The sequence below is a fragment of the Ziziphus jujuba genome, chromosome 1 (genome assembly GCF_031755915.1).
Source record: "Ziziphus jujuba cultivar Dongzao chromosome 1, ASM3175591v1".
In the NCBI taxonomy this organism is placed as follows: Eukaryota; Viridiplantae; Streptophyta; class Magnoliopsida; order Rosales; family Rhamnaceae; genus Ziziphus; species Ziziphus jujuba.
In genome coordinates, this window is record NC_083379.1 from 25648598 (window position 1) to 25720686 (window position 72089).

General features: G+C 31.9%; 1 protein-coding gene across 10 annotated transcripts; it reads right to left on the bottom strand.

Annotated features, from left to right (window-relative positions):
- Window positions 1-9313: 9313 nt before the first annotated feature.
- LOC132799243 (phosphatase IMPL1, chloroplastic-like) lies at window positions 9314-23622 on the bottom strand. Of its 10 annotated transcripts, none has more exons than XM_060818247.1 (9): window positions 23212-23618; window positions 21655-21722; window positions 21059-21192; window positions 19841-19929; window positions 16701-16758; window positions 16552-16604; window positions 14916-15014; window positions 14654-14767; window positions 9314-12005 (listed from the first exon to the last, which is right to left on the bottom strand). In XM_060818247.1, exons 1-9 carry the CDS (start codon window positions 23515-23517, stop codon window positions 11991-11993), a joined length of 936 nt encoding a protein of 311 aa, XP_060674230.1. In that variant the 5' UTR covers window positions 23518-23618; the 3' UTR covers window positions 9314-11990. The 10 variants fall into 10 exon arrangements, with proteins under 10 accessions (XP_060674230.1, XP_060674222.1, XP_060674234.1 ...); XM_060818239.1 differs by having other exon boundaries at window positions 14877-15014; XM_060818244.1 differs by lacking the exon at window positions 9314-12005 and adding an exon at window positions 12012-12701 and having other exon boundaries at window positions 23212-23619.
- Window positions 23623-72089: the final 48467 nt, after the last annotated feature.

The following is a 72089-nucleotide window of genomic DNA, read 5'->3' on the forward strand; positions in this document are numbered from 1 at the left end:
AGACTTCCACCCTGGACCGTATTGGTAGTAGAGTACCAATGACAACTCATATCATGAAATCACATATTAGCATGTTATATGATTTCGAACGTACCTCCAATATGAGTGTGCATATTTCGTAGTATATTTATGAATCTTAAAACTTTATTATACATTATTATATCTTATCTATTATGATTATGATTTTCTAATATTATCTTTTTTTTTTGTCTTTATAGTTATTATTATTAATATTATTGTTGTTAGTAATATTGTTATTATTATTATCGTTATTATTATTATTTATTTATTTATTATGATTATGATTATTATTGGTTATTATAATTATTATTGTTATCATCATCATTATTATTATTGTTATCATCATTATTATGAATATTTTTATTGTTATTATTATTAATATTGTAGTTGTTATTATCATTTATTATGATTATTTTTATTGTTATTTTTATTATTTATTATTATCATTATCATTATTGTTGTTGTTACTATTTTTATTATGGGTATTTACTATCAAAATTGTTGTCAATTATTATCATAATTATTATTATTAATTATTGTGATTATTATTATTGTTGTTGTTGTTATTATTATTATTATTATTACTATTATTATACGGTTGCCTTCGGGCAAGTACACAGCCTATGAAAAAGGACAATAGCCATCGGGTAATTCTAATAGCCCTTGGGTAAGTGGTAGCTTTTAAGTAGGTATAGTAGCCCTTGAGAAAACATGGTAGTCTTCGGGCAAGTATGGTTATATGGTAGCCCTCGGATGATCATTATTATCATTAGTATGATAAAAACTATTATTATTGTTATTGTCGTTATTGTTGTTTTGTTACCCTTCTTTCTACATTTATGCATTGATATGTTCATAAATCGGTATAGAGATACAGAACTGTATCATCATTAGTAGCTGGTCATTTTTTGAACAAGCTCATTATGCCGAGACCAGACTGCCCAAGCCACATAAAATAATACCCCTTGTTGTAAAACTGAAAGTTTAGATATAGCCATAAAACAAAGATCATCAAAGGAGCCAAATTGAAAACCTAGCAAATTCGAAAAGGACAAAAATATTTTCCAAATTCTTTTATCAGTATTGCATCCCCATAATGCATGCAAACCATTTCCCAATCATTTTTGCACCCATAACAAATTTAGTTTGGACAAATTTTCCTATGAAACAAATTTTCAAAACAAGGCAAGCCCTCATCACAAGCTTTCCAAATAAAGATACTAATTTTATTAGGAACCTTCGCTCTTTGTAACCTTTGCACCAACTCATAGCTTCATTATCACCAGAGGTTCCCAAATTTGCAATACCCAATTTCAACAGTAAAAATGCCATTGTCAATAAAGTGCCAAGCAAGTAAATCCTCACAAATCAAAATTATTAGTTGGGATATTCGAAATTTTTGTAGCTTCTTCTAATGTAAAAAAAATATACATATATATATATATATATATATATTCATTGAACTATCATTCCAAAATCCATTAGGCAACATTATTAAATCGGCCACATGACGATCAAAATTAACAATAGGAGGATAAATTAATTTTCGAGCAAGACACGAAGGAATCCAAGCATCTTGATAAACTCGAATGCTTTTACCATTACCCACACGCCATATGCAACCTTTTTTCAACACATTACAACCCCAAATTAGACTATTCCAAAGGTGAGAAAATTTATTTCCCTTAGCTACATCTAAAAAGAATAATGTGGATGATATTTATGTTAGTGCTATTAAACATGAATAGTTAAACATATATCATCGTAGCACTATAAATCCAAGATCTATACACATTCATAGAAAATTGTTATTTAATTAAATTAATAACCTTTAAGCACAGTCATTGATTTATCAAATCTACCTGCAAAATAAAACATAGGAGTAACAGAAGTAGTGACTAATGGACACAATGCTCTCTAACCTTTCTCCCTTAGGTTGTCACCAAATAGGCCTCATAGACACCTCAAAAACCCTAATCTCAATTGTATGTGTCGTATTATATCACTAGTGACTTATTCTCAGTTTATTTATATATATACAAAATAATTCATAAATAAAAATAATAAGTCAATTGGGCTTCTAGAGAGAATAGGTTCTTCAGTCCAATAGGCCAACTAAAATATTACAGAGACTATGTGGCCAAGGGCTCTACTTAGAAGTTTAATAAACAAATCAGTCTCATTACTGGTATAAATAAGCCCTATAAGTGAGTCACATGATTATGGCTTGTTCACACAAAATATCTAACAATCTCCCACTTATGGACTACATAATCATCACAAACAATAACAAACTCAATTATATTGAATCTCCCAAAACAAAATGTTATTTTATCTAAGTATATAGCATGCCGACAAGGCACAACAATATACTAGATTTGTTAGGAGAGATTCTCTCAGTAAATCTCATAAACAACTAGATACCATCTCAACTGAACACCTTTGCATACCATAAATTTAGTATAGGTAATAGAGATTTACCTTACCACGTACAATCCCCCAACACATGATACTATTTCATTCAAGCACATTGTATATAGACAGGGTATGACAACATACTCAAACTAGGTTGTAAGAACTCACCATCGTATTGTAGATCAACATACACATATACACAGAGACTAAAATCTCAAATAGGCATGCTAGTATAAGGAACAACAATATGTGTAACAAACATCACATTATAAAGATCCATATACATACATGTATTACTCACAAGGCAATACTTAATCATATACTACGTACAACATGGACATTATTACAGATTACAAAACTCCTGCTGAGCTATAGCAGTTTCAGCTGCTACACACTCATATAGAGACATATGCTCCTTAAATAAGTCTATAGGCTAGCCTTTGTTAGTGGGTCTGCTACCATGTTGTAACAGGCGAGTACACAATAAAATGAGACTTTAACCAAAATGATACAACCGCAAAATTACCACAACAATATTATTGGCCATATTACAAAAGTGCACCCAAAAGCAGGTATCATAGTCTCAAAAACACGCCATATACCTGCCTCAACAATCAATGAAGCTATGAGTGTTTGTTCAACACTAATTCATAAAATAGCTTCTACTATCATGATAAGTAATATTTTTGGTGTTAAAAATTTCAACATCTATATATATAGCCATTATAATCAGCTCACAAAACTCCACCGCATCAAATAGTGGTACACTAATCTCAAAAACAAAAATGGTTGTTTCATAGTACACATAACCGAGACTACTCAAGCATTTACAAGAACACATCAACAACATAAACAATATCCAATGATGTGCAATCTTAAGTGAACAACAAATTGATAAATGCAAAAGAATATTGGACTATTATTATTTGCCCATTTTATCACTCTCTCATTCTTGGGACACACATCCCTAAAGCATTTATCACCTTTACCAGCGATACCATATTAGAAGAATATTATGCTTATAAACTTAACATAATCCTAACATCATAGGCTCTAACTAAGACAATTATAAAACACAATTAGCCTTGTCTCAAAGAATTTTTGCTTCTAATACCAATGAAACTATTCAAGATCATTCATATTAAAATGGCTACACAACAACAAATTTGTCTTAGTCAAAAGGTCAGTGTCACTGATAACTAACAGTATGTTTTCAACATATAATATTATAAATATTGAATTGCTCCCACTGACTCTTAAATATACACACAAATCAACAACATGCTCCCTAAAATCATTTCAGGTGACAACTTCATCAAAACTTGAGATACCACGGCCAAGAGGCTTACTTAAGATCATAAATAAATTTCTTAAGCTTACAAAATAAATTCTCATTCTCCACTACTTGGAAGCAAATTGGTTAGACTTTATATATATACACACACATTCAAATACAAAATTCCATTTAAGAAAACAATTCCAATGTCCATATAACACAACTCCAAAACATGATTAGCCACAATTACCTTAGTGATTCGAAAAGAATCCTTTTGTGGATTTATGAGAGAGCATCTCTTTATACTTAATTTCCTTTTCAAACTAAAACCATCTGTAATAAGTCCAACTCATACCTGTTCATTTGATTGTTGTCTCTCTTGGTTTTATAAGCTCATTTGTATTCAATAAGTTTGCTACCATCAGGCAACTAAACCAAAAGAGATACTAAACTACTTATTAGCTTCTTCATAAGTGACTAAATCCAATTCATCACTTATGTTAAACTCAGATTCCTGCAAATAAATCTCATAGTCATCAGGTATAATAAATTTTCGAACCCTCTATGACCTTCTCAAAAGGCACACATTATCATTAACTGTAACCAAAATATTTCATTCTATCTCAATGGGTTCAGTCCTGACTGATTACTAGTTCCATAATTATTGGATCAATAATATCTCTAGTAGGGACAAACAGTGGGACTTAATACACTTTCCTCTTTGAAAAACTAGCATCTTTAGACCCTTACTCCCATCAAAATTGAAACAACCTTAAAATAAATAGCTATATCTGGCTTAATGACCTTGATTGTGAAAGATGAATAATAAAATCTGGAAACTCTAGATCCTTTACAAGAACCAACAAAATAACCATTAAAGGTTTTAAAGTCTAACTTTTTAATATCGAAATTATCCACCATAATATCAACTTTAGAACATCATACACAAGAAAAAGTGTAAACTAGGCATAACTTGTTACCCACAAGGAAAAATGGCAAATTAAAGTTTGCCAACACACACCACACTATATACATCAAAAGTGTAGTTCCTTCTCTCTCTTATGCTATTTGCTAAAGAGTACCAAGTACTGTAAACTATACATCAATTCCACATTCAAACAAATAACTTATGAAAGACATTGCGTTCCATCCAATCCATATTCATCACCCTATCAAACCTTACAGCTTTCAACTTCTTATTCTTCTAAAACTTTATTTTCATCTTGAATTCCTTAAAGACAACTAGGATATCTAATTTCTCACAAATACTCTCAACATATCCACAATAGAAGAAATTAATCAACATAGGTAATAAAATATCTATAGTCTTTCAAAAGAAGGTGGTGTACAGAAAATATAAAGATCAATACCATAACATAAAGAATTGTTACAAAATTCTAGCATATACAAAAGCAACTATAGGAGTAACAACAACAAAACAAGGAAATTAATACAAGCAACAACTTATAAGCCAAATTACCATAAAATGCACATAAAGTCTTAAGCAACTTATTGTTTCTTATCATCTCCTATTAAGGCATTAATTTCCAACAATTGACCAAATCATAGTCAAAAGTTACACCATTTGATGTCATCCAGAATCCTTATCAAGGTTCATGAGATTGATATAATAAGAGTAAAGTTTCAAAATAAGCTCATTTACACCACTAACTTTATCGTACACAATAGAATTCAATAAATTCAAATGGTGGTGTTTCTTAATTTAGCAAATTGATAAATTTTCTACTAATCACAAAGAGCTTATATAGAATATTTAAAGAACAAAATACATAAATATATATATATAAAATCATGCAAGTAATTTTCCATGACCATCACTTAACACTTATACAAGTGCTTGAGGTCCTTATACAACATTTAACCATGGTAGTATTATAAACATATAGTATCTCCAGTGGTTCAATTTTCAAAGTCAAATATTATCAGAATTTTTTTTTTTTGGGACACTTTTGATAATTAGTCCATTCAATTTTATCATGGTATTCATAGGCAGAGTATTAGGCGTGTGATACGAACCTAGAGTGACTTGCCTCCAAAAAAGATTGATGTGGACCGTCTAACTACAAGTTATGAATGGAAGACATCGACCATTTACCTATATTTGAGGTAAGAAACTTGGTATGATGAAGACGCCACAATAGGATGTGAAATAACCTATTTATAAGTCAAATTTGAACTCCACAAGCAAAGCTTGAAAAATTCAATATAGTCCTTAGAGAACCAAGAGAATCACTCTCACTTTTTAATCAAAATTGTAATCTAATTTTTATTCATGACTTTTGTGCCTTTAAATAGGTAAAATAAATTACAAAGTTTTCCTAAATTTGCTACAAATAATGATGGACAAAAATTAGGTTTAAGAAACCTAATTTGGTTAGGTTTAGGAAACCTAATGTTGTTAGGAAACCTAATTATAAAATTCGGCCAAGCTTAGTTGGAAGCCATGTAGGCACATATCACCCTCCAAGTGGCAAAAGTGCCATGTCACCATACAATGCCAATTCACAATCCATGTCATCAAAACTTGCCACATCACCATGTTGTAGGATTCCTTGCGTTAAGCTCTCTTTCATGTTGGCATCCACTGTTCCAATCATATGGACCAATTTTGGTTCATCTTTAGTAATGAACCTACTTCCTTGAGATGTGAATAGCTCCTAGATTAAACCATTTAGTGCTTCTTTAAACCTTTTTGCTCTTGCCTTGGTTATTGGTCCCGTAAAGATTTGAAGTGGCTCTGTACTCCATTTGGGGTGCTCCTAGTCATGTCCTCATCATTCCCCTCCTCTTGAAAAGGATTTATCCTCAAATTGTCACCTGCACAAAAAGGAGATAAATCAGTGACATTAAAGGTAGCACTGACATTATACTCACCTGATAAGTCAAGCTTGTAAGCGTTTTCATTAATCTGCTCCAAAGCTTGAACAAGTCCATCCCCACGCAGCATAAGCTTTCACTTTTGTTGCTCCGAAAACCTCTCCTTTCTTAAGTGCAACCAAACTCAATCTCCTGGGTCAAACACTATCACAACAAATCCTAGAAATGCAAGCTCACTTTGATAAAAATCACACTTTTTAATATTTACAAATAATCTTTCTTTCCTAAGCACATTTAATACTAACCTAAGATGCCCTACATGCTCTTCTAAACTCCTACTATATACAAGGACATCATCAAAGTATACAACCATAAAATTTCCAATGTAAGCATGTAAAACATGATTCATAAGCCTCATAAATGTACAAGGGGCATTAGTGAACTCAAATGGCATAACCAACCACTCATACAAACCATGTTTTGTTTTAAATGTTGTTTTCCATTCATCACCTTCCTTCATTCGTATTTGATGATGACCACTCTTAAGATTAATTTCTGAAAATATGCTTGCACCATACAATTCATCAAGCATGTCATCCAATCAAGGAATAGGATGATGATATTTGACAGTTATATTTGTTGAAATGTGGTGATATTGCCACAATGTGCAAGGTAGTTCGGTTACACTTGCACTCTTTGTTTTGCAACATCAAAGACCAAACATTATTTATGTTTATGCATTTTATTTTATCTTGTAATGTTTAAGAACAATATCTTTTTTGTAATGCCCTAAGCTCATTATCTAGCTTAAGGCCTTTTTTGTCTAGTTGCTGGAATTGTATTTCCAGCAACATAAATCCACTTCCTTGGATGCCGTTTGAAGTAGGTTTGGTATTTGGACCTGAATTTTGGATATGATAAACTATATATGCAAAGGAAGCAGCAGGAAAAAGAATGGCCCAATTTGGAGCTGGGAAGGCTGAGTTAAGCCCAAAACAATCTGACCCTTGTGCAGTGTTGTTGCCCAGAAAACTGGGCAAAACTGCCTCAGGTTTGATTATTTTTGAATGGGTAAATGGACTTTGTTTTATCTGGTTTTTGGCTAGAACATAGTTTAATATTCAAAAAGGCTTCCCTCCAATTTTCAAGTCAAATGAAGCTGGTTTTCAAATTCAAATGCCTTAGACAAGCTGAACTGCCAATTAAAGAAGGTTTCTTGCATGCCCAGCACATTGATTAGAGTTAGTTGAGGTAGTTTGGCTTGGTTGGTTACTTTTAATGCTTTTGTATTTATTGCTCAATATAGCAGCATGCCTTATTGTCTTTTTGATGTATTTAAAAGTATGAAAATTGTAATGAAAAACGTTGAGAAAGAAAATATTCAAAAAACAGATTTTGAAAAACAACATTTTTGGCTCTCTATCTCTCAACTACTACATTTTTGGTTTCTTCTTCTTCCTAAAAGCTAACAACCTTCTCAAGAACCCTAAACCTCCATTAAAACCAAAAACAAAACCTAAACAAACCCAAAAAAAACAAAATCAAGAACCAAGAACCAAGAACCAACAACAATCATTCTTGACTAACACCTTGAATGATTGTGCTCTAGGGTACAACAACATAAACCTACACCAAATTCCATCATGGTATCAGAGCATAGTGTAATTTCTTAGGACCTTGTGAGCTTTCAACCTAGACCATTTTATTTGTGAGAGGATTTCCCACCTAAAGCCTTCCAGCCGAAACCAAAACCTCCCAAAAAGACTAGTTGAAACTCACCAAAACACCACCACCCGAGAGCTTGTTCTTGTGTCCATTTTTCAAAACTTTTCAAAAACCATTTTTTCAAATGGCCTCACAATCCTTTGCAACCCCAACACCACCTAAGTTAGAAGGCCAAAACTATTCCATTTGGAGTATAAAAATGAAAGCCTACCTTCAAGCCTTTGGTTTATGGGAAGTCATAGAAGAAGGTTATGTAGTGGAGGAGTTGAGAGCTAATGCAACCCAAGCACAAAGAAATGCACATGAGGCCGAAGTTGCCAAGGGGTTCAAGGCCCTCACTGCTTTGCACTCCTCCACGAGTGATTCCATTTTTACAAGGATAATGTCATGCACAAGTGCTAGAGAGGTTTGGATAAAGCTTCAATAGAAGTTCCATGGAAATACTAGAACTCGGCAAATGCAAGTTTTAAACCTAAGAAGAGAGTTTGAGACCTTGAAGATGAAGGAGAATGAGCTTGTCAAGGATTTCATGGAAAGGATGCTCAAAGTGGTAAATCAAATTCAGGTCCTTGGTGAGCAATTGACCGATCAAAGGGTAGTAGAGAAAGTATTGGTGAGCTTACCCGAAAGGTTTGAAGCTAAGATTTCCTCCCTTGAAGAATCTAGAAATCTTAATGAAATAACCTTGAGTGAGCTCATCAATGCTCTTCAAGCAACCGAGCAAAGGAGAGCCATTAGAAAGGAGGAGACCATAGAGAGTGCATTCTATGGTGGCCACGGCAACAAAAAGAAGAATAAAGGAAGGAAAAGCAACAACACCAACCAAACCGGTTTTACAACCAACAACAACACAAACAACAACAAAAATGGATGGAATCAACAACAACAACAACAAAGCCATCAAAACCGAGGAGGACATCCACCTTACCCTCATTGCAAGAAGCTTGGACATCCACCATCCAAGTGTTTTTGAAGGCCGGATGCATCTTGTGAAAGATGTGGAGAAAAAGGCCACATTGCCAAAGTATGCAAGCAAAGGAGACAACAAGCCTTATTGTCTTTTTGATGTATTTAATGGTATGAAAATTGTAATGAAAAACATTGAAAAAGAAAATATTCAAAAAACAGATTTTGAAAAACAACATTTTTGGCTCTCTCTCTCTCTCAACTACTACATTTTTTGTTTCTTCTTTTTCCCAAAAGCTAACAACCTTCTCAAGAACCCTAAACCTCCATTAAAACCAGAAACAAACCTAAAAAAAAAAAAAAAAACAAAATCAAGAACCAAGAACCAAAAACCAACAACAATCATTCTTGACTAACACCTTGAATGATTGTGATCTAGGGTACAACAACATAAACCTACACCAAATTCCATCATCCCACTCGTTCCAAATCTTCCCTTCTTGGATAATTTCTTCCTCTTCCATGACCATGAGTGAACCTTTGTGGTGGTCGTTGCTGCAGCATTTGGATTGATGATTGCATCCTATCCAACCTGCCATGGATTTGCTCAATTTCCAACCCTAATGCTCTTTGGAGTTCTCCCACCATGGCTTGAATGTATAACTTTGGATCAGCCACACCTGGAGTTCTTTCCATGCTTTCTTCACTTTTGTCTTGTGACATGATTTTTTTTTTTTCTTGTTTTTTTTCCCTGCAAAAAATTGTTAGTAAAAAGGACCTCACAACACTCCCTCACGTGTTTCGCTCAAATTCAAGGTCTCAATTCACTTGTGTTTGTACTCTAGTTATAGTTTGGCTTTTACCCTCTATAGTTCTCACCTCTCTTGCCTTTTACCACTCTAGCAATTCTATTTGGTTCTTTGTAAACTAATTTCAAACTAAATCAAACTAGCAAGTAACATTCTAAATAATCCTATCAAACAGTTATGAAAGAAAAGCTAAGAAAAAGTAACAAGAAAAAGGCAACGACGATAGATTTGTTTTTCAATAAGAAATTTGGCACAAACACAAGAAACTAAAATGTTAAAAAAAAATTGGAATCAGATTTACAAAGTGGAATTTGTGAATATTCAACAAACCTTATTTTCGGTATTGATTTTGACTTGTTTTTTGTGCTTCTCAAATCAACCAAAAAAATTTCACTATTTGATTTCTCTTGAAACCTCGATAATTCAATGCCACAAACCACAAGAATAAGAATTTTTTTTTTTTTTTTTTTTTTTACGTTCAAGCAACAATAACAATCTTTATCAAACTATAGTAATACCAATCGCACCAAACTTCAATGAAAACACACCAATCCATTGACTACAAGGGTTAAGATGCAAAGAAGAACAAAGAATTTTTTTTTTTTTTAATATATGTAAGGTATGATCGGATGGATGAAGAAGAACCAAACAAAAAAAAAAAAAGATGCAAAGAAGAACGCAGTGACCAAACAGATAAGACAACCAAAGAAATCAAAGATGCAATCTCTAACCTAATTCTAAAAATTGCAGAAAATCAAGAACAAAGAAAAACAATGAAAACAAAGATATATAGATCAAACCTATAACTAGAAGTTAGCTCTGATGCCAAATTGATATGAAACTAGAGTGACTTGCCTGTAAACCCGTAACAAAGATTGATGTGGACCGTCTAACTACAAGTTTTGAATGGAAGACCTCAATCCTTTACCTATATTTGAGGTAAGAACCTTGGTATGGTGAAGACGCCACAATAGGGTGCAGAATAACTTATTGATAAGTCAAATTTGAACTCCATAAGCAAAACTTGAAAAATTCAATATAATTCTTAGAGAATCAAGAGAATCACTCTCACTTTTTAATCAAAATTGTAATCTAATTTTTATTCATGACTTTTATGCCTTTGAATAGGGAAAATAAATTACAAAGCTTTCCTAAATTTGTTAAAAATAATGATGGATGAACATTAGGTTTAGGAAACCTAATTTGGTTAGGTTTAGGAAATCTAATGTGGTTAGGTTTAGGAAACCTAATGTGGGGTGGTTAGGTTTAGGAAATCTAATTTGGCTCCTAGTTTTCTAATTTGATTGGCCTTTAATTCTTTGACCAATTCAACTCTAATAAAATTAGGAAAGTAAATAGGCAACATGCCAAAATCCAATCAAGACATAAATAAAAATTAATGTTTTCTTACTTATAAAATTCGGCCAAGCTTAGTTGGAAGCCGTGTAGGCACATATCATCCTCCACGTGGCAAAAGTGTTATGTCACCATAGGATGCCACGTCACCATTCCAATCATGTGGACCAATTTTGGTTCATCTTCAGTAATAAACATGCTTCCTTGAGATGTGAACACCTCCTATATTAAACCATTTAGTACTTCTTTAAACTTCTTCGCTCTTACCCTCGTTATTGGTCTCGTAGAGATTTGAAATGGCTTTGTACTCCATCTTGGAACGCTCTTGGTCATGTCCTCATCAGGATGCTCGCAATTGTGAAATAGCAAATAACACGAATGCACTACATCACAAGGATTATGCAAATACCGTCTTCCCAACCTCCTTCAATCATATCATAAAACACAATATCGCTAGGATCCTTGTAGCACAAAAGATACCCATGCACGGACCATGGACAATCAACCAAATCAACATAATCAAATGCATTGAACTAAGTCATCGATAGGGTAACTCAGAACCTATGATTCATGGTATTTAATCAACTTCCACTGTCATTCCAAGCAGCTTACCAAGTAATCACACCATCGACAAGGTAACCTAATCACTCGTATGGGACCTGTTCACAAGTGGGAGAGAAAATGAGTTACATTGGCAATTTCATGATATAGACAAATTAAGCCTCACGACACATGAGTACTTAAAATTCCATACCACTATGCCAACTAGGCACAAAGCTTCATGACAATTCATAGTTTGGACATACCAAATCTTGCGATAGGCAAGCACTTAGCCAATCCTCTCCACCATATCAAACATACCATAAAGCTTTTCATTGGGCAATTTAACTAACAATATTTCATTTAAATCTTGGGCATTTTAATTAAATAAACAAAGAATGGAGATAATTTCACATACAATAACAACAACTAAATAATAGAATAAATAAATAAATAACATAAAATTTCAATTTCACAACGAATTGAATAAATAAATGAATTTGTTTTTTTTTTTTTAATTTGAACTTGAAATGGAGATAAATTTCCACAAAATAGGAATAAATAAATAAGTAAATGAAACCATAAGAAAAAAAAAACAAGTTTTTTTTTTTTTTTTTAATTGGACTGCTGGCATCAGTAGACGACAAGTCTTGCTGATGTCATCACGGTAATGTCAACAGACTGCATCAAACGACAGGTCATTTTTCCTATGTTCCCTGGCCAACAGGATCGGGTTTAACTCGGTTTCACTGCAAATGGGTTGCACAACCTATAGGTTCGACCTATCGGTTTCTCGCATGTCCGACGTCTATTTCCTGCCATTTTTGAGCCATTTGATTCGTCCTTTAATGGGAAAGAATTTCTCCATATCAATTTGGCCAAAACCAAACTGAAAAACAATGCCTAAGAAGCTTATTTTTTTCGGCCATGAATTCACAATTTGGGACAAAACCTTATGCACTCTGACTAAATTGAAAATTGAAAAACACTCCATTTAAAACAAAAAACAATTGCCCGCCCAGGTCTCAATCCGTGCCAAAACAATTTTCCATAATTTTTTTTTTCTTGTGAACCTAGTAACGACACCCCTTCTTTTTTTTTTTATTTTAATAAAAAAAGTTTAGTGGTGAAAGATTTGTAATGCATTCGATAACAAAACCCATGAAGCAATTTGGTCAAATCGTGGCAAAAATTCAACACCAAATAAGATAATATTTTACAAACTTTTGATCAAATTCTATATGGACCCGATATTGTATTATATATTTATTTCAATTAAGGGCTAACTAAAACAAAGCAATCAATTAATAAAATCCAAAATTTAATTTGATCATACCACCATCAATCACAATATGCAATCATCATACCAAAATCAATATGCAAAAATAGAATCCAATTGCTTTTGTAAAACAAAAATAAAATGCATAAAATATTTCCATCTACAAATAACTTAAATTGGCCCTTACTAACGTAGTATAGTTAACAACAAATAGGATTTAGCAAGATTCAATCACAACACTTTGTAGATAAACAGTCTACAAAACTATGTTAAACTATCACAAATTCCAAAATCTTGAGTTGATAGAAAGTAACTGTAGATATCAATCTTTCTACTAGTGTTATCATAGTACAGATTAAATCACTTTCTAAATTATCCTTGATGAAGTGCCCTTATCAATATGTTTGGCCCTAACATTCTCAAGTCAACTATTGATAATATTAGAGTTTAATAGGAACATCATTAGTTTACCTTGAGCTCTCTTGATAGTAATTCCCAGCTATCAACTGAAAATTTCCTTAAGACAGACCTCATTTCTGCCTTTGCACATCAAACTAGAAACATATTGCTTCTTGTTCCTCCAAATTACTAACACTAGTATCCTGAAGTTGATCTCCTACAATTACTAGATGCTGCCCAGTTTGTTTAAGTATATGCTTCAACTCCTAAGTGGTTATTTTTTGAGACTTCATTAGCATTAGTCCCATTCAAATACCTTAAAATTCTGATAACGCCATTCAAATGGTCTTCAATTAGAGTACATAAATTGGACATCAAACTTGCAACATATCCGATGTCAGGCCTTCTATAACACAAGTAAATTAGTTTGCCAAGTGGTATTTATCATATGTTTCTGTCCATAATAGTTGCTTCTAATGACTATTCCAAGTTTGAGATTACAATTGAGATATATATACTAGATACTATCTTGGTTCACATCGCAACAAGCATATTTACCTCACCAAATCCAAGATATATTCATTGATGTGATGGAAAGGTTCCTCTTTCTGACTTGTAAATCTACATTCCAAGAAATTATTCCATATCACCCAAGCTCTTTACTTCAAATTGTTGGTGTCTTGAGATTTTCCCTTTTTCTATGCACCACTGCTAGTCAGTTAATATCATCAACATCAGCAATAATAATGTTGATCTTACCCTATCCATGTTCGTAAAACATGAGTGCTCTCCTTGGCTTTGTATGTATTTTAATCTGCAAACTATTCTTGTAATTTTTCACACCAAGCTATTGGAGAGTACTTCATACCAATTAGACTTTCTTAGACTACAAAGTCTTTCCTTACCAAGCATATGTTCTCCTCTTGTATTAGATGCATAAACACTGTTAGAGTATATTTGAAGGACAACTAGGAAAAATGTTCCTACAACATGTAATTGTACACGGGCTACAAATAAAAGCATGCCAGATTTACAAAACATTCCATTTCTGATAAATAGATTTAAAGAAAATAAGAAATAAACATGTACCAAAACACCAGCAGCCATATCCCAGGGCTTTAGACGGTATTCCCAATATGCTTCAACAATTCCTAGAGCTACATGACACATGTCCACTGCAGCTGCACCCAGCCTTCTTACACCCTAGACATCAAGTTAAAACAAGGGAAACAAAGATTAGCTAAATAGAAAAAGAAAACTTTTTACGTAGAAATATAAGAACATGAGAGATAATAGAGTGCAGGAAACAAACATGACTCAAAAGGAAAAAATATATCTCATCAATTAGTACACTGCTGATATCAGTAAATTCTTTAAATAACTCCATATTGGTGGCCCACGCATCATCATGTTCATAACCAAAACCAGTAACAAGAAGAGATTGCTCAACCTGAAAAAGAGGAAGGTGAGCTCCAATAAGCAAAAGGGATTCGACCCAAGAAAAACTTCAGAAGCATATATCAGCTCATTTCACATACACCTAAAGAAATTTCATGCCATGTAAAAGATAAGAACTTACAAGAAGCAACTTGCTGAAATGTTTTAAGAGGATGACAAATGAAACCCATAAAACAAGTATTTCCTAAATTCATTAAGGTTTATACCTCAAAAGTTCCTTAAAGCCAATGCCTAAAAATTCCGTACAAGATTATGAGTAGTTAGCAAAATACAAAGGACATGTTAAGTCTACACTTTTGCTAAGTTGGTATATATACTGAGGGCCATAGAAAGTTCTAAATGCATACAAGGCTTATGCCTTGAAAGTTCCTTAAAGCTAATGTCATACAAAAATTCCTAACAAGATTATGAGTAGGTGGCAAAATCAAAGAACATGTTAAGTCTGTGCTTCTGCTAGGTGGATATACACGGTGAGGCCTACTTCCTAATAGCTTAAGATTTGTGGTTAATGGTAAATTACATTTTATCAGAGTATAATTAACCGTTTAGTCTTGTATTTGGGATCCTACTAACCCCCATTTATTGATTTGCATGTGGACCACTTTCTATTAGCTTAAGTTTTTGGAATGAGTGGTAATTTAACATGGTAACAAATCTTTGTGATCTATCAACTCTTGGGTTGACCACCCTCATTTCTACTAATTAACAGTTTTATTAGAGTAAGGCTCAATTTATGTTCTCAGATAGCATATAGTTGGGTCAACTTCTATTAGTGAAACCTTTTGACACAGTCATTCAACAATGCCAAATGACTAAACATTTTTAATAGGGTGTTTGTATTCAACGGCAAGTGCTCCTTATATAACGTAACAAAAACCCTATTTACAATAGCAAAACCTAATCAAATAAGAAAAGTAAATCAAATCTAATCAACATCTCAAAACTAACAAAAACTCAATTGTAATTGTTCACAACAGTTCTCAGAAAAAACAATTATTAAATAAAAATCCTAATATACTTTGGCACCAAAGCCTTAAAACATTGTTGAATATAAGAATACAAGTATTCTTGAAAATAAGATATGATGCTCATCTTCTTCATAAGATGCACTTTATTAAGCACAATCAAAAGATGGTGCTTTATTTCTTATAGAACTTTCAACTTTTTGAACAGTGAAAAGATAGGGTTTCTCCTTCACCACTAACTACTTCAAAAGCTTCTTCTAAGATATCTAATAGAGCTCACCATCGGCCTTCATCCCCAGTGACTGTTAGCTCTCCAGCCAACCTACGATAAAAAACTTGCAAAATATTTTATCTTCCTCATTTAAATGAAGGTGACAACGATGCAAATTGAGATTTATACTCTAGAATTGTACAACACCATAATCTTGTTAGAGTAGGGCTACAAATATTCTAATATCACACAAAAATGAGACGTTTCATCATAGAGGATTCTATACAGAAAATAAAAATAAAAATAAGCACACATTTGGATGTAGCAGTTTACAATTTACTAGACATACTAACCTGATGGGTTTGACTGACATGAACCTTTTGTCCATTACAAAATGCTCCTCCACCTGAGAAACAAATATTAAGTCTCCTATCTTAAGTATATAATTAACTTAAAAATCAAGTAAAGCAAGATATATAAGTAGTTAGACAGAACTTCTGACCAGCAGTAGCAGAAAATGTGTGCGTATTCCAACACATAGGGCCACCGACAAATTCTACCTGATAAATGAAAATAGAAATAATAAATTTTATTTCACCTTGTTGTCAACAAGCAATTGAACCATTCGATACATCATCTTACAAACAGGGATAGAAATATGACTCTAAATATCTCATCTTTTACTTTTCAATGACTCGAAAGATTTTCCATATTTCAATTGAGGATTGGCACAATAATTTGCTAGAGCATTATAGAGACTTTGAACACTATGGAACTAGAACAACAGTATCAAGGAATTCCCAATTTTGAAAATTTCACCGGTAAAAGGAATACAAAAATGATACAAGAAATCAAGAAATCAAGAAATCAAGAAAACAAGATAACAAAAAATCAAAATCCAAACAGAACAAAATAAATTAAAAACAAAAGCAAATAAGAAGAGGATCTTTGATTGGCTTGCCTAACAACAATTTTGAACATGAATTCTTTTTTATGCGGTGACCTAGAGAAAGAGGTGTCAAAGAAGATGTTGAATGATTTGGATGGGAGTGCCATAACAATGAAATGAGCAAGCTCATAAATGTTTTATATTACCTTAAACAATCTACTAGAGCATGATATGGAAGACTTACAAAAGCTATAGTGAGAAGAAGTATCAACAAATTATAGAAACATTCTTTTTATCAAACACTCAACTTCAGGTAAGATGACAGGCTAACAGCATTGACTATATCATCAAAGCTTGGAATAACTTGTAAGACAGAAGTCGACTGGAAAAGAGTTTGAAATAAAATATATTGGACATATGGAAGGCAAGTATAAGTAACTTGCTCAATGGATTCTTTATCTCCTAAGAAAAGCATATTTTTTATCTCTTAAAATTAAAATGTTAGGGTCTAAGCTGAAAAATGCCCCAACTAACCAGCAAATTCTAGAAACAAAGAAAAGGTGCTGTAATTGATAGAATCATGCATCAAAGGTTGGTAGGAAAATTGATCAACTTACTGATAAAGCAGTTAGTATGGCAAGTCAATTTATATACACTTACCGACACAGATAATTTGGAGGTTGCCTATGTAAATCTCCACTCTCTAAAGTTTCCTAGGGAAGAAAATCCTATTCCAAAAGAATGATAGCTAACCTATATGTTGTTGACTTTGTTTGGACTGATACAGCTAGGAAAAAATTGTAGGATTTTTGAAGACGGAAATCAAGATGTATCTTAAGGACTCATATCAAGTTTAGGCTTCATTATGGGCATCCAATTGAAAAGAGTGCAAGGATATTTCAATTTCTTTGATTTTGTTGAATTGGAGCGACATGATGTAAATTGTTAGTTTAGTTTTTTACACTATTTGAGGATTTCTCATCCTCTTAAATATTTGTAATGCTTTTTTTCCAATCAATAAAATAATTTTTCATATAGTAATAATAATAATGGCTATAATAATAATCATATTATAGCCATTATTATTATTACTATATGAAAAATTATTTTATTGATTGGAAAAAAGCATTACAAATATTATTGTCATTGTTGTTGTTGTTGTTATTATTATTATTATTATTATTATCAAATTGACATTTCATTTAACCATCTATTTATGTTGCAATTGTTGCGAAACTAGTATGTAATGGGGTTAGTTCCATGAAATAATCATAATAATACTAGAGACGCCACTAATTTTGGTTACCAAATGATGTGGCATTGTTTCATGGGTAAATTTCAAAAACCATCACTATACTTCTATTTTTCTCTCAATTTGGTCATACTTTTTTTTTTTTTTTTTTTTTTTTTTATGTCAATGCAATATCACCCCTATGCAATCACTAAGCGTCAAATTAGTTCTTCCATCAAAAACTTTATTAGATTTGGATGGAAAATTACATGTGATGTGCACATGATGCACATAACACACAATTTAAGCATGCGTTTTGAAATGAAATATTTGGCCTCATTAAAAGTAGAAACCAAAAAACAAAAAAAAACAAAACAAAAAAGAAGGACAATGAAGACTGCAAGGTTTATCAATATGTCAAGGAGAAGACAAAGACTAAACAATCATTGAGAAAGGATGATGCAAAATATAGTATGTTAAATATAAGTTTATCAATTTATTACAATAAGAAATATTGAAGAAAAAAAGTAAAGAATATTAAAATTTTAAATTTATGATTAAGTTTGGGCTTTTATTTAGGAATCCTCTTTGGGTTTAAATGAGTTTAATGGCTTATCTCATGGATATAGAGATCAGATATTATCTCTACCTTCACTCACAACCACAGCCTAGCTAAAGAACAGACACTTGAACTTGATAAGTACCCATTAAAGTGAATGGGATTATGGGAAGGAATAGACCCCTCACTCCCTGTGCATTCACTTGGCTGAAACGGAAGTAAAGAAAGAATCCCCAATGGGATTGACATTAACAATAAGCTTCAGTCCCTAAAATCCCCAAAATGGTAGAGGCCGAAACACATCCTTAGTCTGTAAAACACCTAATCAATCTAGGTTTTGTTTCAGATAAATGGTTTAAAATTTTTTTATAAAACCAAACAATGTCTTTAAAACTCATGATTACACCATGCGAGTTGGCCACATGTAATGCATTCACTTGGCTGAAACGGAAGTAAAGAAAGAATCCCCAATGGGATTGACATTAACAATAAGCTTCAGTCCCTAAAATCCCCAAAATGGTAGAGGCCGAAACACATCCTTAGTCTGTAAAACACCTAATCAATCTAGGTTTTGTTTCAGATAAATGGTTTAAAATTTTTTTATAAAACCAAACAATGTCTTTAAAACTCATGATTATACCATGCGAGTTGGCCACATGTAATTTCCATCCAAATTTAACAGGATTATTGACAGAAGGACAGATTTGAGACTTAGTGATAATATGGGAGGGGACATTGCAAAAAAATCCATGGGGACTAAATAGAGACATAGATGAAAGTATAGGGGCATTTTTTGAAATTTACACTAACTCTATTAGGTTAACTTTTCAACCATGTACTCACATCATTTGGCATCCAAATTTGGTGATTAAGTTTAATAACTCGAGTAATACTCAAATAATTAACAATGCAATAAGAAAATGACACTGAATGAAAAGTAAAGTTGCGTTGTATGATAAATACCACAGATGCAGCAGCAGGTTTTCCTCGAAACAGGACTCCCACAGAGACTGCAAAGCTAGGGTAACAGTGGGCAAAATTTGTTGTCCCATCTAGAAAGATATCAGAAAAAAGAAATTTGAGTTACTACAACTGAAAGGCAAATTTATTAGCAAATACAGATATAATTTATCAAGCAGTCAATAATTTCTCTTCCTTGTAAAAGGAAACTGTGTAAAGAAACAAAAACTATCGATCAAGAAATCTCAAATAACTTAAGATATGATCCCTAAACTAAATTCTTTAGTCCACCACCAAATTTTGAACGAAGCACCAAAATCTGCATTTATAAACCATTCTGCAACAGCTTCTGACCTTTAGTTCTCTTCGTCCAACATGATATTCTAAAAGCTTTCCCCAAGGAAGACTAAAGAAAGTCAAGTATTTACATACCATATCTAAACCAATGCAAAAGAGGTCAACCAATTGTTCTAGAAGTTACTATCTCCACTTCAGCCTCTCTTTCCCTTTCTTTCTCTGTTATTATTTTTTTTTTAATCATTATTTTTTTTTTTGGGGGGGGGAGGGGGGAGGGGGAATCAAAACAACTAGTATTCTCTTCTTCTTCTTTTATTTTTTTTTTAATTATTATTTTTTTCCTTCTAGTTTACCCCTTCCAACAACAGCAGGAACATAACAGGATTGTCCATGCTTGCTCTTGGTGCAGTGTGATTATAGGCATAAATTCCCACATTTAAGAATTGCAAATTTCTCGATGATAGTATTATGTCAACAAAACCATAGTAAATTGAAGCTTCTCTAAAAACATAAGCAACCAAGCATTTCACATTCTCAAACAGATAAATCAAAAGAAGGTCATTCCAAACAGACAAATACCAACTTAGAGTTGGTCATCCAAAACATTTTCACCATAAGCACCGACATTGTTGACACAATCATTTATTTAAATAGTAACATAGCAAGACTTATCTTGCAAATACAATAATTATAGTGCCAGGATTTCTCAAGACTCCATAAACTGGCACAAATGATTTATTCACATTAGCAAAGTTGTTAACAAATACGATGTAGTTTGAGTTGACTAAATCAAAAATGTTGAAATATCAAATATTACAACTCTCAAGTTCCAGAAGATTATTTTGATTACAAGAAGAAAAAATAAACATATAATTAATAAAAAGATCCTCTTATTCCCAATATCCATGCTTAAGAGACACAAACCTAAAGGATCGATGCACCAGAGATAATCAGAAGATGTCTCTCGTATAATTCCACCCTCCTCCCCAAGGACAAGGTGGTCTCCAAAGTTATTCCTCACAACTTCTAAAATTGCAGCTTCACTCATTTTATCCGTGCTGCAAATAGATTGCATAGATGATGTCAAAATTTTGTCATAGATCTAAAAGGAAAAATAATCAGGAAAGCATAATATATTAATCTTAAAATTATTCAAGTGTAGGTATCAATCCTAAATGGAATTTTACCGGAAAACCAGGTAAATTTGAGATCATGAACCATGTAAATAAACCACATGAATCTAACATTTAGTATTAATAGAACATGAATGAGATTTTAAAAGTTCATAAAATAATAAGGATTGTTTTATAATCCTTAGAGAAAATTGAGTAATTTTACATCTTTAACTTCTTCTTTCTTTCTTTTTTTTCCTTTTTTTTTCTTTTTTTTTTTTTTTTTTTTCCCCTATTGATAAGGAAATAGAGGACAAGGGATCCTCAAAAACATAAATACATCACTGATTAACTACCTTAAGCATGAAAAGTATCCATCATCTGTGAAAGTAAATTGTTATGTCTTACTCAGTAACCAAGTCAGTTAGTCCCTTATATGTAATACTCTGAGGCTTATTCACAGCATCCATCACAACCTGAAAAAGAGAAACATATAATGTGTGTGTCTGTAAGGAACGTTAGAGATGGATGACAAAATTTCCTAAAATCTAGACAGTGAAGCAAAGAGAGATCAGAGGTACACAGCAAGTGATCATAGAAATTGCAAAGAGTTCTCTGTTCACTTATACTGCAACAGGACCATTCTCCTTTATTTGTCCATATGAAACCAGTTTGAGCCTGAAAATTACAGTTAATAAAATGCCATACTGACCAACCATGAGTCATCTATTGAGATAACCAGAAAACAAAATTTGTACACTCCAAACAAAGCCAAAAGACAAGAATAAATTCATGAGAGCATCAAAAATATATATATACCTCACAGATTTTTGTTAATTACATGCCTTAATAACAAATAATTCTTGAAGTCCTCAAATAAATATAGACATCTATATTCATTCTACGAAATCATAAAAATAACATTTCCTCAAGCCACTCCTGAGTGAGCATCCTTGGACATTGATGCAATGAAATTTCAGTTACCACACTCTGTTTTCTTTGCAATTTGAAACAAAACAAATTTTCATGACATCAAATCGAGCTGTTCAAAATCCATGAAAGAAATCTCCATCAATAAGAGTTAATGCTCAATTTATTTAAATTTCCTTGAAGAGGCAAGTTTTGAATATTTGGTATTAAGTTTTGATAGCAGCTTCAAGAAGTTGCTCTCTACAGTCATTCCAAATTAATCAAAATTAGGTGATATTGTTTAAATGGGATTCTGAATTGCACCCTATGTTAAGTAGACATTGTGATAAACCAAAAAATGATTTTCTACTTATCACCAAGATAAAGAAGCAACATACTTCTACGTTTGGAACCATGGTAAAACCACTTAAAGTACAGTTCTAGGTCCAGGTTCAAACCTCGTCTGTCCCATGCATGCATCTAGATGAGAAATTGTGTTTATAGTTGCTAGAGAAATTCATTTGGATGAACTGATAACGAATTAAATTAAATCTTAAAAAAATTCGGTCATTTGTTACGAAAACTCCGCCTTATATTATACGATATCAAAAGAATGCTACCTTTTTTTCTTTTATTCTACAAAAGAATGCTACCATATATTTAAAATAAAAAATAGGAAAAAAAAAAGAGATAAAAAGAATTTCACGTAAACCAAGAATCCAAATTCCAATATATGAATTTATAGCATATACACTAATATAATTTAAGGTAGACAAGCATCATCATTCACCAACCTTCACTTACTAATTGCAAAGCCATTCTGGATAGAGAAACCAACATTCTCAGAATAAAAATGGATAAACAAATAAATTATAGCAGTACTATGTCAATCATTCGAACTGTTTCTCAGTACATTAATAAGCAGCGCAAATTGTTTTTGCACTAACAAATCAAATTTGACAATGATATTAAAAATATAAAATATAAAATAAATCCAACAGACACAACTCAAATAATATAATAAAACCTACCAAGAGATTGAATGAGAAAGCAAACCTGAGCACCAGTGCTAGCGGCAGTCTCAGCCACTTGTATGAGCCGACTAGGTGCAATGGGTCCAGTTGATTGGGCACCCATCTTTGGGTACTGTTTTTGATTGGGAATTTCAGATAACACAGCCCTTGTGCAGAGAGTTCTCGCCTCTTTGGTATTTGAACATGGAAATATTTGAAACCCATGTTTGAATTTTATTCTTATACTCAGAGGAAGAGACCCGTGAGATAGATTTGGTGGGGAACGCAATCTGGGTATACCAGAAAAACTCAGAGGAATATTTGTGGGGAGAAAGAGAGACCTGCCCATTTTGAATTGGAAGGCTTCAGGGGCTCCGCAGTGTGTTCAGGACCCTTATGAGATGTTGGTACAACTGCGCTACCACAAATTCGTAAATTCGTAAAATCGTAATATCGTAAAAAAATAAATAAATTTCGTAAAATCGCATGGCATCTATACTATATAAGTCTATATTATAAAGGAGAAGAGAAGTAGTTTTTGGTCACTTTTTTACTGTTTATTTTGGTCCAAAATGGCACTCCTCCCATGTGTTTTGCCAATCTGTTTTTGGTTCCTTTTTAATGTTTATTTTTTTCTCATATTATTATTTATTTTAGTTTAACTTTTTTTTTTGTTTTTGGGAGGAATAACTTGTATGGCCTTAGCTTGATTTCAATGTTTACTCTTACTATTAAATTTGTTTAATTCAGGTCAATAATGCTTATGTCATTTATTTTGTTTACAATATTAAACATAATTACAAGTAAAATGATAATATTGTCTATTTCAAATTTTATCTAATTTTGTCAAAATAAAAAGAAAGTGTGTAATTTTCACTTTTTGATATATGGAAAGGAATTTGAACTTTAATAACTTAGCAAGTTTTTTAGTTCCAACCTGTTTTTGGTTCCTTTTTACTGTTTATTTTTTTCTCATATTGTTATTTATTTTAGTTTAACTTTTTTTTTTTTTGGGAGGAATAACTTGTATGGCCTTAGCTTGATTTCAATGTTTACTCTTACTATTAAATTTGTTTAATTCAGGCCAATAATGCTTATGTCATTTATTTTATTTACAATATTAAACATAATTACAAGTAAAATGATAGTATTGTCTATTTCAAATTTTATCTAATTTTGTCAAAATAAAAAAAAAAAAGTGTGTAATTTTCACTTTTTGATATATGGAAAGGAATTTGAACTTTAATAACTTAGCAAGTTTTTTAGTTGCACTCAATTAAACACTAATTCATCAAAAGATGTTTAAATCATTATTTTAATATAATAGTGATGCTAAAATGATAAAAAGCAAATAGTTGTGGTAAAATACAGTGGATATGCACATAATATGATAATAGTCATACATAAGAGTTAGACATTATTTCAACATTAATACAAAATCAGGTTCAAATATCCATTTTATGGTTTGGGTGAAAAGTGTAATATATAATAGGAGTGTTATTAGTAATGCAAAAAAATAGAAATAAATAAAAAGAGTAAAAACAAATCATTTTTTGTTTTTTAATTATGGTTTAATTAAATTTTCTTCGGGAGGTTGTAACATGTTGTATGGCATGGTATTTTTATATATAAATAAACATAACCTTAGAATAAATAGATGTCAATACACATCATTTTTTGTTTTTCAACATATTTTTTTATATAAATATTAAATTTATCACTTATAAAAGATTTATTATATTGATGTTTTTACTTGATAAGGTTTTTAGATGTCCATTATATATATATATATATATATACATATATGTTTTTTTTTTCAATACAAAAATGTAACAAAAATTCTCCTGCATATATCTTTTAATTAAAATAACAAGTTAATACCATTTACACAGATTAAAATAATTTTCATTTTAAATAATATCATGACTAAAAAAGCATGGTATATTAGATAATATATAATATTAAATTAATCTAATAAAAAAATCAACATGTAAAGAGCTATTGAAAAAAAGGTAAGGACAGCTACAAGTTTACAATATCCCATTAAGAAATATGTTATGGTTTCATGTGTATGCATATAAATTGAATTTTAAAATAAATTAAAAAAATCAAATATTTTTACTAAATATTTTATCAAATATACCAGCATGTATATATATATATATATAATATGATACTGATTTGATCCAATATGTATAAAAAAATAAATGTAAAATGAAGAAATAATTTATGTTTTGATGTGTATATAAATATGTGCATACAATATATATATATATATATATATTTATATGATTTTCAAAGTAAATTAAAAAAAATAAATATTTTTGTTGAATATTTTATCATATGTGAGATGTAGTAAATTTTTTCACTTTAAATATTAAATAAATTTCTGTTAAATGGGCTGGACTTTTTTGTTAATAAATAATTGATTGTGACTTACTCCAACTATTGCTTTGCATTAGCCTTTTATCTTTTATCGATTACGTTAATTAAAATCCTTCAATGTTCCATCACATATTTGATCTTCAATAGTTGCCATACTGGTGAGATCCACATTTTATGCTTCTTTTTTATTTTGCCATACAGGTGTCAAGGGTTGTGGTATGGCATGCATTATGGTTATGATGACTTACAGTATGGTAAGGATAGAGTTGGTGTACTTTATACAAAATTCTGGACTTCATTATTGTACTTCAGAAAGGACTTTGACTTACCATGTAAGTAAAGATTTTGATTTATAATATTTTAAAGTCTATTTCCTTGGTTTTCAGTATTTAAATGACATTGGCTTTTTTTCTTTTCTATTTTTTTTGTTTTTTTTTTTTGTTTTCAGCTTTTCTCTCCCCCTACTCTCTTTATCAGTGACGATAAAAAACCTGAGGATTGTGTTATTCACTACAAAATTGGTAACTTTAATTTTTTCCATTCCTTTGTCTTATTACTTAATTTTCTCGTGCATTTCACTTCTTTTATGAGTTCATGAATTTCATTGTGCATGGATCTTTGCATTTTTCATTACTTTTGTGTGCACATGCATATGATTTATATTTAAGCTCTTCACCTAATATCACATATTGATATATGAAAAACTAACATGTATTTATGTTAACAAAAGGACTAGCTTGTCTGAGTAGATTTTCTCAAACATCCATTTTTTGAGAGCTCTAACAACTGCCAGAGCATCCGTGTTCCTCATTCTATAGTCTTCCCTTATTTCATTATTTGTTTTAGAAATTGCAAAATGAAATGTAGCATATTCAACAACCAACCAAAATCTAAATAAAAAAAAACTTTTTATGAACACCATGTAAAAAACAACTCAATATAAATTCTAATGCATATATATTACAACTTTCAAAATCAGATATATCTGGAAGTGTTGACAATGCTAAGATAGAGCAAATGAGCAATGAAGATAAAGTCCTAGCTGATTTGGTTTCAAAGCCTACTACAAGAAACAATGCAACAAAGAAACTAAAGCTGATGATTTCCAAAAGTGCAGGTGAGGCAGATCCAATAGCGCTGAATCTTGAAAGTTCTCATTTAGAATTTGGTGAAGGGAGTAGGAAGCAGTTTGCCGAGCTTAAAGACAATGCTTAATTTGTTATCATGGGAACCATCTTTTTGTTAATGTGAATATGATAGATTACTATCAGTTCATAAGTAGATTATTATCAGTCTTTTGTGAACTTATAGCATATTTAGACTATACTATGATAGTAACACTAATATTATTATTTTGTACATTGCAAGATGTAATAGAAAATTGATTTAGGTATAACCTAATACATTTCTATTAAATCTTGCAATTTATCTTAGGAAGATAGCAATGATGCTAAGATAGATTCATCTATGACACAAGTATTTTATGACAACTTTTTGTTTAACGAAAGTAAAATAGTAATTATGAGTTTTTATGATTGTACTTATATTTCCTATAATCATTTTTTATTTTTTGTGTTTCTTTTAGTTAATATATAAATCCATGAATAAATTAAATTTCATGATAATGGACTAGAATCAAAATAAATTGTTTATGTTTTAATTAGTTTTAAAATTAATTTATTCTCACTAAATATCTAAAACATCTCAATATTGATTGGTGTATAAAAAAAAAAAAAATTGAAAGGATGAAGCTAGAATCTAATTACGAACAATAATGGTTTTTGCTTTTTCAGATTTTCTGCTTTTCTAGATTTTCTGTTCATCTAAGAGTTGGTGATGCAAACCCGCTCGAGCTCGCACCATCGACAACTCAGTGGGGTACTGATCCGATACAGATAAAGACTGGACCGATCACTAGGGCTCAAGCTAAAAGGTTTAAGGACAACCTTGCTGCCTTTATCCAGAAAGTAATTCATTCTCAAAAAGGCGTGTCCATACCTGAAGATAAAAGACCTGTTTTAAGTATTCAAGTGGTGGAGGATGATACATCGGACACCCATACATCGGATATTTTATATCGGACACCCATGTCTCGGACATCTGATCTCGGTTTCGGATATCGGAGCCTTGCCTTGGACATCTGATCTCTAACGAGTCTTGCCTCAGACATCGGATGTAACTTAGCTCGGACAGATATCAGTTAGTTCGGCCAGATACAACTTAGCTCGGACAGACATCAGTTACCTCGGCCAAACACAACTTAGTTTAGACAGACATCAGTTAGCTCAGACAGACATCAGTTAGCTCGGATAGGCCATAAGTTAGCTTGAACATCAGCAAACATCAACACTATCCTCGGATATTTTATATCGGACACCCATGTCTAGGATATCTGATCTCGGACTTCGGATATCGGAGCCTTGCCTCGGACATCTGATCTCAGACGAGTCTTGCCTCGGACATCGAATGTAACTTAGCTCGGCCAGACACAACTTAGCTCGGACAAACATCAGTTAGTTCGGCCAGACACAACTTAGCTCGGACAGACATCAGTTAAACTTAGCTCGGACAGACATCAGTTAGCTCGGCCAAACACAAGTTAGCTCAGACAGACATCAGTTAGCTCGGATAGGCCATAAGTTAGCTCGAACATCAGCAGACATCAACACTATCCTCGGATATTTTATATCGGACACCCATGTCTAGGACATCTGATCTCGGACTTCGGATATCGGAGCCTTGCCTCGGACATCTGATCTCGGACGAGTCTTGCCTCGGACATCGGATGTAACTTAGTTCGGCCAGACACAACTTAGCTCGGACAAACATCAGTTAGTTCGGCCAGACACAACTTAGCTTGGACAGACATCAGTTAAACTTAGCTCGGACAGACATCAGTTAACTCGGCCAGACACAACTTAGCTCAGACAGACATCAGTTAGTTCGGCCAGACACAACTTAGCTCGGACAGACATCAGTTACCTCGCCCAGACACAACTTAGTTCGGACAGACATCAGTTAGCTCAGCCAAACACAAGTTAGCTCAGACAGACATCAGTTAGCTCGGATAGGCCATAAGTTAGCTCGGACATCAGGCAGACATAAGTTAGCTCGGTTGAAGAAATAATTCCGCCTAAATGTCAAAGTCAACTCGTTACCTAATTTGCGATTGACTTTCTTTCTTTTTGGGTTTTTATTTATTTATTTTCTGGACAAATAACTTTAGGAAGGTTTTTATTTTATTGTAAATTAATTAATTCCTAATTTAAAATAAAGGAATTAATTAATCAAACTTAGATTAGGAAAGGATGTATAGTTGCGGCCAACTAGGATTCTTTATGTGTGTGGCCGGTTTTACCTAGGGTTTTTAGGGTTTATTTTGTTTCTTTCAAAGCCTATTTAAAGGCTTAGTTATTAGTAAGAACTAACTTTGATTTGATTGAAAAATACTTGTGAGATTAATTATCTCTTTATTCTTTGAGAACACCTAAAACACCATTAGAGAATTGGTTGTTTTAGCTTGACTTATCAATAGATTTTCCATCCCCTATTGTGGCGTCTACATTATACCAAGGTTTCTAACCACAGGTTGGTTAGGGGTTGAGGTCAATTCCATTAGAACTTGAACTTAATTAAGATCCGGGCTAATATAATACAGGTTTAGGAGCAGATCGTCCTAGGTTCGTATCAGTTGGAAGTGTTCTTACTTCAAAATTATATAATGCGATTTGGATATTAAATTTATGAAAAACTTGGGATAAAATGATTAATTTCTTTATGTTTGTTAATAATTTAAGATTAAATCCTTCTAAACAAATTGAAAAATGTTAATTAAAAAAACTAATTTAACAACTTTTTAATTCAAACTTTTCCATATTACTTAAAAGCTATTAAACATTCAAATTTTAATCCAAACCACGTGCATCGCACGTGGCCATACCTAGTCTTATGTACAAGCAGCACAATCAACCGACTCAATACCTTTTTTGGGCACGATTGGTTCTTATAGTTTTAACATTACTACTATTCGTCTTTTTTTTCTTTTTTCTTTAATGGATAAAACTCTTTCAAAAAATTAAAGTTAAAAAGATTTAATGATATATTATTTAATTATTTTTTTATTCCCAATTCTTGCATTATTATGAGATGTATTGAATTATGAGTTCGGTGAATTTAAAAAGATTTTAAAAATCAAAAGGTATTTAATTAACATTTTTATGGAATTTATTAAAGTTTTAGAGTATTCAATTTATAATTTTATAGATTCCATATAAACTTAATGGTATTCAATTATGACTATTTAAAATTTTATTAAAATCTGCTGTTATTTAAAAAGTTATTACTTTAAAAGATTTTATAAATTGATGGATTTAATTGAATTTTGAGATGTTAGGTATAAATACTCAAGGTTTTCATAAATCTGGCTTCCACCCCATAGATTTCGCTAAATTTTAGAACACCAAGTGAGACCCTACTTTGAGATAGAATGGAGAACGAGAATGGTTGAGACCCTTGCTTGATCTAGGCTTCTAGATATGATTCAATTTTTTCTATTTTTTTCTTATATGTGTCTTTTTTTCTTTTTGGTCAATGTCGAGTCACTGCTGTTCTTGATTTGCTTTTTTTTAATTTAAGGTCTATAAAAAAGAAAAAGTAATTGGTTTAATTTTATTTAATATAATATATGTAAAAGTTTGATTCAGCTCTTTTAAAACATATAGAAAAGAAGATTCCACCGTAGGAAGCCTCCACCCAATTTCAAATCCTTTGATTAAAGGATAATGAAAACTAATACCCACAATGAAAACTAATACCCTCGTTATTCATTAATGTAACTGTTCCACCAAATCCAAAAAACCTAGTTGGGGAATTTTTTTTTTTTTTTGGTTGTTTATTAGAGTTCTGTTCTATCCTCCACTTCCAATTTCACTGTGCTTTGTTTTTCGACTGTTATTTTGGTGGTGGTGGTTTTTTAAATAGACTTTAGAGTTTGGAAAATTGGATTTATCTAATTTTATTTTAATTCATCTTATTAGTGTTTTTTTCTTTCTATTTTTCATTTTTTTTTAAATATTTCAAAAATGATATTGTTAAAGTTTAATATTCATGTATATGTTGTTTAATTTTTTGTTAATATTTATTAATTTATCTAATATTATAAATATTTAACAATACTTACGGTATGATAAAAAATGAATAAATAAAAATAATAAAAAATATTATGCTTAGGGTATAGTTGTTCTACTAAAATAAATTATATTATTCACCAAAATAGTAAAATAAGTTTTATGGAAAAAAAAATTTTAATCATTAGAATACCATAAAAATCTATTACATTTTATAATATAAATCCCACAAATTCTATTGAACTCTATACAGCATTCTGATAAAATTCATATGGAGTCTATAAACCTCTAAGGAAATCCATAAATTCTATTAAACATATTAACTTTTTTAAAATCCATCAAACTCCTAATTGAATATACCTTTTTTACTTTTTTCTAATTATTGTACATCTGGGGGAGGAAAAAATTACAAAGAAAAAGTACTTGTGCTATTTGGCAAAAGCAAAAAACCTTTGGTATACATGACAAACATCAATTTAATTGTTTTTTCTTTCAAATCATTCTACATGTATAAAATAAAATTCTATACACAATAAATCGTATATATATATATACATTTTTTTTTTTGAAATCAATAAAACATATATATGTACGAATGGATTTCTACCTAGACATTTCATACAACTTTGAGAAGAATGAAACGACTTGTAAAAGAAAATGAATAAGATGAGAATCTAGAAAATGAATAGAAGAAGATGCATAAGTTGGTTTTCAAATGGAGAGGGTAATTTTTAGAAATAACAAAAGTAGAAACACTACAAGAAAATGATCTTTTACCGATAAAATTTTCATGGATAGAAAACAATATTGTCATGAAAGAATACATTTTTAAAGATGAAAAATATTTTTTTAAAGTAAGAATTAAATTTTTGATGTTGCAAGCAAATGTTACACTTTTAACAACAAACACATAATTTTGATGCTATTGGATTAACTTTTACAGATGGCACTTAAATATTGGGAGCAAAAGATTACTATTTACCAATGAAATCAATATTCGTCAGCAAACGTTAGAAATTTTACCAACACCTTTAAATATTGTCGACAAAAGTATAACATTTACTAACCAAATTGAAAATTAGTTGGCAAAAGTGATACCTTTTAACGACGACTTCAAATATTGTCGGCAAAAGCTTATCCTTTATCTACGAGTATAATTTCATTGGCATAAGTTACACATTTTACCCACAAACACCACAATATTGTTGGTAAAAGGTAAAATTGTATATCCTTTGTATATTTTTGAATTATTATTATTATTATTATTATTATTATTATTACCATTGTTATTATTATAATTATTATATAGTAAATCTATCTATTTTATTTGTTCGTAATTAATTTATATTTATGTACTTAAATTTTGGTAGGCAAGTAAGAAAATAATAAACATTTTTGCCGACAAAATTTCACATGTCCACAGTATGGCTTTGTTTATTTCTAAAAATTTATTTTACGGAAAAAAAAATCATATATTTAATTTTTCAATTTTTCTTTTGTTATATTACAAAAGAAAACAATTAAAAGCACTACTTAGTATTATTATTGTTATAATTATATGTAACTATATATATACATATACAGTATCATTATTAGTAGCAGTATTATTTTGAAATTTGTACAATATATATTAAATTGAATAAGCACACATATAAGTTTTATTCTATCTTAACTTCCAATTAATTAGTTTAAAATTTATATTGTTAGGATCCATCCAAGATCCTTTCCAAAACTCCAGACAAGTCCTGATCCCAGGGAGACCCTACCAGACCATCCTATGGAAAATCCGGCAGCACCTCCCCTAAGGGTAGGATATGTCCCAAAATTTACTTGCATGGAGATATACTTCTAAATCGTACCACCTTATCCCTCCCTCCTTACTATAATTAAATTCCACAAATTACAGCACTTCGATGATAGGTCATATAAAACATACACGTATATGCAATAGGAATAATTTACCAAATAAACAACCAAAATATACCTTTAAACATTCATGTCTGTCCACACTACCTACTTAGTATTGCAAATTCAAATACATTTCAAATGTCATTTTACAAATATACCAATGTATAATATAAAAAGAGGTGTACAAACCAATCACCACACCAACAATAATAATAGTAAATATTTTAATGATAATGATAACTATATTAATACAATTCATCCGAGGGCTACGTATAACCAAGGGCTACGTATAACCATACATATTCAAAGGTTATCACATAACCTCACCTACACGATGGCTATCACATAACCACACCTGCCCAATGGCTATCACATAACCACACCTGCCCAATGGCTATCTTTCTCATCCGTAGGTTGTAATACTTGTTCAAAGTTACTGTATGATAATGACGATGATAAAATTTATTAATAATAATAAGAATATTTAATAAAATCAATAGTAAAAAATTAGATCACGAATAGATAAGGTAACATAAGATAAAATATTATCTTAAAATCCGTAATCGTAACGGAGATATATACAATACCGTCTAACATACTGTGCGATCCATGATTCCAGCTGTCGCCGATACTCTGCTACCCATACAGTTCGGGATGGTTGCCTAAATTGGCCATCCGATCCCCTTAATTTGTAGGCAACATATATACGAGGCTAGTTCTACATGGACCACATCGGATCCTCGCCCCGTACTGTGTGGTATATAAAACATAATATAATTTGACATAAATATGTATATATATATATATACTTAAAAAAATACTTGATGCACATACTATATACCAGTGGTGCTCGAAGATGCTTAGCGTCCCAAGGCACCGACTGACGGAGAGGTTATAGAGAGAAAACCAGCATCCAGGCAACCTTGGCATCCCAGTAGCTCCAATGCTATAAACTCAATCCCAGCCACGGAGGGGGACGGCTATAGACAATCTCAAACTTGCCTGCCTTCGGTCCAATGGCAACCACAGGAGAGTATAAACCTGCATGCTCATCACACTATACCTGCACGCTAATCACATCCAGAACTACAGAACATCGGTACGTGTATAGTGCATCAAAAATCGATAAAATTTTATAATATCATATTTTTATAGTAATATGATATAATATTATAAAATTTGAATTTCTAACAACATACATTTAAATTTATGCATTTTTATCAAATCCATAAAACTCCATGCATACCTAAGTAGTAAACTCATAAATATAGTTTTGATCACAATAATTCAATATAATCAATTCATCAAACCTTCAAGTTAATTCATACCAAAAATCAATAGAACCACATATAATTAAGTATAAAAAAAAAACATACATTCTATTAGATACCATAACCTCATAGTAACTTCATAGTAAAATTAACAATAATTTAATAGCATTTTCAAAATTAACAGCTTCCCAATTTCAGAAATATTAATTCAACTCATATTTATGCAATTCAACACAATTTAACATCTTCAATATAAATAACAATTATTTAAATATTAAACAGTACATCTTTCAGACTACCATATTAAAATAATAATACTTTATCCAAAAATGACATTTTTCAAAATACTCAATCATAATTTACAAATAAAGTACCAAATCGAAGCTTATGACGAGAACGTCAAGAATATACCTTCAATTTGTCCCACTGTCGTCGGAGATGGCCGAAATTTGACCGAGAAGTTCTGGTCGAGCTTCAATTTAATGTATCTTTCAAACAAACGAGAATCTGGACAAATGGGGGCCATATTTGAAACCAGGAGATCCAAAATAGGGGAAAGGGGTATGAAATTGGACTGGGTTGGCCGGAAAACGGCAAAATCGTCGGAAAACTAAAATGGGCTGCCACCACCCGTTCTAGGCCCATCACCAGCCGGTAGGTAGCCAAATTTCATGGTCAAGCTCGAGGAATGATCGGCTACGCTGGCGGCCAGCGCGTGTGAGCTAATGACTGTCAAAAATCTTCCGATCGGTGGGAACCCGAAATGAAGAGAGAAGGAGGGAGAGAGAGATAGAGCAAGAAGAAGAACAGTCGCGCCCTTCCCTTTTTCCTATAGGGGAAGAAAAATAAGGGAAAAAGAAAAAGAAAATGAGAAAGAGAAAAAAGAAAAGAAAAGAAAAGAATAGAAAATTATTAAAATAATAAAATAATATTTTATGATAAAATAATAATAAAATAATATGATATTTTATTAAGATAACACGTGGCACTTTATAAATGTGGCATGTGGTATAACCCTACTGGTGGCACATGGCTCAAATCAAAGACTCTTTGAATATTTCATTATCCGATAATATCAGTCTTCAAAAAAATAGATATAATTTTACAGACCCGCAACTTTTCAATCGTAGGTCCAAATCAAGCGTGCCACCAGTATACGGAGTCGTATTGACAAGCACTTCCATATGATCCATGGGTCAACATCGAATTCTATGCAAATAAAAAGTCAACTCTAGATCCGTTGACCAATTCGGATCGTATCTTGTTTCGCTCATAACTTTCAAACCGTAGCTCCGTTTTCAATGTGCTGCTAGTCTAAGAACTCGGGTTGATGCGTACTCCGCAATGGTACCTTGGTCAGTGCAAAATTCCCTTTAAAGTAAAAAGTCAACATTTTGACCCACTTGATCAATGGTCAAACTTGGTCAACCTTCGGTCAACGTGAAAATTTATGATGTATTTCGGGACGGGGTGTTACATATATACTTATTTTTTTTTGGTAAAGGGGTAAACACCAATAAACATGTGTCGGAAAAAACATGGTAATTTCCTCGGCATAGGAGACTTTTCCAACAAAATTTTCACATTTTGTGGGCAAAACTTTAAGCTTTTGGCAAGAAGAAATGAAATTTAGTTGGCAAACATATCGCTTTTTTATTTCTAAAAACATAGTTTTGGAAAAAAAAAAAATCCTACATATTTAATTTTTCCATCTTTGTTTTTAATTTTTGTGACATGTATATATAAATTTTTATGTTAAAAAAAAGTTTAGATGCACTACTTAGCAATTAGTATTATAATTATATGTAACTATATATATAATATTATTATTATTAACAGTAGTATTATTTTAAAGTGCATAACATGTAATTAAATTGAAACAGCACACATATAAATTATTTTCTATTTTAAATTATAATTAATTTGTTATATTTTATGCGCCTTCTTATTTTTTGGTAATGTAATAAACAGTTGCTGGCAAAATTGGAAATTTCCTCAGCAAAGGGGACTTTTGCCAACAAAATTTTCAAATTTGCCGACAAAAGTTGTGGCTTTTTTATTTCTTAAAATATATTTTTTGGAAAACAAAATCTTACATATTTTAATTTTAAATTTTCCTTTTAGTTTCTGTGACATACATATGTAAGTTTTTTACGTAAAAAAAATTAGATGTAATACTTAGCAGTTAGTATTATAATTACATGAAATTATATAAATAAACATATATAATATTATTATAATTACATGTAATTATATATATGCATATATATTATTATTATTATTATTATTAGTACTATTAGTTTAAAATTCATAAGATATAAATTAAATTGAATCAGCACTCATATAAGTTACTTTTTATCTTAACTTATAATTAATTTGCTATATTTTATGGGATTTTTTTTTTTTGGGTAATGGAATAAATATTTGATGTCAAAATTGGAAATTTCTTCAACAGAGGAGGCTTCTGCCAACACGTAATTTTCAATATGGTTGGCAAAATTTGTGGCTACTCACTTTCTAAAACTATATTTTTTGGGAAAAAATCCCACATATTTATTTTTTCCATTTTTGTTATGGATTTTTGTGACATGTATATGTAAATTTTTTATTTTTAAAAAAATAGATGCACTATTTAGCAGTTAGCATTATACTTGTAAGTAACTATATATATATATATATATGATATTATCATTATTGATGTTAGTATTATTTTAGAATTTGTAAGATTTTAAATTAAATTGAACCAGCACACATATAAATTACTTTTTATCTTAATTTACAATTAATTTGTTATATTTTATGCACTTGATTATTTTTTGGTAATAGAACAGCGAAATTGAAAATTTTCTTGGAAAAGGAGACTTTTTCCAACCAAATTTCCAAATTTGCAGGCAAAAGGTATGACTTTTTTTATTTTTAAAAACATATTTTTGGAGAAAAATGCCACATATTTAATTTTTCCATTTTCGTTTTCGGTTTTTGTGACATATATATATATGTAAATTTTTTATATTAAAAAAAGTAGATACAATGCTTAGCAATTGGTATTATAGATACATGTGTCTATATATATATATACACACATATATAGTATCATTATTATTAATCCTAATGTTATTTTAGAATTCGTAAGATTTAAATTAAATTGAATGAGTGCACATATAAGTTGTTTTTATCTTAAGTTACAATTAATTAGTTACATTTTATGTACTCTATTATTTTTTGGTAATGGAATAAATATTTACTAGAAAAATTGGAAAGGCGTTACTAGCAAAAGTTGTGGCCTTTTCATTTCTAAAAATGTGTTTTTTGAAAAAAAAAAAAAAATCCCATATATTTAATTTTTTCATTTTTTTTTTTGGGTTTTTGTGACATGTATATGTAAGTTTTTTATGCTAAAAAATTAGATGCACTGCTTAGCAATTAATATTATAATTATATATACCCATTATATATACATATATAGTATAATTATTATTAATAGTAATATTATTTTAGAATTCGTAAGATATAAATTAAATTGAACCATAATGTGTAAAATCAATTCGCAGGTGTATGAATCGTTTCAAGTAATAAAGTGGAAAAGTCGGATTGTCGTACCCAAGGGATTAAGAATTAAATATTAAAGATAATTAAGTTTTGGTAATATTTAAACTAACAATTAACATGACAATTGAAAATTAAATAAACTAAATTAAAAAAGCACAAAAGTAATATGTTTGTTTAATTATCTAGTAATTTTGTTAACCACACTTAATCACAAAATTAATCAAAAGTAGTTTTCACTTACAATTGATAATATTCACATAATTTAATTTATTCCTTCTGGTCTATAAATTAAATCATGCAAATTCATTAAGTATAAATTAAGCAAAAAATATGGATCAGATGTAAATCATTGTAGATCCATAATATTATCCTTTTCAAGCTCAAATATTATTAAAATCATCATTCCTTCCGGCCTGTGAAAGCATTAAGGATATCAATAATTTATTAACAAAACATATTACTAATTAAATAAAAATTAATATATATTAAAGTAATCAAACCTTTATAGTTAGGGCTATATCATAGTCCTAGCTATGAAAATTAGTTCATGGCAAAAATAAATTCAATATTTATAATTATTAATAACAATAAGGTTCACAAATTAAAGAGATAAGAAAAGAGAATAAAAACTATTGAAGAAATTCTCCGAAAACAAAATCCTCCAAAAAATCTCCAAGTCGCTGCCTTCTTCTACAAACAAGCCCACGTCTCTGCCTTCTTCAAGCTCTCCAATTGATCTTCCAAAAATTTAATACCCTAAAATCTTAAAACCCTTAAGAGAATTTAAGAAACTCTAAAAATTTGATTCGTTTCTATTCAAACCTCCTAAAAGCTCTTAAATAACTCTCTAAACTTCTATATATTCCTTCAGTGAAGTGGGGACTATATATTTAAGACCTTGAAAACATTTTTCTCCCTTTATTTTTAATGTGAGAGTCTTGCAAGATACATTTTTAAGTCATTAAGAGGGTTGGACAAATTTCATGTGTAAAAAAGAAATTTAATATTACTTCCTCTCCACTACTTTCCTTTTTTCTAATTCCTTCTAAAAAAAGTTAATTAGTCTAGTTTATCATTAATGAAGCATGTGACATGATATGTATCTCATTAATGATAAATTAACCAATTATGGCCACTTGTCCTAATCTTGGCTCTCAGATTGCCTTGATTCCCTCTCTTAATCAATAATGGAAATTTAACTAGAATATTCCTTTTTATAAATTCTGAACTTTAAATGATGATATCTTTTTGCTTGCACCTCGAAATCCAAAAATAATGTGATATTTGAAATCATCAGATCGTGAGGATTATATAACATCCACTTTCACCATGAAATTTCCGATAGAATCTTTATGGAATCTTCAAAAAATCTTTTTTAATGCTTGATCCGTTTGAGCTCTATTCTTGCTTCCTATCATAATTCGATCCAAGGAATCCATTTTTATAGTTGTTTTCTTGAAATTCTTCCTTCTTCAGCTAGATTAAGAAAAATAGATAATTAAGTATTTTTCCATAACAAATTAACACAAACTAATAAATACTAAGCTATAAATATGGAATAAAATCATCAATATTTTTGCATAAAATCATTAAAAAAATTAAGAGAGGGAATTAGATGGCATAAAATCATCAATATTAAGCTATAAATATGGCATAAAATCATTAAAAAAATTAGATGCACTACTTAATAATTAGAATTATAATTATGTATAACTATATATATACAGAGTAAGGCGATGGTGCGGACGGTCTGCATGTGGATCAGCACCAAAGTCAACGTGTTTTTAAAAAAGCATCGACTTTGCTATTACATATATATAGCAAAGTCAATGCTTTTTTTTTAAAAACATCGGCTTTGGTGCTGGTCCACATATGGACCGTCCGCACTGTAGTCTTGCCCTGTATATGTACATACATATATAGTAGTATTATTATTATTAATAGTAGTATTAATTTAGAATTTGTAAGATATAAATTAAATTAAATGAGTACATATATAGGTTACTTTTATGTTACCTTACAATTAATTTGTTACATTTTATATACTTTTTTTTTTTTTTGGGTAATGGAATAAACATTTGCCAAAAAAATTGGAAATTTCCTCAGCAAAGGATCTTTTGCCATGAAATTTCAAATTTTGCCTGGGAAAGTTGTGGTTTTTTAATATCTAAAAATGTATGCATATGTTTCAGACTCGGATGCTTAGTAGTTAGTTTTATAACTATGCATAACTATATATTTATACATATATAGTATTATTATTATTATTAATAGTATTATTATTTTAGAATTCATAAAATATAAAATCTTTCAAATGTATGCTTTAGTTTTATGGACAATTAATGATTTTCTAATGTATGGACTTCTATCAAGCTGGAGCACTAAAGATTATATATATGGCTTGTCCTATTTGCAACAAGGAAACATCATCATTGAGGTAGAGAAGTAAAATATGTAACATGGGTCATTGTTGGTATTTACCTTCTGACCATCACTGGAGACAAAGTCGTCTACACGATGGTCACTATGAAACTCGATCTGCACTAAAGTAATTATCTGGTAAGGACATAGCGAGGTAATTAAAATGTGTAGAAATAGTGAAATTGAGAAAGCATCCAAGTCTGAAACATAAGTGTACACAAGCAAAGTTGAATTGGACCAAAAAGATTATATTTTTTGGCTTGGAATATTGGCCTTTTTTTAAAAATAAGACATATTCCTGATGTTATACATATTGAAAAAAATATATGTGGTAATGTTGTTTGAAACTTTGTTGGACATTGATAACAAGACAAATGATACTGATAGAGCTCGAAAAGATTTGGCAGATATGAAAATAAGGAAACAGCTACATTTAGTAAAATATGGTAATCAAAGATATGTAAAGCCGCATGCGAAATACACATTAACATGACAAAAGAGAGTAGTATTTTTTCGTTTTTGACTTCCATACAATATATTGATGGATCTGCATCAAAGCAACTCAAAAAGTGTTAATGTTAAAGATAGTAAGATAATGTGATTCCGCCCGAGCCCGCTCAACTGATAACCCGCTGGGGTGCTGACCCGACACGAATGACGACTAGGCCAATCACAAAAGCTCAAATTAAGAGATTTAAGAACAAACTGGGAGCATTTATACAGGGGGTAATCAATCTCAACAGAGCTTGTCCATACTTGAAGATACAAAGCCTATTCTAAGCATCCAAGTGGTGGAAGCCGATACGTACCCGGGTAGCAGTTTTGGTGCAAATATGGACAATGGGCAGCATGAAATGGTTCCAAATCTTTATAGATTCAATACATATGTATAAGAGGATATGGAATCAAGTCAAGGCAGCTTCAAAGGCATTCAAAATGGGGTTGTACGGACAGCTTCAAATTTGGCCTATTTTTTACTGTATTTTGTGCTCGCTTTACTGTATTTTGTTGAGTTGGCTTTTTCTTCCACTTCCAAGCATGGGCAATGTGTGGGACTTCATATTCAGATTATTTGGCATCCTAAAAAGCATATTGAAGCTGATTTGGAGCTCAATTTAGTCAAAGAATGGTCAAAGTCAACTTAGTCAAAAAGCTAGTATTATAGTTTCCTAATTTGATTCTACTTTTTGTTTTAGGAAATTACCATTACTTTTTAGTTTTTATTTATTTATTTTCTGAAAAAATAAGTTTAGGAAAGTTATTATTTTATTATTTTCATTGTAAATTAATTAATTTCTAATTCAAAATAAAGGAATTAATTAATTCAAATTAGATTAGGAAAGGAGTGAGAATTTCGGCCACCATAGAACTCTTTATTGTGTGGCCTGTTTTTCCTAGGGTTTTTAGGGTTTATTTTGTTTCTTTCAAAGCCTATTTAAAGGCTTATTTTTAATAAGAATACAACTTTAATTTGATTGAGAAAATACTTGTGAGATTAACTATCTCTTTGTTCTTTGAGAACACCTAAAACACCATTAGAGAATTGGTTGTTTTAGCTTGACTTATCAGTAGGTTTTCCATCCCCTATTGTGGCATCTACATTATACCAAGGTTTCTAATCACAGGTTGGTTAGGGGTTGAGGTCAATTCCATTAGAACTTGAACTTAATTAAGATCCGGGCTAATATAATATGGGTTTAGGAGTAGGTCACCTAGGTTCGTATCATTTGGTATCAGAGCTAAATTTTGTTCAAGTTTGAACTATCTTTATTTGCTTTATTTATTTTTGTTTTATTCTACAATTTTAGCATTAGGTTAAGGTTGTATCCATCCCATACACGTTTTGCATCTTAAAAAAAAAAAAAAAATTCATTCCTAGTTGAATTAGGATTTCCTAGTTTTATCGTATTTTTGTTTCCTAATTTGTTGGTTGTTTTTCATCATTGTTCTTGTTAATTTTGGTTTTTGTTGATTTTTTCTTTGCTGTTTTAGTCTTAAATATTTGCATTCATATATTCCAAAAAAAATAAAAATAAAAGAGAGAGAAAAGGGTTTGCTGCAACATATAAAAAAAAGAAAAAAGAAAAAGAAAACTGCACTTTCGTTTTTGTCGGAGACCACAGGTTTGGTGGATTTTTGGTGTGGAATTGCAATTTTTAGTGTTGATCTTTGCTACTGCAGTTTTTTTATGTTCTATGATTGGAAAAAAAAAAAAAAAAGAAGAACAAGCCGAATAAAAAAAAAAAAAAGAAAAATATTTCGATTTGTTGGAGTTTGATTTGTTTGCTGGAAATTTGTTGGAGCTGCTGGTTTTTTTGATTATTTATTCAATATTTGAGTTGCTGGGGAATTATTTTTGCTGCTGGATATTTGGATTTTGGGTGCTTAAATTATTTGGATTAAAATTAGTTAAAGGATTTGATACAAAACTTGAATTACAAGAACAACAACCAACACTTTTCTATATTTTTGTTCTCTTTGATTCTTGTTCATATTTGCATTTCTTTTTCTAGAATTTTATTCTTGAACTCATAATCTATTACCATCTGGTCCAGATCTTCAAAATTCCAAAGTTTTCTCATTAATTTGCTTTATTTTGCCTAGAAAAGCCGAAAACTAGGTTTTGTTGAATTCTTCGGTATTGCCTACTTTTAGCTACTGTTTTGTTGATAAGTTTAATTAAAACATATTTGTGATCTAATTGCTGTTTTGTGGGTGTTTTAATTAGAACTTTGAGATAATTCATTGAGAGGAAAAAGGCAAGAGAGTGTGAGCACAAAAGAGGGTTAAAAGCCGAAATTAGTGTGCAAACACGAATATCGAGTTTTTATATTGAGTGAAACACATGAGGGAGTGAATCTGGTGAGAATTTATTTTATTTTTGTATTATTCATACTAACATGGCAGATTCAAGGGTGAGAAGAGGAGATCCACTTTTGAGAATTAATGAAGAGGAGTCCGTAGGATTTAAAGGTGATTTCCGAGCTACGGGGAGTGGTGAGCAAACGGACATGAGGGATATATTGTAGCAATTACAGCGGATAAATGCCCAATTTGACCATTTAAATCAAAATATGGACAGGTTAGAAACATCCCAAGGAGTGCCCAATATAAGGTTAGATGCTCATGGAGGTCGAGGTCGAGGAGGCCGAGGGCGACTAAGAGAGGAATTCGGGGGAAGTAACTATGGAGATGACTTGGACGAAGGGTTTGATGAAATTTTTGAACCTCAAGAAAGGCTAATCCATGGGAGACCAGCAAGGAATGAAGATGATGATCTTGGCAACATCAAGGTAAACATCCCACCATTCATGGGTAAAAGTGATCCGGAAGCATATTTGGAATGGGAAGAGAGGATGGAGATGATATTCGATTGTCATCATTATTCGGAGGCCAAGAAGGTGAAGTTGGCAGCAATGGAGTTTGGTCATTATGCACTCCAATGGTGGACCAATGAGCAAAACACCCAAAGGAGAGTTGGTGATGACTTGATCACTACATGGCGCCAAATGAAGGGAACCATGAGGAAGCGGTTCGTACCATCACATTATCATAGGTTGCTGCATCAAAGGCTTCAATTCCTATCTCAAGGAAGTATGTCCATGGAGGATTATTACAAGGAGATGGAGATGCTTATGATGAGATTAAATATGAATGAGGATAGAGAAGCAACCATGGCAAGATTCCTTGGTGGTTTGAATCGTGACATAGCCAATCAACTAGAATTGCAACAATATGTGGAATTGGAGGAAATGTTGCATGTGGCTATTAAGCTTGAGCATCAATTCAGGAGGAAGGGTGTCAAATCCTAGTTTGGAGGTGTTTCCAACAGCGGAATATCAATTCCAAGTGGCTGGAGAAGCAATCCTACCTATGAAAGCAAGCCAAAGCCGAAGGTGGGGGAAGAAAGCTCCAATCGGCCAAAGAAGGAGCATAAAACCGAATCTGTCCAAGTCCATAAAAATGAGGTAAAATCTGATCCTAAACCTTCAAGATTAAGAGAAATAATTTGTTTTAAGTGCCAGGGACGAGGACACATTGCAAGCTAATGCCCGAATAGAAGGATCATGGTGTTGAAAGGCAATGGTGAGCTAGAATCGGAAAGCGAGGAAAGTGAGGATGAAACCGAGCAAGAGGAGGAGTACTTAGAGGATGAGGCCGAAACTTTGAATGTGACCAATGCCGAATTAAACTTGGTTTCTAGGAGAGTCCTTGTTGTACACAAAGATGAGGAACAAATCCAAAGAGAGAACGTCTTCCACACTCGATATGAAATTCAAGGTAAGATTTGTAGTATGATTATTGATAGTGGAAGTTGTACAAATGTAATTAGTAACATTGTAGTTGATAAATTAGGCTTAATAACTATTAAACATCCAGAACCTTAAAGATTACAATGGCTTAATGATAGTGGTGAAATAAGGATAAACAAGCCAAGGTAAAATTTAGTATAGATAAATATGTGGATGTTGTATTGTGTGATATTGTACCTATGCATGCTAGTCTTATTTTATTGGGGAGGCCATGGGAATTTGATAAGAATTCCATACACTATGGGAGAGAGAATTCCATTGTATTTAAATTTAATGGGAAGAAGGTCAAGCTGGAGCCATTAACTCCAAAGGAGGTATTTAGATACCAACTTCAAATGCAACAAAGGAGGGAAGTCGAAAGGCTCAAAGAGAAGGCTATTATGGTACCAAGGGTTCCACCATCCATCCAAGAGGGGAAAGGTGAGCTTCCTGTTCAAGGTAAGTCCTCTAAAACCCAGTTTAAGTGGAAAAATTTAAACAAATCCGAGAGTAAGAAAATTAGAGCAAAAGCCGAGAGTGATGCAAAATTCAATGAATCCGTGAGTGAGACAAGAGAAGAAAGAAAAGAGAGGAAAAATAGAAATTTTTATCTTAGCTTTAGTGATGTTAATAAAGTAATTATGAATAAGAAATCATTGCTGGTCATGAATATTAAAGATACTTATTTAAAGATGTTTTTGTTGCATAGAATTTTATCTGCATTATAGAAAGCTTTACTTAGTGGAAATTTGAAAATTTGGGAGAGATTATTTGCTAAAATTAAAAAGTGCGATGAACTTGTATTTCTAGTATTTTTTGTGATAGTATTTGACCCAGGAGATTGGTTTTGGTTTCAACCAAGGAAGGAGGGGATTCTTGAACAAAGAAAGTCCAAGCTTATGCCGCGAGGAGATGGATATTTTCAAGTTTTGGAAAGGATAAATGAGAATACCTACAAACTTGATCTAACAGGTGAGTATAGTGTTAGTGCCACATTTAATGTTACTAAGTTATCTCCTTTTTCTGCAGGTGATAATCTTGATTTGAGGACAAATCCTTTTCAGGAGGAGGGGAATGATGTGATTCCGCCCGAGCCTGCTCAACCGATAACCCACTGGGGTGCTGACCCGACACGGATGAAGACTAGGCCAATCACAACAGATCAAATTAAAAGATTTAAGGACAAACTGGGAGCATTTCTACAGGAGGTAATCAATCTCAATAGAGCTTGTCCATACTTGAAGATACAAAGCCTATTCTAAACATCCAAGTGGTGGAAGCCGATACGGACCCAGGTAGCAATTTTGGTGCAAATATGGACGACGGACAGCATGAAATGGTTCCAACTCTTTATGGATTCAATACATATGTATAAGAGGATATGGAATCAAGTCAAGGCAGCTTCAAAGGCATTCAAAATGGGGTTGTACGGACAGCTTCAAATTTGGCCTATTTTTTACTGTATTTTGTGCTGGCTTTACTGTATTTTGCTGAGTTGGCTTTTTCTTCCACTTCCAAGCATGGGCAACGTGTGGGACTTCATATTCAGCTTATTTGGCATCCTAAAAAGCATATTCAAGCTGATTTGGAGCTCAATTTGGTCAAAGAATGGTCAAAGTCAACTTAGTCAAAAAGCTAGTATTATAGTTTCCTAATTTGATTCTACTTTTTGTTTTAGGAAATTACCATTACTTTTTAGTTTTTATTTATTTATTTTCTGGAAAAATAAGTTTAGGAAAGTTATTTTTTATTATTTTCATTGTAAATTAATTAATTTCTAATTCAAAATAAGGGAATTAGTTAATTCAAATTAGATGAGTGAGAATTTCGGTCACCATAGAACTTTTTATTGTGTGGCCTGTTTTTTCTAGGGTTTTTAGGGTTTATTTTGTTTCTTTCAAAGTCTATTTAAAGGCTTATTTTCAATAAGAATACAACTTTGATTTGATTGAAAAAATACTTGTGAGAAATAATTATCTCTTTGTTCTTTGAGAACACCTAAAACACCATTAGAGAATTGGTTGTTTTAGCTTGACTTATCAATAGGTTTTCCATCCCCTATTGTGGCGTCTACATTATACCAAGGTTTCTAACCACAGGTTGGTTAGGGGTTGAGGTCAATTCCATTAGAACTTGAACTTAATTAAGATCCGGGCTAATATAATATGGGTTGAGGAGCAGGTCGTCCTAGGTTCGTATCATAAGATAACAGGACTCAAAAGTCATGATTGTCATGTGTTACTCCAGTGTCTTCTTTCTATTAGGATCCAAAATTTTTTGCCATGGGATATTTATACTCTAGTAGTTGAGTTATCAAGTTTTCTTCAACAATTATGTACAAAGTCGATTTCCATTAATGATTTGATTAAGTTGGAAGATGGAGTTGCATTTATACTGTGAAAATTAGAAAGAATCTTCCTACTAGCATTTTTTGACATCATGGTTCATTTAGCTGTTAATTTACTGCATAAAGCACAACTTGTTGGATCCAACTGAAAGGTAAATTAATGAGATTCAATTTGTAACTATATATCTTTAAATAATTATGTTTCTAAATTTAATTTATATAAAAAACTTTCTTATTATGTAGGGTTTAGGAACTTACAATGGCTATGTGAAAAACAAAACTAGCCTAGAAGGTTCCATTGTAAAGGCATACAATGTGAATGAGGCATTGACATTTTGTTCAATATATTTCCCTGATATTGAGACTAAATTTAGTAGGCCAGAACAAAATGTTGATGTTGATAATGAAGTTGGAGATATTTTTGTATTCAACCAACGAGCAAAACCATATGGTGCTTCTCATCTAGAACTATTGGAGAAAGAGGAAATTAAGAAAATACATTGTTATATTCTTAATAATTGCAAGGAAATTGCATATTATTTAGAGTAAGCAAATATCGTCTTCAAATTTGAAATATATTATTTATATTTCAGTTTTATGATAATTTTGGTGGCATAAATTTTAAATAATTATTTCTCTACTTTAGTTATCACATGCTTGAATTGGAAAAAGAAAGTAGTGACAATTTGTTCCAAAGGCAACAAGAAAAGTTTCCAGCATGGTTTCAAAATCATGTAAGTAATTCTGCATCAATTCAAGTCATATAAAACTATAATTATATTAATATTTTGAAATTGTTATTTCCCAAAATTTTGAGTTTTGTACTATAGATAGAAATTTTACATTCTCAAAGAACAGTGGATGCAACTGATGATTTATATTTACTAGCGAGTATGCCTTATTGTCAATTGAATAGTTATCCTACTTGCACCATCACTGAATTTAGATTTATTATTAAAGCATGAGATGATCGGCTTAAAACTCAAAATAGTAGTATTATGGTACAAAGAGTACATGAAGAGGACGAGTTTTAGAATCAGTTGTTAAAGTACACTATAAATTGGATAAATCTGCATTTGTGTTCAAGTGTAAGTGGTTTGATACAAATCCCAAAAAAAGGGGTGCAAAAGGATTTACACTTAACGACAATTAATATTCGTCACCAATGGTATACTAATGATCCTTATACTCTGGCAAGTTAAGCTCGCCAGTTTTCTAAATTGATGACCTAGATTAATGATCAACTAGAAAGTTGTATAAAAGGCACACTGTAAAAATTTGTGGGATATTCCTGAGAAGATAGAAGAGGATGATAAAATTGAAATATCATCACTAGATGCATATCAAGAAGATGAGCCATAAGATATTGTTTGGGGAGTTAATGATGAGTTAAATGGGCTATTATTTATTTATTATTTATGATATTATATATATATATATATATATATTATTTATATTATATATAAAAATAAAATAGTTAAAAAAAATTTTCCTATGTCATCGTTAGATTTAAATATAATTGATTATTATATATTATCTTTGAAATCATCTATTACGATTATATATGCCATGCATAGCACGGGGATTAATGCTAGTATTAAATCCTATATTTGTATCTTGTAGTATTTGTTTGCATTTTTTTTTTAACTAAGAATGAAAACTTTAAAATTGTATTGCATTTTGAATAATATTAATTATTTTTAGATAAACCTATTTTCTGGCCATTTTGGAACACTATTTTTAAGATTTAAAAGGATTAAATTAAAAAATTCTTTTTTATTTACTGACTGCCAAAAGATTAAATGAAAAAGGGAATAATAAATGGAGGAAAAATTATAGCCATTGATAACCAAGCTGCCATTTGTTATTAGATCTTCAAAAACTTAAGTTAAGCTTAAATTAGGGAAAACTTTTTTATGCCACCTATATAAGATGACATTGTGTGACATTGCACTCACAAGCAGACACCGAATACATTTTATATAGGGCCTACATTATTTATTTTTTTAATTATGTGATGCTGCAAATGATTATAGGTCAAAGATCACATCTCCTTTCAAATTTACCCATAAACCCTCATTCTCTCTCATTTTCTCAACAAACCTATCCCATCAATCATTAAAAAAAATGTAGGAAAGGAAATTTTTGTCTTTGTGAATTCAAAAAACTCAATACACCTTCGGAATGCCTTACATAATTTGAGACTGAATTTAAACCTTTGGTTTCTACACTTTATATGTCATTTCAGGAAGTGATGCCTTAACAAGAGCGATCCCAACTCCATTCCAAATACCCAAAGTGGTCCTATATAGGAAAGCCTTACCGAATATCCTATTGAAAGTCTAGTGAAACCTCCTTCAATTGGATATAATCTTATAGTGATGATAAAATAACATAAATATTTTCTTTTATGAAATTATTATAAAATCATCAATCAAAGATAATATAATAAACATATATATTAGGTTAATCCATCAAAATAATTTAAAAAGTACAAATGACTAAATGCAAATATATATAAAATGCTTAATATATTGTTTACATTAGAATCGGTGAAAAAAATATTTACGATCATTAAAGTCAAGAAAAAGAATAATACATCCATAGTAAAATAACATAGGAACAATGAAAATTCCTGAACATGATATATGCAAACAGTTAGCTGAGACCTAAGCGACTGATTTAAAACACTAAACTATATGATGTGCTCAGTGAATGAACAAGTATTATGTAAATAAGTGTTATTCATAAAAAAACAAAAATTCATTTTTCTCAAGACTTCACTTTCACTTCATTTTCACTCTTTAAAAGTCTCCTTTATTTTGACAAACTGTTTTTACAAAATTTATAATTATCCTAAAAACATCCCAACTTTGTAATCCATTTAATAAGGAAATTAAAATCCTATCCCATCAATCATAAAAAAAAAAAAATTAAGGAAAGGAAATTTTTGTCTTTATGAATTCCAAAAGCTTAATACACCCTCGGGAATGCCTTAGATAATTTGAGGTTGAATTTAAACCTTTGGTTTCTAAACTTTTAGATGTCATGTAAGCAAGTGATGCCCTAATAAGAACGCTCCCAACTCCTTTCCAAACACCCAAAGTGGTCCTATATAGGAAAGCTTTACCAAATATCCTATTGAAAATCCAGTGGAACCTCCTTCAAGTGGATATAGTCTAATAGTGCCGATAAAATAACATAATTTTTTTTTAATGAAATTATCACAAAATCATCAATCAAAGATAATATAATAGATATATATATTAGATTAATCCATCAGAGCAATTTAAAGAGTACAAATGACTAAATACAAAATATAAAAAATGCTCAAATATTTGTTTACATTAGAATCGATGAAAAAAATATTTATGATCATTAGAGTCAAGAAAAAGAATAATACATCCATAGCAAAAGAACATAGGAATAATGAAAATTCCTAGACATGATATATCTAAATAGTTGGCTGAGACCTAAGGGAACGGTTTAAAGCACAAAACTATAAGATGTGCTCAGTGAATGAACAAGTATTATGAAAAGAAGTGTTATAAACATATATTATACTTGATTTCTACTTACAAATAAACATATATTTTACTTGTTTTCTACTAACAATATCCATGTGTACCCTAACCTATGGCAAGACCATAACTAACGTTTTAGTGTGTTGTCAACTATTGAGGAAGGTACAAATTGTTAATACGATCCTTGGCATTCGAGAGACATCATAGACTGGACTTCCAATCCAACCTCATATATCATGTGATCATGCTAGGGATGGTCAAATAAGCGCACTTAGTCATAATTTAACAAATCCATATCATATCAAAAAATGATATAATAATCCATAACTCGGTATCCAACTCATAACCCAAAATATTTATAATTTTCAAAATAATACCCATAACCATCATATTAAAATATTCTCACAATATCCAACATAATTGTATATATATGTATACTTGTCTAGCTTTATATCAAAATTTATTATGCCAAACTATTTATTTTGATATACCATAATATGCTAATTCAAAATAATTTTAGAAATTATAATAAAATAATTTATATATCATATAAAATCAAACACATAATTCACAAAACCATTTCAGAAAATAAAATTTACTTATTGAAATGCTGTTGACTCTTGAGCTACAGTTGGATCACCTCCAATTTCTATTCCGATGCCTAAAATATTTCCAAAGTTTCCCAATTAAGCACTATAATTTAATAAACCTGTATAAGCTCCAGTATTATTCTATACGAAAAATGGGTACTCCCTCTTAAAATGACTAAGCTGTCCATAGTGGTTGTATCCATTGCCAATATGATAAATCATAAAGTGAAATCTACCACAAAAGCTAGATGAAACACGATAATTTTGTTTAAGTTGTCCATCCCAGCATTCATTATGCTATTTCAAATGATGGGAATCACTGTTGCAATCCACTAGCTGCATACTAGTACCATGAGCAAAGGTAACTCCACAAACTCTATAATCGCTAACACAATTATACCTTCTCTAATATTGAAACTACCAAATAATCCAGAACCATAACAACCCTTTTCAAAATAATCTCTAATTGGAAATGTCCAAAAAAGTACAATTAATAAGTTAACATCTAACATTACTGAAAACACCATGCCTTTTAACCTCAAAAATTGCATTTTCAATAGTCTTAGTTAAAACCTTAGTTAAACAATTTTTGGGATCCACTCTCTATGGAATCTAATTGATACTCCATCTAATTCATGCTGAATCGAAAATCTAACATGTCCACAATGAAGATGCATTTTTGAATCAATACAAAAGAAAATAGAACTAATACATCATATCCAAATAAATAAATACAACTGTGATTAAGTCACATGTTTAGAAAGAAAAATCAAACATCGAAAAACATAAAGATGTTTCAACTCAAATACTACAACATGGCCAATCATTATCAAGATATAATGCCATATCTGGAAAGATAAAACAATATCGAAAGAAAATGGCCATGTAATTAAAGTGTCACACTGCCATTAACTCAACGCCAAGAACAATAATAAAGTTATGACAACAAAACAATTATCAGAAGGAAAGGATGCACACATAGATATGAGTCCAAAGGATTAAAAAACATAATGCTTTGATATCAAGTTGATAGGAGCACTCTCTAATCCATCCCAAATACCCTAGGTGGTTTTATCTAAAAAAAACATTACCAAATACTCTATTGAAAATCCAGTAAAACCTCCCCTAATCAAATATAACCCAATAGTGCACATAAAGTAACATAAATATCTTTGATCGAATTCTCACAAAATCGTCAGTCAAAGATAATATAAAAGTCATACATATTAGGTTAATCCACTAGAGCAATATAAAGTTAACAAATGAATAAATGCAAAATATAAAAAATGCTCAATATAATGTATGCAATAGAATCAATGCAAGAAAGAATATTTAATATCATTAGAGTCAAGGAAAAAACAATACATCTGCAGCATAATAACAAATGAACAATGAAGATGCCTTAACATGATGTATGTAATCGGTTAACTGAGGTTAAAGGGAATAATTTAAAATACAAAACTATGAGGCGAGCTCAATGAGTGAACAAGTAAAGTATTATGAGAATAAATGTTTAAAATCATTTCTCTCAAGACTTCACTTTCTCTTTTTGGATATAATTATCCTAAGTATATAGCAATTCCGTAAACCATTGAATAAGGAAATTAAAATCCAATAATATCCGTCACCTCATAAATCATTAATACTTTTATGAATCAAAATTTATAAATATTGGTTATCAAAAATATATAAAGCATATAAACATATATTGTATTCGTAAGCTACCACCAATATCTCTATGTATATGAAACTGTCGTACAACCACAACTAGCATCCTAGTGTGTTGTGGAATACTAGGGGACGGTGAAACTGCCAATGCAACTCTCAGCTTTCTAGAGGCATCACAAATTAGAATCTTTCATCCAACCTCATGAATCACGTGATTAAGTAGGAGATGATCAAATAAGTGTAGATAGTCATATTCATTTATATATATATACACTTGTATATCTATACACTAAAATTTGTTCATGCCAAACCATTCATTTTAACATACCATAATATGCTAATTCAAAATAATTCTTTTTACATCGTGTAATAAAGCATACGACTTAAATAATTCTAGAATTAATAGTAATAATCCTAAGATAATTTATATCATATAAAACCAAGCACATAATTCATAAAATCATTTCATAAAATAAAATTTACTTATTGAAATGCAGCTCACTCTTGATTGACATTCGGATAGCCTCCAATTTTGTCACGATGCCTGAAATATTTCCAAAATTTTCTACTTAGGCACCATAATTCGATAAAATAAATTTGTGGATGCACACTGCAGGCTAAACTCATTCTCACAATCTCACAATCTTAATTTCCGGTGTAAAAAATCTAATTTTCCAAAAACCTAGAAATTGGGATTTTTCAACTTAGAGTTTAATTAATGAAATAGAAACATCGAATAAATCCTATTAAACTCCAATTACACTTTACAACTTGAATTTTATCGTAGGTTGTCTAATTACAATGCAATTTTATCCAATAATTACCCAATTTATCCCGTTTGACCAAAAGTTAGAAAACTACACAAACAGTGTCAAAAAATTACAAATGGTATATCGTTGGAAAGTTTATGAGATAAGGATTACAATGGTGAACTCATCTTGCAAGAATTATATTGCCAATGGCTAAAAACTGCCAAAAAGCCACAGTGAAGCTTGTATTATCTGAACTGGAGAAAATCAAAATGAATAGACACCATACATGGATTGAAAATGTCAAAATATGTGGGGTAATGTGGGCAATTGGCCTGGGTCTGCCGAAAAATGACTAAATAAGAGTATGGCCAGAGCTCCACCATCGTTGGTTGGAATGGTTTGAATTTGGCTTTTGATAAATTAGAAGGTTGGCATTTCTCCTAGTAAACGCATGTAATACAAATATGGTGGGTAAGGGGTCTTTTTTTGATAAGATGAAAACATGGCCATTGGATTTTAAATGGCCACCACTAGTGCGTAGGTGGTTTAATTACTGTAAAATTTTATGGAGTTGTCAGAAATCTCCTTGGATTCTTTTGAAGGTGGATTTTTTTTGGGTTTTTAAAGGGTATTTTAGTAATTTTAGTATTTTCAGAGAGTTTCCAAACATTAGAAGACCTAGGCATCGATTAAAAGGACTTATATAGACTTTGGGTCCACTACAAGATAAAGTGCACAGGTTTGGGCATTGTAAAAATTATACTGCATAAGAAATTTTGTAGAACCATAACTTTTGATTCATAACTTAGAATCAGGTGGCCATTAGTTTGCAAACTCGTATCAACAAGTACCACGCAAATACACTAGAATCAAAATCAAAATCTATCTCCAAGGAAAAGTCAAATTTTGGTCCCACTTAAAAAGTTCAAATTGGTCAAACTTGATCAATTTTGGACAAACCTTTCAAAAATATTGAATTCCGAGTATTTTCCTAAAAAAAATGTTTACATGCCCTTCTTTAAACTTCTCAAATTCTTTGTCCACTTTGATTACAAAAAAAATGATGATGAGAATCTGCCCGAACCCGCACAACCGACAACCCGTTGAGGTGCTAACTCGTTAAGGATAAAGACCGGACCAATCACTAGAGCTCAAGTCAAGAGATTTAAGGACAACCTAGATGCCTTTATATAGGGAGTAATTAATTCTCAAAAGGGCTTGACAATACCCAAAGATACAAAGCCTGTTTTAAGCATCTGAGTGGTGGAGGCCGATACGGACTCGGGTAGCTGTTTAGGTGCAAATATGGACTCTAGGCAGCAAGAAATGGTTCCAAAAATTCATGGATTCAATGAATATCTTTAAGAGGTTATGGAATCAAGTCAAGGTAGAACCAAAGGCAAACAACAAGTGGTTGTGCACATAGGGGCAAGACATGGTCGGTTTTGCTATATTGTTTGCTGGATTTACTATATTTTACTGAGTTGACATTTTCTTTTTGTTCCAATGAAGGGAGACATGTGGAACTCAATGGTTATCCTATTTGGCTTCCTAAAATGCATATGGAAGCTGATTTGGAGCTTAAATTGGTCAAAGATAGCTCATATAGAAAGATAGTCAATTAGTTTCCTAATTTGATTTTGGCTTTTTGTTTTAGGAAGTTAGTCTTTTATTTGCTGTTAATTCATTTATTTTCTGGACAAATGAACTTAGGAAAGTTGTTATTTTATTTTTTTCATTGTAAATTAACTAATTCCTAATTCCAAAATAAAGGAATTAATTAATCAAATTTAGTTTAGGAAAGAGTAAGAAATTCGGCCAACAAGTTTCCTAAACACTATGGTGGCCGATTTTTGTCTGAGCTTTTAGGGTTTATTATTTTGTGATTCTAGCCTATTTAAGGGCTTATTTTTTAGAAAGAACACACCTTTAATAATAATAAAAAATTATTTTGTGAGAAAAAATTATCTTTGTTCTCTTTTAACACCTAAAACACCATTAGAGAGTGTGTGTTTTAGTTTGAATTATCAATAGGGCATCCATAACCTATTATGGCATCTTCATTATACCAAGGTTTTTTATTATAGGTTGGTTAGTGGTTGAGGTTTTTCCATAATAACTTGAACTTAATTAAGATGCGGGCTAATATAATATGGGTTTAGGCGCGAGTCGACCTAGGTTCGTATCATTTGGTATTAGAGACAAGATTTTGTTTAGGTTTGATCTATCTTATTTGTTTTATTTTATTTTGTGTGAATATGCAATTTTAGCATTAGGTTAGGATTTCTTCTATCATCATACATACTCTGCATATTAAAAAAAAAAAAAGAAAAGAAAAGAAGTGTGTTTGCGGCAACAAATACAAAATTCATAAATTTTGTAAACTTTGCATTGTGTGGTCTCGGGTTTGGTAGTTATTTGGTGCTGGAATTGTAATTTAGTTTTTAATTCTTGATACTGTAGCTGAGATTATATTTTGTGATGAAAAAATAAAAGAAGAAGAAGAAGAAAGGCCGAATAAAAAAAAAAACAAGAGGGCCGGTTGCTTATTCTCAAAAGAACTTGTCCATACTCGAAGATACAAAGCCTATTCTAAGCATCCGAGTATTGGAAGCCGATACAGACTGGGATAGCTGTTTTATTACAAATTTGGACTCCGTGTAGCAAGGAATGGTTCCAACACTTCATGAACTCAATGATTATCATTAAAAGGACATGGAATCCAGCCAAGGTAGAATCAAAAGCATCTAAAAAGGACTTGTACTGATAGCATCTCAATTTGGCTGAAAAGTGCTTTTTAGCTGCTGGCTTTGACTTTTCTTATTGTTTGACTTATTCCAATCAAGGGGTAATGTGTGGGAATCATTATTAATCATATTTGGCATCCTACATGGTATATGGAAGCTGATTTAGAGACCAAACAAGCTGGAGATTGGTTAAAGATATCTTAGTAGTCAAACTAGTCAACTAGTTTCCTAATTTGATTTTGACTTTTTGTTTTAGAAAATTAGTCTTTTATTTGGCTTTTATTTATTTATTTTCTGGAAAAATCAACTTAGGAAATTTATTATTTTATTATTTTCATTGTAAATAATTAATTCGTAATTCAAAATAAAGAAATTAATTAATCCAAATTAGATTAGGGAATGAGGTGAATTTCGGCCAAACTAGGTTTTCTATTCTTTGGTGGTCAGTTTTACCTAGATAATTAGGGTTTTATTTTGTAAATTTTAGCCTATTTAAGGGCTTGTACATTATTCTTACAGAAAATTTTTGTGAGATTGAATTCTCTTTGTTCTCTTTGAACACCTAAAACACCATTAGTAAATGAGTGTTTAGTTTGACTTATCAATAGAAAATCCATCACCTAATGTGGCATTTTCATTATACCAAGTTTCTAATCATAGGTTGGTTAGGGGTCAAAGTGACCATTAGAACTTGAACAAAATTAGATCCGGGCTAATATAATATGGGTTTAGGCGCAGGTTGTCCTAGGTTCATATCATTTGGTATCAGAGCCAAGATTTTGTTCATGTTTGATCTATCTTATTTGCTTTTTTTTTGTTTTGTGTTAATCTACAATTTTAGTATTAGGTTAAGGTTGCTTCTATCATCATACACGTTCTGCATATTAATAATAACAAAAAAAAAAAAACTCATTCCTAGTTAAATTAGGTTTTCCTTGTTTTACCGTATTTTTGCTTCCTAGTTTGTTGGTTACTTTTCATTATTATTCTTCGTAATTTAGTTCATTGTTGATTTTTCTTTGCTATTGATCTTACATATTTGCATTCATTTATTCAAAAAAAACAAAAATTTTTTTTAAAAAAAAGAGAGAGTGGTTTGTGGAATAAAAAAAAAAAAATGACAAAGTTTGGAAGTTGAATTTTGGTGGTCACTGGGTTTGTTGAGTTTTTGGTTTTGGAATTGCAATTGGATTGTTAATTCTTGCTACTGCAGTTGAGATTATATTTTGTGAAAAAAAAAAGAAGAAGAAGAAAAGCTGAATAAAAAAAAAAATTGGTTTGTTGAATTTGGTGTTTGCTGGAAATTTCTTTGAATTGCTGAATTGTTGATTATTGAATATTTAGAGTTGCTGGAGATTTATTTTTGCTGCTGGATAATTGAATTTTGGGTGCTAAAAATATTGGATTAAAATTAGTTAAAGGATTGATATAAAAACTTGAATTACAAAGGACAACAACCAACAACTATTCCTTATTTCCATCCAAATGATTTTTGTTCGTGTTTGAATTTCTTTTTGTAAATTTTTATTTTGGAATTCTTAATTTCTTACCATCTGGTCCATTATTTATTCCGAAATTTGCTTTGCTAAATTGCCTTATTTTTGCTTAGAAAAGCTTAGAATTAGGTGTTCAAAAATTCACTCGGTATTACTGCTTTTTGCTACTGTTTTGTTGATAAGTTTAATTAAAATATATTTGTGATTTAATTGTTGTTTTGTGGTTGTTTTAATAATAACTTTGAGTTAATTCTTTGAGTGGAAAAAGGCAAGAGTGTGTGAGCTTAAAAGAGGGTAAAAACTGAAACTAGTGTTCAAACACGAGTGTTGAGACCTTATTTGAGTGAAACACGTAAGAGAGTGATTTTGGTGAGGTTCTATTTTATTTTTGTGCTATTCATACTAACATGGCAGATTCAACATTGAGAAGAGGAGATCCATCATTAAGGAACAATGAAAAGGAGTCTGTGGGATTTAAAGGTGGTTCCTAAGCTACGGGGAGTGGTGAGCAAACGGACATGAAAGCTGTCCTGGAGCAATTGTAGTGGATGAATGCTCAATTTGACTATATAAATCAAAGGATGGATAGATTAGAAACATCCCAACTAATTTTGAATAAAGGTTTGATGCTTATGGAGGCCAAGGACGAAGTCCAGGAGGCCAAGTGCGACTTAGAGAGGAATTTTAGAAAGGTAACTTTGAAGATGACTTAGATGAGGAGTTTGATGAAAATTTTGCACTCCAAGGAAGACAAATTTGAGGGAGACCAGCAAGGAATGAATATGATGATCTTGGGAATATCAAGGTAAACATACCACCTTTCATGGGAAAAAGTGACCCGGAGGCTTACTTGGAATGGGAGGAGCATATGGAGATGATTTTTGATTGCCATAACTATTCAGAGGCTAAGAAAGTTAAGTTGGCAGCAATGAAATTTGGACATTATGCCATCCAATGGTGGACTAATGAGAAAAGCACCCGAAGAAGAGTAGGAGATGAATTGATTACTACATGGCGACAAATGAAAAGAGCCATGAGGAAGCGATTTGTTCCATCACACTATCATAGGTTGCTGCATCAAAGACTTTAATCTTTATCTCAAGGAAATAGGTTCGTGAAGGATTATTACAAGGAGATGGAGATGCTCATGATGAGATTGAGAAGCAACCATGGCAAGGTTTCTATGTGGATTGAATCGTGAGATAGCCGATCAACTAGAATTACAACAATATATGGAATTAGAGGAGATGTTGCATGTGGCTATTAAACTTGAGCATCAATTCAAGAGGAGGGGTGTAAGCATAAGGTTTGGAGGTATTTCTAACAGCAGAAGATCAAATCCAAGTGGCTAGAGAAACAATCCTACCTATGAAAACAAGCCAAAATCGAAAGCTGGAAAAGAAAGTTCCAATCGGCCAAGGATAGAAACTATAACCGAATCTATCCAAGCACATACAATTGAAGGTAAATTTGATCGTAAACCTTCAAGATCTAGAGAAATTGTTTGTTTTAAGTGCCAAGGAGGAGGACACATAGCCAATTAATGCTCGAATAGAAGAATCATGGCACTAAAAGGTAATGGTGAACTAGAATCCAAAAGTGAGGAAAGTGGGGGAGAGGCCGAATTGAATGATGAAGAACTTGGAGAGGATGAGCTTGAGGAATTTGAAACACTCTAACCTTCAAGGGTTGATTTGAGTTTAGTTGCAAGGAGGGTCCTTACTGTATACAAAGATGAGGATCAAGTTCAAAGAGAGAACATCTTCCACACCCAATGCGAAATTCAAGGTAACATATGTAGTATGATTATAGATAGTGGAAGTTGTGCAAATGTAATTAGTAGCATGGTAGTTAATAAATTAGGCTTAACAACTATTAAACATCCAGAACCATATAAATTACAATGGCTTAATGATAGTGGTGAGATGAAAGTGAATAAACAAGCAAAGGTAAAATTTGGCATAGATAAATATGTGAATGTTGTTTTGTGTGATGTTGTGCCTATGCATGCCGGACATATTTTATTAGGTAGACCATGGCAATTCGATAAAGATGTTATTCATTATGGTCAAGAGAATTGTATTATTTTTAGATTTAAAGGTAAAAAGTCAAGCTGGAACCATTAACTCCTAAGGAGGTGTATAGAGATCAACTACGCAACAAAAGAAGGAGGCCGAAGAGCTCAAGGAGAAAGCTAGTATGGAACGTACTGCTTCACCATCCATCCAAGAGGGTAAGTTTGGGTTTTCTGTTCAAGGTAAGCATTCTAAGACTTAAATTGAGTGGAAAACCCAAGAGAAGGCTGAGAGTTGAGTGAGAGAGAAAGAGAAACCCGAGAGTGAGAAGGAGGTCAAAAATGCCGAGAGTGGGGGCCACACCGAGAGAAAGAAAAGAGAGGAAAAATAAAAATTTTATTTGAGTTTTGGTGATGTTAATAAATCAATTTTGAATAAGAAATCATTACTGGTTATAATTTATAAATATGCTTATTTAAATATGTTTTTGTTGTATAGAACTTTATCTGCATTGTTGAGAGCTTTACTTAGTAGAAATTTGAAAATTTGGAAGAGATTATTTGCTAATATTAAAAAGTGTGATTTTTTCCGAAATGACCTTGTATTTCTAGTATTTATTTGATAATGTTTGACCCAGAGGATTGTGTTTGGTTACATTGAAGAAAGGAGAGGTTTCTCGAACAAAGCAAGTCAAAGCTTATGCCACGTGGAGATGGACCTTCTCAAGTTTTGGAGTGGATTAATGAAAATGCTTACAAACTTGACTTACCGGATAAGTATAATGTTAGTGCTACATTTAATGTTACTGACTTATCTATTTTTGCTGCAGGTGATGATTCTAATTTGAGGGAAAATCCTTTTCAAGAGGAGGGGAATGTTGCGAATCAGCTCGAACCCGCACAACCGATAACCCACTAGGTTGCCGACCCAATACGGATGAAGACTGGGCCGATCATTAAAGCTTAAGCCAAAAGGTTTAAGGAAAACCTGGGAGCATTTATACAGGGAGCAGTTAATTATCAAAAGAGCTTATCCATACTTGAAGATACAAAGCCTATTTTAAGCATCTGAGTGGTGGAAGCCGATACGAATCCGAGTAGTTGTTTTCATGCAAATTTGGACTTCAGGCAGGAAGGAATGGTTCCAACACTTCATGAACTCAATGAATATCATTAAGAGGACATGGAATCCAGCCAAGGCAGAATCAAAAGCATCTAAAAAGGACTTGTATGGACAGCATCTTAATTTGACCGAAAATGTGCTGTTTAGCCATTGACTTTGACTTTTCTTCTTGTTTAACTTATTCCAATCAAAGGGAAACATGTGGGAATCATTATTAATCATATTTGGCATCATAAATGGCATATGGAAGCTGATTTGGAGCCCAAACAAGCTGGAGATTGGTCAAAGATACCTTAGTCAAACTAGTCATAGTTTCCTAATTTGATTTTGACTTTTTGTTTTAGGAAATTAGTCTTTTATTTGGTTTCTATTTATTTATTTGCTGGACAAATCAACTTAGGAAAGTTATTGTTTTGTTATTGTCATTGTAAATTAATTAATTCCTAATTCAAAATAAAGGAATTAATTAATCTAAATTAGATTAGGAAGGGAGGTAAATTTCGGCCAAGCTAGGTTTCTTATTCTTTGGTGGCTGGTTTTACCTAGATAATTAGGGTTTTATTTTATAACTTTTAGCTATTTAAGGGCTTGTTTTATCAATAATATTCAGTATATTATTCATACATAAAATTTTTATGAGATTGAATTCTCTTTGCTCTCTTTGAATACTTAAAACACCATTCATGAATGGGTGTTTGTTTTAGTTTGACTTATCAATAGGAAATCCATCACCAGAAAATCTATCACCTATTGTGGCATCTTCATTATACCAAGGTTTCTAATCACAAGTTGGTTAGGGGTCAAGGTGACCATTAGAACTTGAACATAATTAGATCCAGGCTAATATAATACAGGCTTGGGTGTAGGTCGTCCTATGTTTGTATCAAAAACATCACAAGGAGGGCCGAATCCAAAGTTAGATGTACATGGAGGCCAAGGTTGAGGTCGAGGAGGCCGTGGCTGACCTAGAGAGGAATTCGAGGAAGGTAATTTTGGAGATGACTTTGATGAGGGGTTTGATAAAATTTTTGCTTACCAAGGAAGGAAAAACCATGGGAGACCAGCAAGGAATGAGGATGATGATCTTGGGAATATTAAGGTCAACATACCACCTTTTATGGGAAAAAAGGATCCGGAGGCTTACCTAGAGTGGAAGGAGCGAATGAAGATGATATTCGATTGCCATGACTATTTGGAGACTAAGAAGGTAAAGGTGGCAGCAATGGAATTTGGTCATTATGCACTCCAATGGTGGACAAATGAGAAAAATACCCAAAGAAGAGTAGGTGATGAATTCATTCATACTTGGCAACAAATGAAAGGGGCCATGAGAAAGCGATTTGTACCGAGTCATTACCATAGGTTGCTGCATCAAAGACTCCAATCATTATCACAAGGTAGTAGGTCCATTAATGATTATTACAAGGAGATGTAGATGCTCATGATGAGATTTAGCATGAATGAAGAAAGAGAAGCAACCATGGCATGGTTCCTAGGTGGATTGAATCGTGGGATAGCTAATCAATTAGAATTGCAATAATATGTGGAATTGGAAGAGATGTTACATGTAGCTATCAAACTTGAGAATCAATTCAAGAGGAGGGGCTCAAATACACGGCTTCAAGGAGTATCCAATAGCGGGAGGTCAAATCCAAGTTCTTGGAGAAGCAATCCCACATATGATTACAAGCCAAAACCGAAACTAGTGAAGAAAGCTCCAATCGGCCAAAAAGGAGTCCAAAGCCGAATCTGTCCAAGCACCAAAGAATTAAGGTAAATCTAATCCTAAACCTTCTAGAACTTTTGATATTATGTGTTTTAAGTGCTAGGGATAAGGACACATTGCTAGTCAATGCTCGAATAGGAGAATCATGGTGCTGAAAGGTAATAGTGAGCTAAAATCCGAAAGTGAAGAAAGTGATGCTGAAACCAAATTTGTTGAAGATAAAATTGGAGATGATGGGCATGATGAATATGAAACACTTAAGGCTTCAAGGGCTGAATTGAGTTTAGTGGCAAGAAGGGTTCTAATAGTGTACAAATATAAGGACCAAATTCAAAGAGAGAATATCTTCCACACCTGATGTGAAATTCAAGGTAACATTCGTAGTATGATAGTTGATAGTGGAAGTTGTGCAAATGTAATTAGTAATTTTATAGTTGATAAATTACGGTTAGCAACCATTAAACATCCAGAACCATATAGATTACAATGGCTTGATGATAGTGTTGAGATGAAAGTAAATAAACAAGCTAAAGTAAAATTCAGCATTGATAAATATGTGGATCTTGTAGTGTGTGATGTTGTTCCTATGCATGCGGATCATATTTTGTTGGGTAGATCATAGCAATTTGATAAGGATTCCATACACTATGGAAGAGAGAATTCCATTATTTTTAAATTTAAAGGGAAAAAAGGTTAAGCTAGAGCCATTAACTCCAAAGGAGGTATTTAGAAATCAACTTCATATGCAACAAAAGAGGAAGGCCGAAAAGCTCAAAGAAAGGACTGGTATGGCATCCACGGAAACAACACCATTTTAAGGGGCAATGCCATGTAAGAATAACCAGGTAAGTGTCCTAAACTCAAATTAGGGGGGAAAGAAAGAGAGAAACCCAAGAGTGTGAGAAAGTTAGAAAAAGCCGAGAATGTGGGCAAAAATGAGGTGGCTGAGAGAGAGAAAGGAAAAGAAAGAAAAGAGAGGAAAAATAAAAAAAAAAATTTATCTTAGTTTTAGGGATGTTAATAAAGCCATCTTGAGTAAGAAACCATTGCTAGTCATGATGTCTTTCCGGAGGAAATTCCTATGGTTTATCACCTATTCGAGGAATTGACCATCAAATTGATTTTGTGTCGGGAGCTGAAATTCCAAATAGGCTTGCATATAGAAGTAATTCCAAGAAGACAAAAGAGCTACAAAGGTAGGTAAGTGAGTTACTTGATAAATGATACATTAGGGAAAGTACGAGTCTAGGTGCTATTCCGATTTTATTAGTTCCTAAAAAAGATGGTTCATGGCACATGTGTGTAGATTGTAAAGCTATAAATAATATTACCATTAAATATAGGCATCCAATTCCAAGGTTAGATGATATGTTAAATGAATTACATGGTGCATGTATGTTTACTAAAATTGATATGTCTACTAAAATTGATCTTAGGAGTGGGTATAATCAAATTAAAATGAAAGAGGTTGATGAATGGAAAACCACATTTAAGACTAAATATGGATTGTGTGAATGGTTAATGATGCCTTTTGGTTTAACTAATGCACCTAGTACTTTCATAAGGTTAATGAATCATGTCACGTGTCCATTTATTGGTAAATTTATGGTTGTTTATTTTGATGATATTCTTGTATATAGTAGGCATCTAGATGAGTATGTAGAACATCTTAGGCAAATGTTAAATATTTTTAGGAAGGAAAGGTTGTTTGCTAACTTGAAAAAGTGTGACTTTTGCAAAAGTGAACTTGTTTTTCTAGGATTTGTTGTAAGTGCTACAGGAATTAAAGTTGATCAATCCAAGGTGAAAGCAATCTAAGAATGGCTGAAACCTACCTTCATTACCCAAGTGAGGAGATTTCATGGTTTGGCTAGTTTTTACCGAAGATTTGTCAAGGACTTTAGCACCATTGTAGCACCTTTGACTGAAGTTGTAAAGAAGAATGTTGGCTTCAAATGAGGGGAAGTACAAGATAAATCTTTTAATTTGTTAAAAGAAAAATTAACCAATGCACCGTGTAGGACCTTTGGAGAAATATTTAGGACCTTTACAAAATAGAAGTATTTGTTTAAGGAAAAAAAAATTTATGTGCCTAATTGTAGCATTAGGGAATTATTAGTGAGGGAAGGTCATGGTGGTGGTTTAATGGGTCATTTTGGTGTTTTAAAAACTTTATCTTTACTGTAAGAACATTTTTATTGGCCTAACATGAGGAGAGATGTGGAGAGAATATGTGAAAGATGCTTGAAGTGCCGAAAATCCAAGTCCAAGTTGAAGCCGCACAGTTTGTACCTCTCATTGCCGAATCCTTCCTTTCCTTGGGTAGATTTGTCTATGGATTTTATTCTTGGTTTACCTATGTCAAGGATAGGTAAGGATTTAATTTTGTTATTATGGATAGATTTTATAAGATGGCACATTTTATTGCATGTAATAAAACTAATGATGCATCTAATGTTGCCAACTTATTCTTTAAGGAAATTGTAAGATTGCATGGAATGCCTAGAACAATTATTTTAGATTGGGATGCTAAGTTCTTAAGTTATTTTTGAAAAACTTTGTGAGCTAAGTTAGGAACTAAACTTTTATTTTCAACTACTTGTCATCCACAAATTGATGAACAAACTGAAGTAGTCAATAGAACTTTATCTGCATTGTTACGGGCTTTAATTAGTAGAAATTTAAGAACATGGGAGGAATGTTTGCGACATGTTGAATTTGCTTATTATTGGTCTTCGCATTCAGCCACTAAATACACACCATTTGAGATTGTTTATGGTTTTAATCCTTTGACTCCATTAGATTTAACACCATTACCTTTAAATGAACGTGCTAATCTAGATGGAAAACAAAAAGCTGATTTCGTGAAGCAGATTCATAAAAAGACAAAGGCAAATATTGAGAGGAGGACCGAGCAATATGCAAGGAGTGCTAATCAAGGCCGAAAAAAGGTTGTCTTTAAACCTGGAGATTGCGTTTGGTTGCACTTAAAGAAGGAGAGATTTCCCAAACAAAGGAAGTCCAAGCTTATGCCACGTGGAGATAGACCTTTTTAAGTTTTGGAGCGAATTAACGAAAATGCTTACAAACTTGACTTACTAGGTGAGTATAATGTTGCTGACTTATCTCCTTTTGCTGTAGGTAATGATTTTGATTTGAGGGCAAATCATTTTCGAGAAGAGGAGAATGATAAGAATCCCCTCGTATCCGTACAACCGACAACCTTCTGGGGTGCTGACCCGATACGGATAAAGACTGGGCCAATCACTAGAGCTCAACCTAAGAGATTTAAAGATAAACTGGCTACCTTTATACAGGGAGTGATTAATTCTCAAAAGGGCTTGACAATACCTGAAGATACAAAGCCTGTTTTAAGCATCCGGGTGGTAGAGGCCGATACGGACTCTGGTAGCTATTTTCATGCAAATATGGACTTTGGGCAGAAATAAATGGTTCCAACACTTCATGGATTCAATGTATATATTTAAGAGATCATAGAATCAAGTCAAGGTAAAATCAAAGGCAAACAACAAGGGGTTTTGCTGTATTGTTTGCTGGATTTACTGTATTTTGTTGAGTTGACATTTTCTCTTTGTTCCAATCAAGGGCAACATGTGGAAGTCAATGATTATCCTATTTGGCATCCTAAAAGGCATATGGAATCTGATTTGGAGCTTAAATTGGTCAAAGATAGCTCATATAGAAAGATAGTAAATTGGTTTTCTAATTTGATTTTGGCTTTTTGTTTTAGGAAGTTAGTCTTTTATTTGGTTTTAATTTATTCATTTGCTGGACAAATGAACTTAGGAAAGTTTTTATTTTATTTTTTTCATTGTAAATTAATTAATTCCTAATTCCAAAATAAAGGAATTAATTAATCAAATTTAGTTTAGGAAAGAGTAAGAAATTCAGCCAACAAGTTTCCTAATCACTTTGGTGGCCGGTTTTTTCCTTAGCTTTTAGGGTATTTTATTTTGTAACTCTAGCCTATTTAAGGGCTTATTTTTTAAAAAGAACACACCTTTAATAATAATCAGAAATTATTTTATGAGAAAGTATTTTCTTTGTTCTCTTTGAACGCCTAAAACACCATTAGAGAGTGTGTTTAAGTTTGACTTATCAATAGGGCATCCATAACCTATTGTGGCATCTTCATTATACCAAGGTTTCTAATCACAAGTTGGTTAGGGGTTGAGATTTTTCCATAAGAACTTAATTGAGATCCGGGCTAATATAATACAGGTTTAGGCGTTAGTCGACCTAGGTTCGTATCACGTTCTATTATTCAAAGTGTAACAAGCTAAATTGACCCACAATCATAATTACATATTTTTGGACCTCAAATTGAAAAAAAAAAGTTATAATAAAATTGAAATTTTTGACTTAATAAATGTATTTAATCAATTAAAAATAATATTTACACGCAACTAAAAAAAAGGAAAAAAAAAGAAGCAAAAGACCAAAATACAAAACCCAAGAGATCTAACCAAGGTTGTTAAACCCAAATGTGCAATGACCCACTTAGATCTCAAAGTATAAAGTGATACAACCATGATATAAGATACTTGCTAGTAAAGGATCCATATCCTTTACGTTTGTAAAGTACACAACCACTGACCATTTGACTTTTACCGCTTAGGGTCCACAAATACCTTTTTTTTGTTTTGGATAATCAACAAATAATTGATGGGACTGTCTATGGTACTAATACTAAGAATATATAATAAGACGATTTGCAACCCACCCATTTTACTGACATTCGTTTTATATAACTTACATTAAGATAGATTAATCCTTTTAACATTTTCAACTCCTAATCAATGATTAACTACCCACTTTCCTAGTAACATAGAATAAAACTCATATAATTAATCTTACATAGTTTATAATTATTATAGTACAGAGATACAAGATTGATAAGTAGAGACGCAACTACTTCCTTGAGCATAATGCTAGCATGAGTATAGCCATCTTCATCCTCGTATACAACATCAATGACACGTGGAAGATTGAGAATTTGCACGAGGAGTAGCATAGGAACTAAAGTTGGGTAGAGACATTCTTCGTTTATGTCTTTCCATGTATCTCTAACATGTTTGCGAAATTTATTTACTGCTTTTTCTTCTGTGGCTCCAAGCTGTTTCATGTGACATTCCATGGCTGATGCTGCATGTCCTCTCTTTTGCTCAAACTGTAAATTTAAATATTGTATATATATAACAAAATCATAATCATATGCCTAGCTAGCCTAGTTTCATTTGTGAATGAAGGAAAAATATTTGGTATGTATTATGTTTCACCTTGTGGGATACCACATCGTCCATGAGTTTGCAAACTACCAATGATTCCCTTCGTTGAAACTCAGGGTTAACAAAGATAATATTTGAGAAAAAAATCTTTATGATATACTCTATTTTTCATACCAATAACAAAGGTCATGTCATACATATATATAGATATAAAAATACTAGGTTTACAGCTACGTAATACATATGATAAGTTAACAAAACTATAATTATCTCCTAAATCCTTTATCCTCAGCTCTACACGATATCATATCCTCCATATTCTCTAGGATACCTTTGTCACACAGGTTGCCACACGAGTTTGTTATTCTATCATCATCTTTCAAGTGTTTGTTATTCTGTTATTATCTTTTGTGTGAGGTTTATCATCCCCCCTCAAGTTGGCGAGTGAAATCTCATGAACGCATAGCTTGAACCGAAATTGAATGAAGATATTTGGACAATGGCATTGTAAAAATATCAGCAATTTCTGTTAGCAAGCTTTTCATGAACAAAATGATAATCAAGAGAGATATGTTTAGTTCGATAATGAAACACGAGATTAATAGACATATGCAATGCACTCATGTTATCAAAGAACAACTATAATGACCGAGAAGATTGAAGACAAAGTTCATTTCGAAGGCTAGAAATCCAAGTAAGTTCAACAGTTGCAGTGGCCATGGCTATGTATTCTGCTTCAGTACTAGAGTGAGACACCATTGTCTACTTCTTAGAAGACCAGGAAATGTAGTTTGCACCAAAAAATACACAATAGCATGACGTGCTTCTTCGGGGTGATAGGATATCATGCCCAGCCAGCATCAGAAAATCCATTCACATTTTGAGTATTTTGAGTAAGAAACCTTAAGCCATACATCATCATTCCTTTTAAATACCATAGTATTATCCTAACCATCTTGAAATGTAGCATGGTTGGTTTCCAAAAAAATTGACGAACCCAATTGACCTCATATTGAATATCAGGCCATGTAAATGTTAAATATTGAAATGCTCTAACCAATTGTCTGTATGTTGTGGCATCCACGGGATCATCATCATTGATGGATGGAGTAACTTTCATAGATATTGGAGTGGAGATGAGTGTAGCTTTAACCATCTTTGCTTGCTGAAGGAGATCATGTGTATATTTTGTCTAAGAAAGAAAGAAACCACCGTGGAACATATTTACTTCAAAACCAAGGACATAATGAAGTGTATCGAGGTTTAAAGAGAAGATCATTCCCAAGTTTTGAATGCATTTTGAGATGAAAGAATAGTTACTGTGATTAAGACATCATCCACATAAATTAACAAAATAATGTGATGAATATTATTCTTGTACACAAACATAGAGGAATAAACATGGCTACAAATAAATCCCATATGGAGTACATATGTAGACAATTTATCAAACCAGGCTTGTGGTGCCTGTTTAAGGCGATACAGTGACTTATGTAGAAGGTTAACATGTGCATATTTGTTTGGGTCATAGAAATCCAATGATTGCTCCATGTAGACTGTCTCTTTAAGAACACCATGCGAAAAGGGATTCCTAACATCCAATTGCTTCAAAATCCATCCTGATGAATTGCCAGGGATATGATTAAACGAATAGTCGTAGGTTTAACTACAAGATTAAAAGTTTCATCATAGTCCAAGCCAGTAACTTGAATGTATCCTCTTGCCACTAAATAGGCTTTACATTTATCTAAACAGCCATTTTGTTTTAATTTTGTTTTAAAGACCAACAATGTTACCATGAGCAGGCCGTGGCACTAATGACCAAGTGTTATTTTGGTGGAGTGCTTCTAACTCTTCAATCATTGCATTTGTCCATTCTGGTGATTGGAGAGTTTGTTTAACCAATGTGGGTTCTGAAAGAATGGTAGAAGAAAAGTAGTAGGAAGCCACGTGTGAGGGAGGTTGCAATTCAAATTATTTTTCAGGGTGTTTTCTTAACTGGTTCCTTGTGAGTATAGGATGGGTATCGGTGGTGTCTATTGGCTGTGGTTTTTGAATGAGAAGATCAATAAAAAGTCCATGGGAAATATCTAGTATTAGGAAGTGGGAAGAGATGGAGTCAAAGGAGTCTATTTGTGGAGAAGTAATTGGAGATGTTTGAGGTGGAGGAGAAGATTGTTGTTAGATGGGTAAATGATGGGAAGGTTGAGTGGGTTGATTAATAGAGTGCTGTACACGTTGAAAAGGTTGAAGGGGTATAGACTTCTCATCCATGCAGCAATCTTGATGACTACGGATCGGTTTTGAAGAAGTGTTTGAGTGGTTCATAGACTTTAGTGGCTGTGGTTTATTTGGTTGGTGCCACTCATCTGCTTCTGGATACATTATTAAAGGAAGTTGATCATGTGAAACATCATCCAAAGAAGATTTGCAAGGAAAAACAATCTCATCAAATACCACATGTCTAGATATAAATATTTTATTTATGGTTGGATTTATACATCTATATCCTTTATGTATAAGACTATATCCTATGAATACACACGGATAGGATTTTTTATTTATTTATTGAATTTGTTATCTCCTTATTTTGTAAATAAGGAAAGCGTTGACACCCAAGGACTTTAAGCCCACTATATTCTGGACTCCTACCATATAACTGATAATATGGCATCTTCATGGCTAACGTAGAGGAAAGAAGACAATTGATTAAATAAGCAGTAGTTAAAGACACATTAACCCAATATTTCAGAGGCATATTGGCATGAAAAATCATAGTTAACCCTGTTTTAATAATATGTCTGTGTTTTCTTTCTGCGATTCCATTTTATTGTGTTCTTGGGCAAGATAATTGATGTATGATACCACACATATCCAAATGAGATTTAAGAACTTTTGAAATAAATTCTCCACCATCATCACTTTGGAAAATTTTAATTTTCCTATCAAATTGATTTTCTACCGTCCATTGAAATTTTAAAAAACAATCATAAAATTCAAAATTTTTCTTTAAAGGAAATAGCCGGAAGAATCTACTAAAATCATCCACAAAAATAGCATAGAATAAAAATCCTTGATTTAAGGCTATTAGAGTCGATCCCCATAAATCATAGTGTATTTTATCTAATGGAAAATCACTTAAAGATTCAGATTCCTTAAAAGCAAGCTTACATCTCTTGCCCATTTGGAAACTATAATAAAGTTTGTAATTATTCATCCAACTAGAGATAGATAGGTCCTTATCTTTATTTAAAACTTGTAACACCTTAGAATGTGGATGTCTTATGGATTGGTGCCAAATTCTTGAAGATGCTTGACCTCCTTTGATGGCATTCAAAGCTGTTAAGTATCCATTGTCCAAAGCATAAAGTCCTTCTTTCTTATGTCTCTTCACTATTGTCTTTTGATTTTGGTCCTTAATCATAAAGCCAGAGGATGTAAATTCAACAGTGCATAAGTTATCAAGGGTAAGCTTGCTAATTGAAAGTAAATTTTTGGTTGATTTATGTACAACCAAAACATCATTCAAATATAATTTATGATTTCCATTTGTTACTATAGTACTACATGTGTGAGAATTAGGTAAAGCTTGTCCATTCCCAAAATATATCATAGCATTGCCTATCTAAGGTTTCTTAAGAGGTAAGATACTTGGGCTATGAGTCATAGAGCATTTGCTCCACTATCAGCATAAAATTTATGAGCTTCTACCTATGCTTCTTCTTTGTCCAAATAATCATACCTGTATCCGACATCTGGAAGTAGTATGGTAATGCATCTCACAAATTTTACATATAACAGGAGAGTTAGCACTAGAATGATTACCATTACTGTTAAGTCTTTATATTTGCTAGTTTTGAATTCTTGATGGTCCTCGGATCCATTGGTTTTCAGCCTATTGAGTTTATCGATTCCATCTACTGTTATCATCATGACTATGTTGTGCAGATCTATTTGCAGGAGCAAAACCTCGTCCCCATGATGAGAAACGTCCAACTCAACGATTTCCATGTCCTCTGCCACGCTAGTTGATAAAGGCCTGATTGAGATCAGTTTGTTTAGTTGCTTCTTGATCTAGTAGCACCTGTTCATGACTTCTCAATGCTAAGATGAATTGTGTGAAGGTTGGGTAAAGGTTGTTTTGAAAGCATTGCTAATCTAAAGTGTTGATATTTTTGACCTAATCCTCTAGATAAGTGAAAACACTTATCTAAATCTCCAATAGGTACCCCTATGGCTGCCAAATTATCACACATGGTGTTAAATCATTTGATAAACTCATTGATTGAGGAATTACCTTTCTGCAACCCCATGAGGCTAATGGTTAAAAATATCTCCTTCCCCTTTATAGCAGGTAACAAGTGTTCTTTTATTTTGCTCCACACAAGGTATGTTGTATCTAACCAAAAGTAAAACTCAGAATATCAATGGACATTGTTCCCAGGAGCCACATAATTAAAAGGCCATCGTTACTCATCCATAGTGTATGATTAAGATTTATAACTTGTTTGGTTTCATTACTTTGATCAGAGAGCTTAGCCAATGGAATGGTAATATCAAGGATATGATGATAGATTCCTAAGCTTCTGATGAAAGCGCCATAAAAGATAGTTTGTGGAATCAAATTTAATTGAGATAAGACTAGAGCATTGATGGAAAAATTGAATTGTCAATCTCGGTTCCACTTCAGTAATGATATTTAGATTGATCTGTGAGATCGATCTTTGCTCTGA

Bases quoted from the DNA above. Each gene is read 5' to 3' on its own strand.
- LOC132799243 (XM_060818224.1), bottom strand. From the start codon at position 23,517: ATGGGCAGGTCTCTCTTTCTCCCCACAAATATTCCTCTGAGTTTTTCT. The intron at 21,193-21,654 runs GTAAGACATAAC...ATCTATTTGCAG, and splicing joins CTAACTGACTTGGTTACTGA to CACGGATAAAATGAGTGAAG. The intron at 16,605-16,700 runs GTCAGAAGTTCT...TTTGTTTCTCAG, and splicing joins CACATTTTCTGCTACTGCTG to GTGGAGGAGCATTTTGTAAT.